At 38.6% G+C, this 71,922-nt stretch overlaps 4 protein-coding genes and 2 pseudogenes across 5 annotated transcripts; 5 read left to right on the top strand and 1 right to left on the bottom strand.

The window, feature by feature from the left end:
- Positions 1–12,185: 12,185 nt before the first annotated feature.
- On the top strand, positions 12,186–12,548 carry LOC145805641 (uncharacterized). The gene has a single exon (XM_082900809.1). The coding sequence runs from the start codon at positions 12,186–12,188 to the stop codon at positions 12,546–12,548; it is 363 nt and encodes a 120-aa protein (XP_082756935.1).
- A 3,801-nt stretch (positions 12,549–16,349) lies between these two features.
- On the top strand, positions 16,350–25,477 carry LOC114305387 (ABC transporter G family member 39-like; annotated as a pseudogene).
- Positions 25,478–25,483: 6 nt separating this feature from the next.
- LOC145805640 (pleiotropic drug resistance protein TUR2-like) lies at positions 25,484–28,576 on the top strand (annotated as a pseudogene). The gene is made up of 3 exons (XR_014347924.1): positions 25,484–26,015; positions 26,441–26,734; positions 27,363–28,576. The product of XR_014347924.1 is annotated as a pleiotropic drug resistance protein TUR2-like (transcript).
- LOC145805638 (ABC transporter G family member 36-like) lies at positions 28,384–30,311 on the top strand. The gene is made up of 7 exons (XM_082900807.1): positions 28,384–28,482; positions 28,574–28,730; positions 28,822–28,932; positions 29,042–29,142; positions 29,256–29,519; positions 29,618–29,908; positions 30,162–30,311. The coding sequence occupies exons 1-7, from the start codon at positions 28,384–28,386 to the stop codon at positions 30,309–30,311; spliced, it is 1,173 nt and encodes a 390-aa protein (XP_082756933.1).
- A 31,249-nt stretch (positions 30,312–61,560) lies between these two features.
- On the top strand, positions 61,561–63,389 carry LOC145805966 (uncharacterized). Its single transcript, XM_082901483.1, has 2 exons — positions 61,561–62,128; positions 62,228–63,389. The coding sequence occupies exons 1-2, from the start codon at positions 61,582–61,584 to the stop codon at positions 63,271–63,273; spliced, it is 1,593 nt and encodes a 530-aa protein (XP_082757609.1). The 5' UTR covers positions 61,561–61,581; the 3' UTR covers positions 63,274–63,389.
- A 365-nt stretch (positions 63,390–63,754) lies between these two features.
- LOC145806388 (uncharacterized) lies at positions 63,755–67,957 on the bottom strand. Its single transcript, XM_082903211.1, has 8 exons — positions 66,829–67,957; positions 66,600–66,728; positions 65,767–66,328; positions 64,977–65,689; positions 64,755–64,883; positions 64,431–64,649; positions 64,212–64,333; positions 63,755–64,123 (listed from the first exon to the last, which is right to left on the bottom strand). Exons 1-8 carry the CDS (start codon positions 67,843–67,845, stop codon positions 63,934–63,936), a joined length of 3,081 nt encoding a protein of 1,026 aa, XP_082759337.1. The 5' UTR covers positions 67,846–67,957; the 3' UTR covers positions 63,755–63,933.
- Positions 67,958–71,922: the final 3,965 nt, after the last annotated feature.

The following is a 71,922-nucleotide window of genomic DNA, read 5'->3' as shown; positions in this document are numbered from 1 at the left end:
TAACTCTTTTTTAACACTCCTCTTACATGTTACTCATCATATTTGCTGGTTGAAGACTTGCATTCGCAGCTTATGTGGGCATCTTCGAAGGTGGGACTCTTTGGTATTAGATACCCTTTACTCACTACGTGTCGCTTTTACACTAAATGATTTAAATGTGGCGCCAACAAGCCTAAAGCCAAGATTTTCTGTTGCCATCATTAAATGGAAAAATATTAATTGTCTGTCTACATCTCAAAAAGTTGATTACACACCTTTTCTGGTTTCTTTGTGGATGTTATTTGGAAGTTTCAAGTCGCTATAATATAATCTTTTGTTTCTCTGTTTTTCAAGCTTTTCTGCTAGTGGAGTTTGTCTGAGAATGACTGAACAACAGTAAGGGACATACCATAAAGCAGCACCATCTAAGAGAGAGAAGAAGATGATCAAAATTCTCTATTATCGGCAACCAATTTCAATGCAGCTCTTTGTTAGGTCGATGGACCTTGATAAATACTGTTCACTCAAACATTGGGTCCAATGGGGGGTTTGAGGGGGCCTCCCCTCAAAGGGGAGGGAGGTCTAGGGGGTTTGCAGCGGCCTGCCCCAAGGCGGATACTAGTGATATGGATAAAAAAAAGAGTACTACTGGTTATTTTCACACATAGGGTGGTACAACAGTGAGTTGGATTTCACAGTTACAGAAGATTATGGCCCTTTCTACAACAAAGGATGAGTATGTTGTTATTACTGAAGCTAGAAAAGAGATGACTTGGTTATAGAATTTCCTAGCAGAGTTGGGTAAAACGCAAGAGATGAGTATTTTGCATAGTGACAGTTAGAGTGCTATTCATCTTGCAAAAAATCTGGCTTTTCATTCTAGGACGAAACACATTTAGCTGCGATACCATTTCATTCGTTCACTTGTAGATGATGAAGTCTTGTCTCTTGAGAAGATCCAAGGCAGTAAGAATCCAACAGATATGTTGACCAAGGCAGTCACCATTGACAAATTGAAGTTGTGTGCAACTTCAGTTGGCCTTTAAGATTGATGAAAGAAGATCGAGTTGTTACGGCGTTCCTCTATATGACGAAGATGATGAAGAGCTTGTGTTATCAGGTTCGAAGTGGGAGATTATTAGGTCAGTGGACCCTGATAAGTATTGTTCACTCAAACACCGGATCCAATGAGAGGCTTAGGGGGGCCTCCCCCAAGGGAAGGGGGTTTAGGGGGGGGGGCCTCCCCTGTGTTGTTTTTGTGTAACTCTAATCCTATACTTATAAATAGATAAAGGGGCGCCTCTTTTAAGTTAAGAAAAGAGTTGTATTTTTTTTATCATAGTGAAAACCGCAGCAACCATGGATATAGCCCTATTCTGGGATGAACCACGTAAATCTTTGTATTCTTGTGTGTGTGATTTATTTGATTCGTTTTTTTTTTTCCTTGTTTGTTATTTCGTGTCTTGCCGATCTTTGTTAAGAAGGGTCAATTCCTAACATTCTTATCCCCACTTGAATTTGGTTAATTCAGCTGATTAATAATGCTCGAATAACCACATTTTGTTATCACAGTTTTAAAAAAAAAAAATACTATATATATTAGAAACACAAAATGTGCGTAGAAAATACAATTAATGGTTAGAATTAAGCCCAATTATGGTAGAGTTCACATTCAAAATAAATTTAAGCTATTCAATACATTTTTTGTGATTCATTATGCGTTCATATTTTGTGTTTTTAGTATTAATATTTTATTTACAATAACGCTAGAAATAGTAATTAGTGTACCAACTAATATAGTAACTAAGATAGAAAACATTCTTGTAGGTTCCATCACTTAACATAAGTCTCATGTAATATATTGTATATAGTTGATATACTAATTAGTACACTAGTCGTTGTATCTAATTAATACACTAGTTAGTTCATCTCATGTTTGAATATTGTATTAGAATTTATAGATGGATTAGATTATCTAATTAGTACACTAGTTAGTTCATCTCCCTATTTCCAATTATTAAAAAAAATAAGAAAAAAATAAGAAAAAAAAGAGAGTAATGATATATGTAAATCTATTTTTATCCTACTTTTTCAAGCCACGCATAAAATATTAATAGGTTCCACATTATTAATATACATTAGACTTATTCATTTATGCCTTGAGGGGAGAAAATACAGTAAAAAATATGATTATATATGCACATACAAATCTAGAAAGAAAGAAAAAAAATTCCAAAAATATCCAAAATTCCAAATCTACGGTCAATTCAAGAAGTGGGTCCACAATAACAATTTCAAATGTACAACCATTGACATACAATTGTTGATAAATTTATGGGGAATTTTCTCATCCCATAAACTTTCTGTTATGTGTAGCATTATAAAAAAATAATGGGCAAATTACATAATGGTCCACCAAGTTTAGCGTTGATATCAATTTGGTTCATATTATTTTAATTGTAATACATTTAATCTTAAATTTTATATTTTGTTTCAATAAAAAACAATTGATAACAAAAGTTAGAATTTTGAACAAAAAAAATGATCATGTGCAAGTCACATGTGCAACTATCACATTTTCAGAGTATCGATTTTGCCTGCTAACAATGATCATGTGATTTGCACATGATCATTTTCTGTCCAAAATACTATCTTTTGTTATTTATTGAAACAAATTGTAAAATTTAGACTTAAATGCGTCACAATTAAAATGATAGGAACCAAATTGACAAAAATTCTAAACTTGAGGACCAGTAGTGTAATTTGTCCAAAAATAAAATAATAAAATGAGCTCGCAGTTTGAGAGTTGAAATGTATGCAAAAGCAGCACACATGTAATATAAAGAGAGCTAAACATTAGACACAGTCCATAGTCAAGATTTTGTTTTGGTACCCTCATTAAATGGCAAAATGTTAAATATCTGTCTCCTGAAAAAATTTATTAAACCTTTCTGGTTTCTGAGTTGGTTAGAAGTTTCAAGTTGTTATTATAAATAAGCTTTTTCTAATTCTCTGTTTTTAAAGCTTTTCTGCTACTACTTGACTGGTTTTAATGGAGAACACCACCCAAGAAGGAGAAGAAAATCAAGAAGGTCTCAAAGATAGGAAAGACTTGAACAGATTGATCAAAGACGCAAATGATCATGAACAGTTCTTGCAAATGCTCAAGGACAGACTGGACAGGTAATTTTTTTCGATTCTATTTCTCTATGTCTCTGTCTAAACTCTCTATACAATTACATGAAACCAACTCTTGAATTTGTATGAATGCCATAATTTTTTTTTTCCCCCAAAATATTTTTTTTTTTTTTTTTTGATAATGCAGGTATCCCCAACCTCTAGTTTTCCGGGAAGCCAGGACTAATCCTGAGAGGTAAGTAGCCCGGGGAAAGCCATGTAGCCTTTTCAAACTGCTGCAAGCACTCACCCAGTAGGGAATCAAAATACTTTCACCATGTAATTGCTATCTAACTGTTTTCAAATTACTGCTATTATCAGATTCAATTATTTTAAGATCCAAATCTTTTATATAACCATCAACACGCATATAGTATGTGTGCCAACTTTTAGTTCTATTATATATGTATACACCTGAGTTGGTATGAACGTCAATTTTTATTTATTTATTTATTTTTTGTAATTTCCATACTATCTTCCTGCCATCTTCTGTAACTATTAAATTCAAATATATCTATGTACCCTTCGAAATTGCAAATCTATAATTACAAATTTCAAGCACACTAATGTAGGTGTGCACAACTTTTAGTATTATATAAAGAACAATGTTCTATATAATCTAATTTCTTGCCTCATCTTTTCACTTTTAAACACAAGAATGGGATCCACATTCATAAATGCATATGAAACCTACTCACTTGTGTCTTGGAGTGAGAAGAGAAGATAAGAAATATGATTATATGTAGTATTTTCCTTATATAAATCACACTGCGTAGTGTGAACTTTGTTATTTTTTGGGTAATTTACATGAAGACCTTTTAAATTATTGAGAAATATCACTTTGATTTCTTAAACTATAAAAAAGTACAAATAAATCTCCTAAACTATTGAGAAGTATCATTTTGCCCCTCAAACAATAAAAATGTACAAATGAACCCCCTAAACAATAAAAACGTACAAATCAGACCCCCTAATGAAAGGGCTAATAGTTTAGGGGGTCCATTTGTATCCTTTTATAATTTATGGGGTCAAAGTGATATTTCTCAATAGTTTAAGGGGTCTCCATATAAAAAACCCTCGTTTTTTTATATTCCTAAATTAACCCTCCTTATACAATTTTCTCAGATTTTGATTTCAGATTTCAAATTTTGATAAATTTTTCAATTCTCTTTCTTCTCTATCTCTATTCAATTGGTTAATTTTCGTAGCACACTTGTTTCTTGGTCATGCTTTTTTTATTTTTAAAAAATACGCACAATTGATGATGCTTTTTTGGTTCTCCAAAAATGCCCACAATTAATGAGCTTGAAAACTTGCATGTGAAAAAATCTAACTAATTCAGATATTTAAAATTCCGTAAACATAGATAATTTCTATTCATCTTCTTTATTCATAAATTATAAATCATTGCTCACATATGATTATGCACCCGCCTTTAATATTTTTATATATATAAATATAATCTATGTATCCTTGTTTTTGTTCTTTATATATTTTTTAAGTAAAAAATGTAAATGCATTGACAATTTTATTTGGGTGGATTAGAGTTTCTCTTGATGTACCGACGATTGAAGTTCGATTTGAGAATTTGAATATCGATTCAGAAGCCTATGTGGGTAGCATGTATTTGGAATATCGAGCAATACTAATCGATAACTAGACGATGTGAACAAGAATTTTTTAAGGGGAGGACACTTTCTCCAGTTCACAACATATTGGATTGTGTTGTTTGGGATAGTAAAATCATTATGGATGTCATTCTGATAATCTAAATTATATATTTTGAAGAATATTGTGAGTAGATCATCTATGAAATATTTTAGATTAATATCATAATTGTAACCAAATAATTTATCATATTTGTCTTGAAAACAATAGACGGTATATTTTCAAAATTATATCTATCATTTATTTCTTTGAACACATATATAATCAGATCATACAGTTATAATCAGTGGGTCAATTTAATTTTGGCCAAAATTCATTTAACCCTCGTTGCATAGACTTGGAGCACTTTATCTTTTGAAAATAGTCAAATAAATCTTATGTAATTTTGACAATTTTGCACTCCAAAAAAAAAAAAATAAATAAATGACCATTTTGCATTTTACTTCTTCATCATCATAATTTTTGTCCAACTTGATAGAAATTGTACCCTACAGGCCTTAGGTTAGGTTTGGCATCTTTAAAAAAAAATCAAAAATTCAAAAAGTCGCTATCTTATTTAAGTTATATCACTTTTCTATCATATCACTTCAAATTCAATCTATATTTCATAAAAAGTCAAAAAGTACACTTATTTAAAACATTCCAAACAACCCTTAATGTTAAGTGGAAATAAAAAAAGAGAGTCAAAGTCAAAATGCACCGCAAAAATACAAATATACCCTTATCTTTATCTTTTTCCTCAAAATTCCCAACCCCAATCTAATAATCATCTTCCCAAAAATACTTGATTCTTAAAAAGCTCTAAATGGACTCAGAATGCGTCTCCACTAACGTTTGGCTGTCACCAGGCGGATAATATAGGTCTGGTTTGACATGTCTTAAAAAAGATAAAAAATTAAAAAATTATTTAAAAAATTAAAAAGTTATCATTATTTACTAAAAAAATGAATTAAAACATTAATTTTACACATAATTAAATTTCAGACAACTCTACGTCTCATAGGCGGAGCTGACGTTTTGAAAAAATTGCACTTATTTAGGTGTATAAATAAGACAGTGCTGTTCGGCCCGTGACGGTCCATCACAGGTCCCTTTTTAATAATCTAAACCGTTCAATGTGTAGAACTCGTCGAGTATTATATGCCTGTGAAAAATCATATTGATCGGATATCAGTAACTATATGATCAAATCAGTTAAAATTTATAAACTAGATGGTGTTATAGTTAATGGTTGAAAAAAAATTAATTCGATCAGATAACTATCGATATCCGATCAACATAATTTTTTACAAGCATATAGTACTCGACGAGTTCTACATATTGAACGGTTTTGATTAGCAAAATGGGACCTGTGATGGGCCCCCACGGGCCAAACAACACCTTCAATTCAATGCCTGAAATGTAGGGAATCATATCCCAAACGCTGTCCTGAATTCATCCCACCGTACTACCTATTCCATCCCAATCTTCTCTTATATACTAATTTATATAATTTTTTAATACACATTTTTCATAAAAAGTCAAAAAATTATTCCAAACAACTATCTTTTTTTTCTCAATTTTTTAATTCAAAAAATAAAAAATACACTTATTTAAAACATCTCAAACAATCTCTTAATTTTTAAATTACTAAAAAGAAACTCGTAATGACCCACAAACCTAAACAAAATCCTCTAATGTAGACAAGATCTTTTTTGTTTTGAAAAGATCAACACTGATATCAACACGTGTTGGCCAATAAATCTGACTTGAAGGCCCAATATCCTGGTCCGTATTGGCCAATTAAGTAATGGCCATGTTTGGTAAGATTTATTTTCAATTTACTTTAGTTTTTAATTTAGGTCAAGTTTAACATAGTTTAAATAATTTATCTTTTTATCTTCAATACTTTAGTTTTTGTACGGGAGCGAAATATCCTCTGCTTTCCGTACTCTTTCGATGGCGTCACACCTGAGTACGTCCGCTTGAGAGAAGGTCCTCCGAATATTCCAGCCATGGCGGGCCTAGAGACTCCTTCGCGAGGTGCGCGAGACAAACGCGGGAAGAGTACTGATCGCTCGCGGAGTCCGGAGAGCCGCCGACGCCGAGAGGAGTCCCATGCGCAGCGCCTGGAGCACAAACTCAAGGACCAAGATGCCCTCATTCGCAAGATGGCGGCGGAGATGGAGCTGCTGAAACGCCTGATTAAAGGGAAGGGTGTTGCTGGAAAGGGCAACCTCAGTGAGCGCACCCCGTCCCCTCGTAGTAGCAGTCGCCACCAGAGGAGGACTCACACTCTCTCCATCACCAGGAACTATGGGGTTGGAGATTCCGACCAAAGAGAGAGCAGGTCCCTCTCTCGCGAAAGCACCTACCGCCTCTCACGCCCGACGCCGACGTCGGGATCCTCTTTCTCCACACGTTCCAGGGACTTGAGGGATGTATTGGAGGAGAGGGCGGCGCGCCGTCGGGAGGCTCGGAGAGTGCCGGCATTACAGAGGTTGAGCGCTCCAGTTTGTTGTAGTGAGGAAGTGGCAATGCCAGCCCCCAAAGTGATGGCCCCTGCGCTGGTGGACAAAGAGCTGGCGCGACTTACAGCCATGCCGCTGTCTCCGGAGATTGAGAGTACGCCACTCCCCGCCGGATTCCACCAGCCAAAGTTCACTTTGTACGACGGCAAGACGGATCCGTACATGCATGTGAGCTATTACCGGCAAGTAATGGCTGGACACCGGTGCAACGACGCCTTGATGTGCCTCATATTCCCAGCAAGCTTGGGAGAGCTGGGTTTGAAATGGTTCGAAAGGCTCCCGGAGGGGAGTATTGAGGGGTGGCAGCAACTAGCGGAAGCCTTCGTCACCAGATTCAAAACCAACACACGAACGCCGAAGGAGGTCGACCACCTCTTGGGCGCCAAGATGGAGTCTGGATGTTCGTTGAAGGCATACAATGCGAAATACTGGGAAACTTACAATGAGATCCTCGACTGCCCCACCAATCTGGCAATCACGCAATACAAACAGGGTCTCCTAGTCGAACATAGGCTGCGAGATTCACTCACGATGCATCAACCCATAACCATGGAGTCATTGATGCAGCGAATCAATAAGCACATTCGTGTGGAGGATGATGCCGCCTCCGCAACCGAGAAGGATAATCTGGTCGCGGCGGACAGAAGGGTGGCGGGGAAAGTTCACTTGGTTGGGCAGGAGGATAACCGCCCAAATAACCAGTCAAAGGATCAGCGCTATGGTTCAAACCGTGATGACAGAAACAAGGGTCGCCGAAACGACCGGGCTGACACTCCCCGTGATGCAGCGGAGGATGCCAAAAGAAAATTAAAGGCACGGACTGGAATCACCACGGTATTTAAAATCCCCATCTACCGCATTTTGAGCGAGATTCGAGGTGAACCCTTCGTCCATTGGCCGGCCAAGTTGGGGAGTGCGCAGAGGGGCTTCAATTCGAAATATCGCTGCACCTTTCATGAAGAGTGGGGGCACCGAACAGAGGACTGCTTGCCACTCAAACAACACTTAGAGGAGTTGGTGGTGGCAGGGCATCTTGACCAATACATAGATAGGGGCATCAAGGCCCCTCCAGCGGACCAAGCCGAGCCAAATGGCCTGGCCACCCTAAAAGCGCCCCCGCAAGGTGTAATCAACGTCATCCACGGCATCATTGAACCGGCCAGGGTCTGCGAGCTGAGAGGGATGATCAAGAAGGCCGAGCACATGAGGGAAGTGCTCTTTGTTCAGCCCGCTGTGAAGAAGGGAAAGACTGAAGAGAGGGACATCCTTTCATTCTCAACCAAGGACTTGGAAAGAGTTCAGATGCCGCACAATGATGCTTTAGTAGTCACTCTTCGCGTCAAAGACTTTGACATAAAGAGAATCTTGATCGACCAGGGGAGTTCGGTAGAAATTATGTATTATGACGCATTTAAACAAATGAAGTTAGAAGACAAGGACTTGGCCCCCGCAACATCCCCTTTGGTCGGCTTCAACTCACAGCCAGAATGGCCAATCGGAAAAATTATTTTGCCGGTCAAAGCGAGATCGGTCGTAAAGCAAGTAGAGTTCTGGGTGCTCAAAGTTCCATCGACTTACAACTTGATCTTAGGCAGGGGTTGGCAGCACGCCATGCAAGCAGTTGCTTCGACCTTCCACCAAGTCATGCGCTTTCTGGCACCAAGCGGACAAATAGAGGAAGTTTGGGGGGACCAGGTGATGGCGAAACAATGCTTCGTTACGGTAAATGGCAGCCGAGCAGCCAAAGGGTTCGTCCAAATGATTGAGGGGCCCGAGGGTAAAGAGGTCCTTAAAGACGTAGGAAGAAAGGCCGAGGAAAAATCAGTCGAAGATTTGGTGGAAGTGCGCATTGACGAGAACGATCCAACTAAATTCTTCCTCTTGGGATCATCCTTGTCTAGCGCTGAGCGGATAGATTATGTCAACTTCTTGGTTTCCAATTTGGAGGCCTTTGCCTGGACGCCTTACGACATGCCTGGCATCGACCCGAGCTTCATTTGTCATCAGTTGAATGTCTTCCCCAATGCACGGCCAGTCATTCAAAGGACGCGTCGCTCAGCCTTGCACCATGTTGAAGTGGTGGCGGAAGAAGTGAAGAATTTGTTGGAAGCTGGGGCCATAGAGGAGGTGCAATACCCTCGGTGGATATCCAACACGGTGGTTGTTCTGAAGAAGAACGGCAAGTGGCGAGTCTGCGTTGACTACAAGACCGTCAACCGAGCTTGCCCCAAGGATAGCTTTCCCCTCCCACGAATTGACCAGCTGGTGGACTTAACCGCTGGCCATCAAAGGTTTAGCTTCCTGGACGCATATTGCGGTTACCACCAGATAGCCATGTATAAACCGGACAGAGAGATCACGTCGTTCACAACCCCCAGAGGCTTATAGTGCTACAAAGTCATGCTGTTCGGACTAAAGAACGCCGGGGCGACTTTTCACCGGATGGTGACAAAGATAATGTTGGACCGCACCATGGAGGCCTACATCGACGATATGGTGGTAAAAAGTAAGGAGAAAGCTCAGCACCTCTCCGACTTAGCAGAGATGTTTGCTATACTTAAACGCCACAAGCTTCGTTTGAATGCTTCCAAATGCGCCTTTAGAGTCGGCACCGGGAAGTTTTTGGGTTTTCTGGTCACAAATCGAGGGATTGAAGCTGACCCATCACAGATCAAGGCTATACAAGACCTGGAGCGTCCTAACTCCACGAAGAACGTGCAACATCTTGCCGGGATGGCAGCCGCGTTGAACAGATTTATCAGCCGGTCTTCTAATCGTTGCAGGCCCTTCTTTAAAACTTTGAAGTCCAAGTTCTTCTGGGATGACGAGTGCGATCGCGCACTAGCAGACCTGAAAGCATATCTCTCCCCAGCCCCTATTTTGGTCACACTTCAGTCGGGTGAAGAATTGTACCTCTACTTGGCTGTCTCTCAACACGCAGTCAGCGCGGTATTGGTTCGTGCTGAAGGCATCCAGCACCTACTGATCTTCTATGTAAGTAAGACCCTGCTCCCAACCGAAACGAGATATCTTCCCTTGGAAAAATTGCCGCTGGCCCTAATGATGGCGTCAAGAAAGCTGGCACACTATTTTCATGCCCATACAATAGTCGTGTTAACCGAGTTCCCGCTCAAAGTGCTTTTTGAAAAGGCAGACTTCACTGGGAGAATTTTGAAATGGGCCGTGGAATTAGGGCAATATGACATCAAGTTCTGACCGTGCACCACGATCAAGGCTCAAGCACTTGCTGACTTTGTGGCAAAATTTGCCCCTGGGATGCATCCAGTCTGCCCAATTGATCTGGTTGTTGCGGATTTAGCACAACCCATGGTTCTGGCAACAAAAACAGGTGTTGGTGCGCAAGAGGGGGAAGGGCAAAGAGCGATCGAACCAGCGAAGGCGAATAACTCGATGAAGGAGGAAGTCAACCATGACGAGGAAAGAGACCAGAATGAGCCAACCCGAGACTTAGATTTGAGGAGTTCCCAAAACCCTTCTGATTGCTAGAGGTTGTTTGTCGGCGAGATGTGGAAACTCTTCGTCGATGAGGCATCCAACAGACATGGGATTGGGCTGGGTATCGTGCTGACTTCACCGGACGGAATTCAAATTGAACAAGCAATTACGCTCGGTTTCCCGGCGTCCAACAACGAAGCGGAATACGAAGCCCTCCTTGCCGGGCTAAGAAGCGCACTAAGAATGAAAGCGTCGGCCCTGATGGTGTTCAGCGATTCCAAGCTGGTGGTCAATCAAGTCTCAAGGGAGTACGAGGCCAGGGATGAAAGAATGGCCAAGTATCAGGCGCTGGTGCGTGCAGAGATCAAGAAGTTCGATGCCATAAGGGTAGAGTAGATCAACCGCAAAGGAAACAACACGGCTGATGAATTGGCCGAGCTCGCTTCTGCTCAGACATTTTTTCCCAACCCCTTAATGATAGAATTTTTACCGCGGCCAAGTATAGAAGAACCGAAAGTGGTCGAGGTACTTTGCACCGACTTGGGCCCTTCTTGGATGGATCCTATCATCGTTTTCCTGAAAGATGGAATTCTACCAAAAGAAAAGAAGGCGGCACACAAGATCCGGGCAAAGTCATAGCGGTTTTGGCTCTCCCTGTCCAGGGCCTTGTATAAGAAATCTTTCATCGGGCCGTATTTGAAATGTGTCCACCCCACCAAGGTGGAGGCTTTTCTCTATGAGATACACGAGGGCATCTGTGGCAGCCATACTGAGGGCAGATCCTTGGCTTACCGAGCAATTTCTCAGGGTTATTGGTGGCCGCGCATGCAAGCAGATGAGCAAAAATATGTTCGCAGGTGTGAGAAGTGTCAGAAGTTCGCCCACCAGATCCACCAGCCGCCTAGAGATTTGCTCCCTCTCACAAGTCCTTGGTCATTCGCGCTTTGGGGGTTGGATATTTTTGGGCCACTCCTAGCTGCACCGGGCAATCGCAAGTTCTTCATCGCCGCCACCGACTATTTCACCAAATGGGTTGAGGCCGAACCACTAGCGACTATAAGGGAAAAGGACGTGAAGAAGTTTGTATGGCAAAACGTCATCACCCGTTTCGGTATACCCAAGGCCCTCATCTCGGATAATGGCACTCAATTTGATGGTAAACTCTTTCGCGGATTTTGCGAAGAGTTGAAGATCGAGTTCTACAATTCGACGCCGGCCTATCCTCAGTCAAATGGTCAAGCAGAGGCCTCAAACAAGACCATCCTGGACGGGCTGAAGAAGCGGCTTGAGAAGGCTCAGGGCAAGTGGGCTGAAGAACTCCCTAATGTGCTCTAGGCATACCGTACTACGCCAAGGCGGTCAACCGGGGAAACACCATTTGCTTTGGCCTATGGCATGGAGGTCGTCATCCCATTGGAAATTGGCATGCCAACCATCCGCTCTGAAAGTTTCCAGCCAGATCTGAATAATGAAGCGGTGGCGTTGGAGTTGGACCTTGCTGAAGAAAGGAGGGAGCGAGCATTGATCCACATAGCGGCCTATCAACAAGAACTCTCCAAAAAGTACAACAAGGCGGTACACCCCAGGCTGTTCAAGATTGGGGACTGGGTATTAAGAAAGGTGCTTAGCAACACAGTGGTCCCTGGCGAAGGCAAGCTCAGTGCAAATTGGGAAGGACCATACAAGGTGATTGGTCTTGCTGGTAAAAGGGCATACCATCTGGAAGATTTAGATGGCAAGGCTGTCCCCAGACCATAGAATACGGCCAACCTTAAGGTCTTTTACTTTTAAGATGTAATTTGCTTGTGCTGTTTAGCTTTTCTAGACCTTTAGCCTTTTGGCACTTAATGTAAAAGATAGCAATGCTTTTGTAATGAAAAATGGCCCTCTTGTTCTTTGGTATTACATCTTTGTACAATGAATTCGCAAGGACGCAAGGCATTATGGATGCCAGGGGCAAGGAGACCGACCTGAATGGGACCGGATTGATTTCCACTCGCCGGAATGGAAGCGGACCGCACAAACAGTTGGTGCAATGCCCAATGATATAATTGGCGTATGGACCAATTCGCATTAGGGCCAAGCTGGTTTTGCTGGCCCGGTTGAAATGTTGGCGTCATGACCAACTTAACCGAAACATTGGTGTTTTGCCCAATGTAAGGGCCGAGCTGTTGTTGCTCGGCCCGGTTGGCATATTGGTGTCTTGTCCAATATGGAAAACGAGCAGAGTTTGCTCGGCAGGATTCGCAATGTTGGAGTTTTGTCCAACCGATAAAAAGCCGAGCTGACTTTGCTCGGCGGAAAAGAAATGTTGGCGATCCACCCAACTGAAAGGGCGAGCTGGTTTTTGCTCGGTCACATTAAAGTACTGGAATTTTATAAAGTTTGAACACCTGTCAAGGCCGAGCTAATTTTGCTCGACCGCATTCATGAGCCCCTAATTTTGAGCCTAGCATATTTTGCTCGGCATTTTGAAAGGTGCATTTGAAATTCCAAAGGAGCCGAGCTGCTAGTTGAAGTTTGAACGCGTTTATGGAAATTTTGCACGTCGAAGCCAAAAGGCAATAGAAGTTAAACGGGCAAAAAGTTCAAATTTCATTGATTAACGAAATTGCGTTACAATTGTAGGGCCCTAGCCCGGTTACATTGAACAAAGAAACACAAGAGACGAAAATAAAGCAGGAAATAGGAAGCATTTCAGTCCAACTCTAGATCAACCGTCTGCTCGGCGACCTCCAGAGTCCGCTCGGCCACCTCCGGGCTATGCTCGGGCAGGCCTTCTTCCAACCTATCATCCGCGTCCTCCACTGCGACAACCTCCCGATCGGCTACTTGATCTTCAGCATCCTGAGACGCCTTAGGAGAAGCTTGCTCGGTTTGTTGCGCAGCGGCAGCTTCTTCCGCGGCTTCCTTTTTCGCCTCTTCTATGGCAGATGTAGGAACATGTCAGCACCCTGACCAAGGCCAACTTTCTCTACGGCGGCTTTCCAACCGCACTGGAAAGAGATGTCCTTGGTCGACTGCACCTGTCGTTCATACGTTCTTTTGCCTTGAGCATAGCCCTTGTCTTCGGCGTCGCTAACCGCCTTATCTTTCTCCTTTTTATGGGCATCGCGCAGCTTCCTCAGCTCGGCGAGATACCGGGCTTTGGTCGACTTCACGGCCCGCTGTTTGTCCGCTTCAGCTCGGTCGACCTTTTGGCTCAGGTTATCTCGTTCGGCCTCAACCGCTTCCTGCGCGGCCTTAAGCTTCGCTATCTCGGCCTTTTGGGCCTTGTTCTCAGCAATGGCATCCCGCAGGCTCTGCCGCACTTTGATCATTCGGTCGTGGGCCAAATAGTTCTTCTGCGCGGCCTGAAAACAAGCGAGAGATCGTGAGTATTCGAGAAACCGAGCAAAAACCGAGCAAACAGTTTGACGCAAAGAATGGAGAACTTACCAGAACTATGGATTTCGCAGCCGAGCGGAGGACCTTGAGATCGGAAAGCTCGTCGTGTTTTTTCATATCAGCGGGCAAGATCAACCCCTTGGTCAAATTGAAACCAAGCGAGTAGTCCTTGTCCGCGTAGACAGAGTCTTCAGCAGAAACTGCTCGGTCCTGGTATTTGAACTCGGGCGCCCAGACCGGGGGGGTGGCTGGGCCCTTGGATTTGTCGGTCTGTGGCTGCTCGGTCTGGTCCTCGAGCTTGGTGGAGACGCGATCGGTAGAATCTTCATCCGCCAGACGCGGCCCGGTTTGCTCCTTCCTCGGCCGTTTCTTGGACCGACCAGCCGGTTCGCTGGCAAGCGCCAGTACTGCCCCTTCTTGTTGCCCAGCGGGTGTGGAGGATGTCCCCCCGGTTGCATCTGGTTTTTGGGACTCGTCTTCTTCCCCGGTGATCATGGACTTGATGGCCCTGATTTTCGCCATTTCTTGCTCGCCGGTGAGTGGAACAAGCCTGATCGGTGGTAGGTTTGGATCCGGTTCTGGGGTTGGCGCACGCAGAAAATTGGTAACCCGGCTCTTGCGCGGTGCGGTGTAGTGGTAGGTCTGTTCGAAGCCGAGCAGTTTCGAAGCCTCCCTCTCCTCGGCAGGATGGCACAGCAGGACTCTGATGGCCTCTTGGTTGGCCTGGTAGTAGTCTGCTGCTAGGTGCTTATCTGCAAAAAGAAGACAAGTGTTAGATCGGCATGAAAAGTAATTGATGCATAAAGAAAATAGCGCGGTCAGCCGAGCGACTCACCGGCACTGCCAAAATCCTTTCTAATATACCATCCCGATATGGGTGCCTCGGTGTCCTCATAGCGACCGGACACCCACAAGAAATCGTCCTCGTTGGTCTCCTTGTCCAGGTTGCCCTCTATTAACTTTGCTCGGCCCTTCTTGACTTTGAGGTACCAGCAAAGCCCACTCTTGTTTCTACTTAGACTATACTGATGGAAAATTTCTGCCAGACCGAGATTGAGACCGAGCCTCCGGTTCATCTCGGCGACCCCGTTTATTATTTTGTAAGTGTTATTTGAAACTTGGGTCGGGCAAAGCCTTGTCTGCCTCAAAAATTCGCAGATCAGGGGTTGAACCGGGAAGCGGAGCCCTCCCTCTACTATTGATACGACGGTAAAGGGGCACCGGTCTAGATCCCCCCAAGGGGTGTCTCCTTTTTTGGCGAGCTCTAAGACGACGTCATCTGGGATGTTGTACTCCCTACGAAACTCAGCCATCGCACCGGGCGAGCTCACCATGAATCGGTACTTGCCCATCTATCTCGGTTTTATTTGGTGAACTAACTTGTACCTCGGACAAAAATGTTTGGTGTAATTGCTCGGTCTTTGAGCTCCACCAGTGATGGTTCTTGACGGAACTGATCGGTCCTAGTTTGTTCTACATTGTTAAAAAATGAGGCCAAGGGTTAGCGCGGCATAAATTCCACGGCTCCTATTGGAAAAAGCTAAGTGAAGGATTTTTGGTGTTTTATCGGCCTGACCCCTATCTCGGCTAGACTACTTGGTCGATTTCGTAGCTCGGTTCATTCCTATTTGTAGCTCTAATGGAGTATTCAGCTCGGTTAGGCTTTGAAGTGGAGACCTCAAGTTACAGCTCGGTGCGTTCCTATTTACCAATCTAATTAGAGTATTCAGCTCGGTTGCGACCTCGGTAAGAAGCCACAAACTAGTTTTTGCTCGGCTATAGCTCTACCTATGGATCTAAATGAGCGTTTAGCTCGGTTCTACCCAGATTTAAACTGTTCATCCCAGAAGTGGGGCGAACTCGTTTGAACCAAGGAGGAACAGGGGGCTCAGAGGCCCCTTCCATTCTCAAAGTTCCCATTTGCCCTAGGGTGTGCAGGTTCTAAGCAAAGAAAGGGGGCACTGGTGGTCACAAACAAAAAAAAAAACACGAAGCACAGTGGCACGGAAATGAAGAACATGCATAAAAAAATTTGAGAAATAGAAACAGAAAATGCAAGGGAGGGTAGTGTAACTTACCAGGAGGACAGATGCGAGGGTGAACCCAACCTCGAAGAGCTCGATTGCGGCCTTCGAAAGGATCTGAAATGGAGGATGTAGCACAGAGACAGTAATGGCAGTGATCTTGGGGGTTCGAAGGTTTGAGAGGTTTAGGGTTTGTGTGGAAGAGAAGCTGAAAAGTGAAGGGTTTTAGGCCCTTCGTTGGAATACAAAAGAGAGGGGAAGGAACCCCAAACGGCTGTGCCGTTTGAATTCTGCGCGTACAGAACAGCTGGCTGCACGACCCAATGGCGTGAAACCACGTGGCACTGGAAATGCAGCTGTCAGTACGGCTGTACGACCTTTGATGAGACTGCGGAGGAAATGGCCGACCAAACGGGACAGCTCGGCGATAGATATACCCCCAATCATGCTCGGCTTGGTGATGGCGCAACTCATCCGTTAGCTCGGACATGATGGTAACCCCAATCGCGACTAGGTCGGATGAGGTTAAGGGGCAATTGAGAGGGGAGATTTGCGCGTCAGTACGGCCGAGCTACGATAACGCCGATCATGACGAACCGCACGCCGCCGAGCAGACTCCTCCCTTGCTCGGCCCAGCGGCCTGACTTGAACGGCCGGAGAGGTCGACCGGCCAGACACGAACCAATGCCTGGCCGAGCTATAACGCGGTCGAGCGCGCAGTAGTGTCTGACGACCAAGCTAAGAGCAGCCCGGACTGGACTTGAGGTGCGATTAGCGTCGGCATGCTCCTAACCGATCGGTCGAGATGGATGAGCATCACGTGATCAAGAATGAAGAACGGTGGAAGTCCAGCGTGCTTCATGGCCGTTCAGTCAGTTGGGACCGATCATAAATAGCCTGGCCATGAGCATAACACTTTGGCCCCTTTGCCAAAGTGTAGGTCAGCGTTCATTAGCTCGGTTATGTGTTCGAGGAGGCAATTCTCCACAGGGAACCAGCTGGTCGTGGTACTCCAGTTAAGTGTGCCACCTGGGGCAATGGCGTGAGGGGGAGGACATCTGCTCCACGCACGCACCAACACCGTTTGGCAGTTCCTCATGTACTGGTTGGAGGACAAAATCTTTACACGCGTAAGGTGGTGAGAGGCAAGCACTGCCACCTGTCCAAAGAAGGACAACAGAGGTGGTGCGCGCACGATCTTGGGGCTGCATGGCCAGCCTAGAAATAGTGGAGGAAGGTGAACGTTAGAGGTATACAACTTCTTCCCCAAAGAGAATACTTTCTCTCTAACAGTCTTCTTCTTCCCCAAGTGGACTGACTTGATCGTCGGAGGGTCTATCCGACACACCACCGCGGGGCAGCTCACCGTTTCTGTGTTGCCAGGTAGACACCGTCAAGAGAAGCTTAGAGTACAAGGAGTACGGAAAGCAGAGGATATTTCGCCCCCGTACATGGCCCTTGTGTTTTTCTTTTTCCTTCTTATTATTCTTGAAACTTTTGATCTTCTCTTTTGGATCAAATCTCCACACATCAGCCCCGTTTGGTGTAACTGTTAAAATTATAGTTTAACATATTATAAATTAAGACTTTAATCTGAAATTGTTAATTTATTTGGTGTAGCTGATGAATTATAAATTTAAGTTGCTAACCTGTGTTTTTTAAATAAGTTGTGAAGTAATTTTTTCAATTAACTTTTATTTATTATTATTTACTGCTTGTGTACATTTCTGATTAAAAAAAAATAATAATAATAATCTATAGTCCATTTATATTTTTTTTTTATTTTTAAAAAAATAAAAAAATAAAAAAATCTAAGAATATAACCGTAATATGTTCACAGCAAAAGCTGATAATCAGGAGTTAGGGGTGAGCAGCTTATCATAATTAACTTTTTCGAGTTAAAATAAGTTGTTAGAATCAGAAGTTGTTTGAAATAAGTTTAACCAAACACTTCAAAATAGCTTTTCGAAAGCTAGAAGCTATAAGTTGGCTCACAAAAGCCCAAACAAACACCTCCATTATAGTTTTCAGATCAATTAGATAGTTGAACGAATTTCTTAATATCCGTTATACATAAGGGATTTTCACAAATCGCTGAGAAAGCTTTTTTTCCCTATAGTGTTCGTGACCTTTATGCTGTGTTTGGTTGGGGGATTTGGAGAGGGATTTGGAAAGGGAAATGGAAAAGGTAGGTGAAATGTGAATAAAACATTCCTATATTTCACCTAGTTTCACACACCTTTTTCCTTTCCCTTTCCAAATCCCTCCCGAAATCCCTCCCGAAATCCCCTAACCAAACACAACATTAGTGTTCGTGACCTACAATTCTTGAGGCACTTATCATGGTTTAACTTGACACTTCTCGAGGCACATATCACAGTTCAACTTGCCACATGGTTCTCAGCCCTTGGTATTGTACACACACACACACTCACACATATATATTTCTCTTCTTTATAACTGATAATGACTTGTTCAATAATCAGGTGTCTGGGAAAGTGACATACAATGGTCATGAAATGCATGAATTTGTCCCTCAGAGGACCTCCTCTTATGTCAACCAATCTGATGAACACATTTCCCAAATGACAGTGAGGGAAACATTAGCCTTCTCTGCTAGATGTCAAGGAGTTGGTACTCCCTATGGTGAGTTGAATTTGAAATATAGGAGACTCTAATTTGATGAACTTTGCACAAGTTCTAAATAACCATTTTAAACTTATGGTTGCATAAATTGCAGACATGGTTATGGAGCTTTTGAGGAGAGAGAAGGAACTAAAATCGAGCCAAACCTTGATGTTGATATGCTGATGAAAGTAGGAGAAAATCAACCTATTTTTATGAATTTATATCTTTCAATTGTCGGCTAGCTAAGAAACACACAGATTTCTAAGGTGTGTGTTTGTATTGTGTTTGATACCATCACTTATTGGATACTTCCTGACATGTGTTGGACACATAGCCAACCTTATCATATTATTTTTTAAATTTTTGTAAGACCCATCCACCTGTGTTGGACACAAATTTCGGCCACTTTGGGAATGCACATATCCATTGTTTAGACAAATAAAACACATTATAAGTTTGAATTTGAACAAAATAATTTAGAGGATACAATGATTTGAAAAAAAAAATATATATATATATATTTACATTAATACATATTAATCCCTTTTTCCTTTAAACTTAAAAAATTAGTCTATGTAGCATTTTTTTTATTGTCATTGAATGAAACATTTACCCATGTGTCCTACAATTTTTTAAAATTGAACTGTTGATTTGTCCGTGCCTTTCAGTCAGCTAAATGTTAAAGAGGCCTAAAATAAAATCTTCAAATGCAGGCTATAAATTCGAAGGAGCACAAGGACAGCTTAATTACATACTACATTCTCAAGGTATATTATCTATAAGAACTAGCAATACTAGAGCAATTTGATAAACGTATAAAATATTGTTAAAGTTATTTCCATCGTACTCATTATTTTCTTTTTTTCTTTTTTTCAGATCTTAGGTTTGGAAGATTGTGCCAATACAATTATTGGAAATGAAATGGTGAGGGGTATTTTAGGAGGTCAAAGGAGACGTGTGACGATAGGTAGACAATAGGTAGACAAATGAAACTAAAACAAATATGATTGAGTCGTTTTCTGTCTTTGTTAACATTAAGTACTTTTCTTTCAAAGTATTGTCAATGATAATTTTTCTTTCTTTTCTCATTCGTAGTGCTACTAAATTTTTCTATATATATTTACAACACAAAACCCCATTTCCCAACTAGGCCTTCAAACCTTTTGTGTTATGAGCTTCTCAGATTTCAACATATTTAATAATTAAGAACACAATAATGTCTATATAGGATTTTGTTTTTGTGTCAAAATATTTTCTTACATTTCCAAATTCTTTTATCATTTCCCTTATAGTTCCATAACTTTCCAAAATGTTTCCATTTCCAAGCTAATTAAAATAACATATCAAAATGAAATTTTAACCGTTGCTTGTATGACAGGAATATGAAACTTGAAATTTATTTTGATTGATACAGGGGAGATGTTGGTATGTTCTGCCAGGGCATTTTTCATGGACAACATATCAACTGGTCTTGACAGCGTGACAACTTTTCAAATCATTAACTCAATTAGCCCATATTCTCAACAAGACAGTTGTGATCTCTCTTCTCCAACCTGCACCAGAAACTTACAATCTCTTCGATGACATTATTCTTATCTTGGAGGGACAGATTGTGTGCCACGACCCTCATGAATGTGTTCTTGAGTTCTTTGAATCAATGGGTTTTAAATGCCCCGGTAGAAAAGGCATTGCTGACTACCTGCAAGAAGTAAGTCCATGAAAACCAGTCTCTATGCCTTCTTTGTGCATACTTGTACATTTGCACATTTTAAAAATGTAAATACAACTCATGCTATAAGGCACAAAATTCTTGAAGGTTGATTTCTACTGTTTTGGTGGAAAATGTTTTCCACATTTTCTAACATTTATGTTGAAAAATAAAAGTCCACAGAAAACGTTTTCCATTGTCAACGAAAAATGAGTTGACTTAGGCAAAAAAAATAAAAAATAAAACAAAATGAAGGGTTTTTCATTGTCAAAAAAAAAATGAGGAAATTTGGGGAAAAAAAGTTCTTTTGCTTTTCAATTATGAAATACTTTTCAGACTAAAGTCTTACTAACGCTGCCACCATTGTTACCACCACAAATGCCACTGCCACCACAACTAGTAGCAAATCATTTTTAAGATCGTAACCAAACATAGGAAACATTTTCTACAATTGATATTTTCCATAAAATGTTTTCTCCAAGATGTTTTCTGCCAAAACAAACGGATCATTTTCAAGATCACAACCAAAAAACATGGGCATGTTTTTCATCGAAACAAACGGGTGCCATATAGATACACTTCACCGTTAATGAGTTTGCAGAGGCATTTCAGTCATTCCACATTGGAAGAGCAATCTGTCATGAGCTTTTCACCCCATTTGACAGGTCAAAGTGCCATCCTATAGCTTTAGTTGGATCCAAATACGCAACTAACCAGATTGAATTGTTAAGAGCTTGTTTATCGAGAGAATGCATTCTGATGAAGCGGAACTCATTTGTGTACATTTTCAAAATATTTCTAGTAAGTAGTGTCAGTGTTTCATATTTCACACTTTTTATGCAGAATTAACACTACACAAGGACTAGATGACTTTATTGCCTTGTTACAGCATTTAATTCTCGTGATCATAGCTGCGACACTCTTTGGGCAAGGCCGAGTAACATTGTTCACTGCGTTTTTTGAATTACTGACGACCATTGAAAAACTTCCCGCCTTTTGCAAGCAAAGAGGAAGTTTTTATCCTTCTCGGGTGTACTCATTGCCAACATCAATAGTCAGAACACCAATATCTATTATTGATGTTACTATTTGGGTTATAGTAACTTATTATGCAATGGGATTTGATCCTACTCTAGAAAGGCCAATCTTCAAAAAACCCATAATCTTAAGTAGCTTCTCTCTCTCGGATTCTCCTTTAAAATCTCTAATTTTTTTCTCTCCTTCTCTATTTTTTTCATGGCAGGATGTTTAGACAATTTTTAATTCTTGCATTGAGTGGCCAAATGTCTTACGGGATTTTTAGATGCATTTTCGCACTTAGTAGGAACCATAATGTCGCCAACACAAGGGGAAACATTGCAATGGTCTGGCTTTTGGTTTTTAGTGGCTTTGCCTTATCACGACGTATGAATTTATACAAACTCCCCCTCGATTTTTCTTATATGAAATTAAACCTTTAAGAATTGCCTTATGCAAAACTCTGCTCTAATTTGGTTCTCTCTCTATTTTTGTTTTTATATATTTTTTTTCTTCAGATAATATGAAGAAATGGTTGATTTGGGGTTATTGGACAACGCCTCTGATGTATGCGCAAACTGCAATTTCAGTAAATGAATTCCTTGGTGGTGATTGGAAATATGTAAGAATTATCGTCTAAGAAAGTTGAATCTAAAATTTATTACATGCATAGTGGAATCTTCCAATAACTTTGAACACCCCTGGAATTTTAGGTTTCCAATAAATCAACCGAAGCACTAGGAATATCCATCTTGAAATCTCATGGGATATTTACTACTACATATTGGTATTGGATTGGAATTGGTGCACTGATCAGTTTCATATTCTTATTCGGGGGGATCCATACTTTGGCTCTTACTTATCTCAATCGGGAGTTATACAATATTTAGCATTCGATATTACTATTTGTTACTTTTCATTTCAAACTAAAACTAACTGATTTTGAACTAAATTCCTGCAGAACATCCAAAGATTGTGTTTTTGTCGGAAGAAGTTTTGCAGGAGAGACGTGCTAACAGAACCGGTGAAATAGAAGGCAAGAAAACACTAGAGAATGAAAAACCTTCCAAAAGTAAGCCAATGAGTTTTTTTATTTTTTTTTATTTTAATGTTTTATATAGTCTCAAACATTATCTTCAAAACAAAAAATAAAACAAAATAAAGCCATTGATCAAAGGACAGATGCTATTGTCAAATGTCGGGAGGAGAAAGGAATGCTTTTCCCGTTTACACCTCTTTCCATCACCTTTGAGAATATCAGATACTCGGTTGATATGCCAAAGGTAAATTTTTTATGCCTAATTTTTTTCCCCGAAAATTGAGAAGTTAACGAGCTTGAAATTTGTAGGAAACAAAAGTGAAAGGGATTTAAGGGGATCGATTGGAAATTCTTAAGGGTGTAAGTGGGGCTTTCAAGCCTGGAGTCCTAACCACGCTTATGGGTGTTAGCGGGGCTGGTAAGACCATGCTACTAGACATTTTGGCCGGAAGGAAAAACACTGGGTATGTAAAGGGAATCATCAAGATTTTAGGCTATTGCAAGAAACAAAAATCCTTTGCTCGAGTTTCTGGATACTATGAACAAAATGACATCCACTTCCCGCTCATCACGGTCTACGAGTCCTTGCTATTCTCGGCTTGGCTTTGGTTACCTTCAGAGGTCAAACCTAAGACCAGAGTGGCAAGTATTTGAAACAATAGAAGTAACCATTTGTGTTTTGTGCTATTTAAACTCTTTTTTTAAACTTAATGGTGCAGATTTTTTTCGAGGAAGTGATGGAATTGATTGCACTGACACCAATGAGAAATGCATTGGTTGGATTTCCTAATGCAAAAGGGCTCTCAATTGAGCAGCGAAAAAGGCTAACGGTTGCAGCAGAACTCATAGCCAACCCTTCGATAATATTCATGGATGAGCCGACCATGGGATTTGATTCTAGACCGGCTGCTATTGTCATGAGAACCGTGAGAAACATCATGGACACAGGAAGAACTGTAGTGTGTATGGTTCATCAGCTAAGTATAAAAATTTTTGAAGCTTTCGACGAGGTAAGAGATTATTAAAGTCCTAGAACATACATTTCTAGACCCCTTTCCTACACGAAATTTTGATGTCTTCCAATGGTAGCTCTTCCTGCTGAGTCAAGGAGGTGAAGAAATATATGTTGGTCCTTTGGGTAACAAGTCTCTCCATATGATAAACTACTTCGAGGTAGGCCTAGACAAAACTAGAAGTTCTGGACTTCAACAAGGCGAATCTATGCATATGTCCCTCATTTTTATTCTGTTTTGTTATTTGAAGCAAATCAATGGCGTACGTAAGATAGAAGATGGTTACAACCCAGCAACATGGGTGATGGAAGTGACGACACAAGTAGAGGAAGAGCTTCTAGGTGTTAAATTTGCTGATGTATACAAGAATTCTCTTTTTCTAAAGCGGTTGGTCATCTAAATATCTCTTTTTCTATATTAACGAAAGAGGAAGGTACATTTGACTCTTGCTAAAGCGGAGTCTAAGAAGAAAATAACTCTCTTCTGCTCTTATGAAAATATATAACCGTTGTTCCTAGTACCTTAAGAACTTAGCAACTCATATGAACTATTGTATGAGAAACAAGGCCTTGATAGAGGAGTTGAGTACACTGCTGTTAGTCCACTGCCCAAATGGAGAAACCACTATGGATAGTGGAAGAAGGTAGGTAAGGTGCCTCTCCTACTCTCCCACCCACTCACTAGTGGAAGGGGTAGGTGGTGACCAATCAAAGCCTCCCTCATTTGTGTATAAATGAGGCGAGAAGGAGGAGCCAAACAATATAGATTGCAGTGTGTAATTTGAGAGAGATTATGAGTAAAAACATAGAGTGTATGTGTAAGTGAGAGTGCTATAGTGAGTGAGTGAGGTGTGAGTGGTGTAAACTCCCTTTGGGAAATTCTATAGTGGATAGCTCTCCGTGGCAGTAGGCAATTGCCGAACCACGTAAATATTCTTGTGTTATTGTGTGTAATTGATTTATAGTGTCTCACAGTCCCAACAAGTGGTATCAGAGCCAAGTCGGTTGTGTTTCGGAAAAATAGAGTGTGTTTTTTTCGAAATTACCAAAAATCAAGTTGCTCAAAATCAAGTTTTGAGCATACCAGGAGCAAGGTCTCGAAGAGAGGAATCCAAAACTGTAAAGCAGAGCTTTAGAAGCCTTGCCACGCCCCCTCACGTGCCTCCTAAAGAAAGCGCGTGAAGCCTAGTTGCACCACGCGCCTCCACGCGCCGTTGGCACAGTCGGCGCGTCAATCCACTCGCAGCCACGCGCTTTAAGCGCGGCGAGAGGAAGAAGACGAGCCACGTCACGCCACATCAGTGCCACGTTCCGCCACGTCATCTACCACATCAGTGCCATGTGTCAGTCTGTCAGACACGCGTCAGCCGCGTCGGCCACGTCAGCGCATCCAGTTGACTAGTCAACCTGCCGAGGAGTGATCCAGTGCTTCTCGGCTAAGGTACACCCGCAGATCTGAACTTTCCAAAATGTTTTGGCTTGATCTAAGCCATTCTGGATCCGTTTTTGACGATCCAATAGTGCTTTTCAACTATTTAGATTATTCCGGACACATCCGTACGGTCAGATTTTTCAAATCAAATTTCAAAAATTTGCAGTGTTTATTTGAACAATCTAAAGTGCTTTTTTTTCGACTAATTTGACCAGTCCGGACTCCATAGCGAAGCCTATTTTTCAGACAGAGATTACTTTCTGTAGAGAGACTTTCTGATGAAGGAATCCACATCAACTTCAGGGTCTATGTTCAAGTTGACTCCTTCCAATTATGCAATTTGGAAGTCACGGATGGAAAACATCCTATATTATAAAGGCCTGTTTGACCCTATTATTGAAAAAGGGGTTAAATCGGAAGAAGTGAAGGATGATGACTAGATAAAGATGAACCGCAAGACTATCGGTTGTATCAGACAATGGATAGACCACAATGTGTACCATCATGTCACCGACGAGACAGATGCCTATTCTCTATGGACAATGGTAAACGACATGTACCGGTCAAAGACTGCTCGGAACAAAGCCTTGGTGATGAGAAGGCTTGTCAATTTGAAGTTGAAGAATGATATGTCTGTCGCCGAGCACACCAGTGAATTCAAAAATCTGGTGAATCAGCTTGCAACCGTCAAGATACGCTCAGACGATGAAATGCAAGCCGTTCTACTGCTCAGTTCTTTACTGGATAGCTGGGAGACGTTGGTGGTTTCTTTCAGAAACTCAGCACCAAAAGGGAAGCTGACCATGAGCATGGTCACAAACGCCATATACAATGAAGAGACAAGGCAGAAAGACATGGGTGGAGATCAATCCCATGCCCTCATCACAAAAAATAAAGGTAAAGGCAGAGACAGAGGAAGAAGCAAAAGCAGAGGACACAGCAGAGGAAGATTTCAAGACAGAGAGAAATCCGAAGAAGGTACAAGTCGTCCGAAGTTCAAGTGTTACCATTATGGCCAAGAGGGTCAGATAAAGAAATATTGCTATGATAATTTTTCTTTCTTTTCTCATTCGTAGTGCTACTAAATTTTTCTATATATATTTACAACACAAAACCCCATTTCCCAACTAGGCCTTTAAACCTTTTGTGTTATGAGCTTCTCATAGTCATAGATTTCAACATATTTAATAATTAAGAACACAATAATGTCTATATAGGATTTTGTTTTTGTGTCAAAATATTTTCTTACATTTCCAAATTCTTTTGTCATTTCCCTTATAGTTCCATAACTTTCCAAAATGTTTCCATTTCCAAGCTAATTAAAATAACATATCAAAATGAAATTTTAACCCTTGCTTGTATAATGGGAATATGTAACTCGAAATTTATTTTGATTGATACAGGGGAGATGTTGGTATGCTCTGCCAGGGCATTTTTCAAGGACAACATATCAACTGGTCTTGACGGCGTGACAACTTTTCAAATCATTAACTCAATTAGCCCATATTCTCAACAAGACGGTTGTGATCTCTCTTCTCCAACCTGCACCAGAAACTTACAATCTCTTCGATGACATTATTCTTATCTCGGAGGGACAGATCGTGTACCACGACCCTCGTGATTGTGTTCTTGAGTTCTTTGAATCAATGGGTTTTAAATGCCCCAGTAGAAAAGGCATTGCTGACTACCTGCAAGAAGTAAGTCCATGAAAACTAGTCTATGCCTTCTTTGTGCATACTTGTACATTTGCACAGTTTTAAAATGTAAATACAACTCATGCTATAAGGCACAAAATTCTTCAAGGTCGATTTCTACTGTTTTGGTGGAAAATGTTTTCCATGATGAAAAATAAAAGTTCACAGAAAACATTTTCCATTGTCAACGAAAAATGAGTTGACTTAGGCAAAAAGAAAAAAAAAAAGAAAGGGTTTTTCATTGTCAAAAAAAAAAAAAGAAGAGGAAATTTGGGGAAAAAAAGTTCTTTTGCTTTTCAATTATGAAATACTTTTTAGACTAAAGTCTTGCTAATGCCACCACCATTGTTACCACCACAAACGCCACTGCCACCACAACTACTAGCAAATCATTTTTAGGATCGTAACCAAACATAGGAAACATTTTCTACAATTGATATTTTTCATATAATGTTTTCTCCAAGATGTTTTCTGCCAAAACAAACAGATCATTTTCAAGATGGCCACCAAACACATGAAGCGTTACATTCTGAGTTCCGGCCAAGCTGTGTTAAGAGCTTTTCTGTGTTACCTTCCAAATAATGTGAAATTTCTTAATTAAGTTTCTTATATTCTATTATCTTGAATTTAGGTCACATCAAGGGAGGATCAAAAACAGTACTGGGCTAATGAAGACATGCCATATAGATACACTTCTGTTAATGAGTTTGCAGAGGCATTTCAGTCATTCCACATTGAAAGAGCAATCTGTCGTGAGCTTTTCACCCCATTTGACAGGTCAAAGTGCCATCCTATAACTTTAGTTGGATCCAAATACGCAACTAACCGGATTGAATTGTTAAGCGCTTGTTTATTGAGAGAATGCATTCTGATTAAGCGGAACTCATTTATGTACATGTTCAAAATATTTCAAGTAAGTAGTGTCAGTGTTTCATATTTCACACTTTTTATGCAGAATTAACACTACACAAGGACTAGATGACTTTATTGCCTTGTTACAGCATTTAATTCTCACGATCATAGCTGCAACACTCTTTGGGCAAGGCCGAGTAACATTGTTCACTGGGTTTTTTGAATTACTGATGACCATTGAAAAACTTCCCGTCTTTTACAAGCAAAGAGGAAGTTTTTATCCTTCTCGGGTGTACTCATTGCCAACATCAATAGTCAGAACACCAATATCTATTATTGATGTTACTATTTGGGTTATAGTAACTTATTATGCAATGGGATTTGATCCTACTCTAGAAAGGCCAATCTTCAAAAAACCCATAATCTTAAGTAGCTTCTCTTTCTCGGATTCTCCATTAAAATCTCTAATTTTTTTCTTTCCTTCTCTATTTTTTTCATGGCAGGATGTTTAGACAATTTTTAATTCTTGCATTGAGTGGCCAAATGTCTTACGGGATTTTTAGATGCATTGTCGCACTTAGTAGGGACCATAATGTCGCCAACACAAGGGGAAACATTGTAATGGTCTGGCTTTTGGTTTTTAGTGGCTTTGCCTTATCACGACATATGAATTTATACAAACTCTCCCTCGATTTTTCTTATATGAAATTAAACCTTTAAGAATTGCCTTATGCAAAACTCTGCTCTAATTTGGTTCTCTCTCTATTTTTGTTTTTATATATTTTTTTTCTTCAGATAATATGAAGAAATGGTTGATTTGGGGTTATTGGACAACGCCTCTGATGTATGCGCAAACTGCAATTTCAGTAAATGAATTCCTTGGTGGTGATTGGAAATATGTAAGAATTATCGTCTAAGAAAGTTGAATCTAAAATTTATTACGTGCATAGTGGAATCTTCTAATAACTTTGAACACCCCTGGAATTTTAGGTTTCCAATAAATCAACCGAAGCACTAGGAATATCCATCTTGAAATCTCATGGGATATTTACTACTACATATTGGTATTGGATTGGAATTGGTGCACTGATCAGTTTCATATTCTTATTCAGGGGGATCCATACTTTGGCTCTTACTTATCTCAATCGTGAGTTATACAATATTTAGCACTCGATATTACGATTTGTTACTTTTCATTTCAAACTAAAACTAACTGATTTTGAACTAAATTCCTGCAGAACATCAAAAGATTGTGTTTTTGTCTGAAGAAGTTTTGCAGGAGAGACGTGCTAACAGAACCGGTGAAATAGAAGGCAACAAAACACTAGAGAATGAAAAACCTTCCAAAAGTAAGCCAATGAGTTTTTTTATTTTTTTTATTTTAATGTTTTATATAGTCTCAAACATTATCTTCAAAACAAAAAATAAAACAAAATAAAGCAATTGATCAAATGACAGATGCTATTGTCAAATGTCGGGAGGAGAAAGGAATGCTTCTCCCGTTTACACCTCTTTCCATCACCTTTGAGAATATCAGATACTCGGTTGATATGCCAAAGGTAAAATTTTTATGCCTAATTTTTTTCCCCGAAAAGTGAGAAGTTAACGAGAATGAAATTTGTAGGAAACAAAAGTGAAAGGGATTTAAGGGGATCGATTGGAAATTCTTAAGGGTGTAAGTGGGGCTTTCAAGCCTGGAGTCCTAACCACGCTTATGGGTGTTAGCGGGGCTGGTAAGACCATGCTACTAGACATTTTGGCCGGAAGGAAAAACACTGGGTATGTAAAGGGAATCATCAAGATTTTAGGCTATTGCAAGAAACAAAAATCCTTTGCTCGAGTTTCTGGATACTATGAACAAAATGACATCCACTTCCCGCTCATCACAGTCTACAAGTCCTTACTATTCTCGGCTTGGCTTCGGTTACCTTCAGAGGTCAAACCTAAGACCAGAGTGGCAAGTATTTGAAACAATAGTAGTAACCATTTGTGTTTTGTGCTATTTAAACTCTTTTTTTAAACTTAATGGTGCAGATTTTTTTCGAGGAAGTGATGGAATTGATTGCACTGACACCAATGAGAAATGCATTGGTTGGATTTCCTAATGCAAAAGGGCTCTCAATTGAGCAGCGAAAAAGACTAACGGTTGCAGCAGAACTCGTAGCCAACCCTTTGATAATATTCATGGATGAGCCGACCATGGGACTTGATTCTAGAGCGGCTGCTATTGTCATGAGAACCGTGAGAAACATCATGGACACAGGAAGAACTGTAGTGTGTATGGTTCATCAGCCAAGTATCAAAATTTTTGAAGCTTTCGACGAGGTAAGAGATTATTAAAGTCCTAGAACATACATTTCTAGACCCCTTTCCTACACGAAATTTTGATGTCTTCCAATGGTAGCTCTTCCTGCTGAGTCAAGGAGGTGAAGAAATATATGTTGGTCCTTTGGGTAACAAGTTTCTCCATATGATAAACTACTTTGAGGTAGGCCTAGACAAACCTAGAAGTTCTGGACTTCAACAAGGCGAATCTATGCATATGTCCCTCATTTTTCTTCTGTTTTGTTATTTGAAGCAAATCAATGGCGTACGTAAGATAGAAGATGGTTACAACCCGGCAACATGGGTGATGGAAGTGACGACACAAGTAGTGGAAGAGCTTCTAGGTGTTAAATTTGCTGATGTATACAAGAAGTCTCTTTTTCTAAAGCGGTTGGTCATCTAAATATCTCTTTTTCTATATTAACGAAAGAGGAAGGTACATTTGACTCTTGCTAAAGCGGAGTCTAAGAAGAAAATAACTCTCTTCTGCTCTTATGAAAATATATAACCGTTGTTCCTAGTACCTTAAGAACTTAACAACTCATACGAACTATTGTATGAGAAACAAGGCCTTGATAGAGGAGTTGAGTACACTGCTGTTAGTTCACTGCCCAAATGGAGAAACCACTATGGATAGTGGAGGAAGGTAGGTAAGGTGCCTCTTCTACTCTCCCACCCACTCACTAGTGGAAGGGGTAGGTGGTGACCAATCAAAGCCTCCCTCATTTGTGTATAAATGAGGTGAGGAGGAGCCAAAAGATATAGATTGCAGTGTGTAATATGAGAGAGATTGTGAGCAAAAACACAGAGTGTATGTGTAAGTGAGAGTGCTATAGTGAGTGAGTGAGGGAGGTGTGAGTGGTGTAAACTCCCTCCGGGAAATCCCATAGTGGATAGCTCTTCGTGGACGTAGGCAATTGCCGAATCACGTAAATATTCTTGTGTTATTGTGTGTAATTGATTTCTAGTGTCTCACAGTCCTAACAAGTGGTATTAGAGCCAAGTTGGTTGTGTTTCAGAAAAACAGAGTGTGTTTTTTCGAAACTACCAGAAATCAAGTTGCTCAAAATCAAGTTTTGAGCATACCAGGAGCAAGGTCTCAAAGAGAGGAATCCAAAATTACAAAGCAGAGCTCCAGAAGCCTTGCCACGCGCCCTTACGTGCCTCCCAAAGAAAACGCGTGAAGCCTAGTTGCACCACTCGCCTCCACGCACCGTTGGCACAGTCGGCGGGTCAACCAACTCGCAACCACGTGCTTTAAGCGTGGCGAGAGGAATAAGACAAGCCACGTCACGCCACGTCAGTGCCACGTTCCGCCACGTCATCTGCCACATCAGTGCCACGTGTCAGTCTGTCAGACATGCGTTAGCCGCGTCAGTCACGTCAGCGTATCCAGTTGACTAGTCAACCTGCCAGAGGAGTGATCCAGTGCTTCTCGGCTAAGGTACACCCCTTAGATCTGAACTTTCCAAAATGTTTTGGCTTGATCTGAGCCATTCTGGGTCCGTTTCTGATGATTCAATAGTGCTTTCCAACTATTTGGATTATTTCGGACACATCCGTACGGTCAGATTTTGCAAATCAAATTTCAAAAATTTGCAGTGTTTATTTGGACAATATGAAGTGCTTTTTTTTCGACTAATTTGACCAGTCCGAACTCCATAGCGAAGCCTATTTTTCAGACATAGATTACTTTCTATAGAGAGACTTTCTGATGAAGGAATCCACATCAACTTCAAGATCTATGTTCAAGTTGACTCCTTCCAATTATGCAATTTGGAAGTCACGGATGGAAGACATCTTGTATTATAAAGACCTGTTTAGCCCTATTTTTGCAAAAAGGGTTAAATCGGAAGAAGTGAAGGATGATGACTAGATAAAGATGAACTGCAAGGCTATTGGTTGTATCAGACAATGGATAGACCACAGTGTGTACCATCTTGTCGCCGAGGAGACAGATGCCTATTCTCTATGGACAATGTTAAACGACATGTACCGGTCAAAGACTCTCGAAACAAAGCCTTGGTGATGAGAAGACTTGTCAATTTGAAGTTGAAGAATGATATGCCTGTAGCCGAGCACACTAGTGAATTCAAAAATTTGGTGAATTAGCTTGCAACCGTCAAGATACGCTTAGACGATGAAATGCAAGCCGTTCTACTGCTCAGTTCTTTACCGGATAGCTGGGAGACGTTGGTGGTTTCTCTCAGAAACTCTGCACCAAAAGGGAAGCTGACCATGAGCATGGTCACAAACGCCATGTACAATGAAGAGACAAGGCGGAAAGACATGGGTGGAGATCAATCCCATGCCCTCGTCACAAAACATAAAGGTAAAGGCAGAGACAGAGGAAGAAGCAAAAGCAGAGGACACAACAGAAGAAGATTTCAAGACAGAGGGAAATCCAAAGAAGGTACGAGCCGTCCGAAATTCCAGTGTTACCATTGTGGCCAGGAGGGTCAAATAAGAAATATTGCTATGCCTTGAAGGGAGAACAAAAACAAGGCAATAGACAACCAAAGAATGAAGATGGGACACTGCAGTTGCTGTCTCATAGGATATTGCATTATTCTCTGTTGAAGAAGAAGAATGTCTCCATATATCAGACAACGACACCGAATGAGTGGTAGATACAGCAGCTTCTTACCACGCCACACCCCGGAAGGAGTTCTTAAATACGTACCAAGCTAGAGATTTTTGGTACAGTGAAGATGGACAACTCTAGTTTTTTGAAGATTGCGGGACTCGGTGATGTTCGCATCCAAACCAAAGTTGGGTGCACAATAGTGTTGAAAGATGTCAAGCATGTTCTCGATTTACTCCTGAATCTTATCTCAATGATAGCCTTAGATCGATAAGGCTATAAGAACTACTTCGGCAAAGGCATGTGGAAGTTAAAAAATGGAACTCTGGTAGTAGCCAGAGGACAGGCAATTGGCACGTTGTACAAGACTCATGTGGAAGTGCATTCAGATAGCCTCAACATAGCAGAGGATGAGGCATCACCAAATTTGTGGCACAAAAGGCTGGGTCACATAAGTGAGAAAGGATTGCAAATTCTGGCAAAGAAGTCGCTTATTCCCTTTGCCAAAGATGCGAAATTGAACCCTTGTGACAACTGCTTGTTTGGGAAGCTACATAAAGTCGTTTTTCACTCATCATCCAGAAGACAATCAGAGTTGTTGAGCAGAGTATACTCTGATATATGCGGTCCCATAGAAGTGGAATCTTTGGGTGGCAAAAAATACTTCCTGACATTTATTGATGACGTGTCACAGAAGGTATGGGTTTATATTTTAAAAACCAAAGCTGAGGTATTCCAACATTTCCAGACATTCCATGCTATGGTAGAAAGGGAGACCGGAAAGAAGCTAAAGTGTCTCCGAACAGACAATGGAGGCGAGTACACGTCAAAGGAGTTTGAAGCCTACTGCACTACTCGCGGCATCCGACATGAGAAGACTGTTTCTGGAACCCCACAACACAATGGTGTAGCCGAAAGAATGAACCGGACCATTGTGGAGAAGGTCAGATGTATGCTCAAAATGAAAAAGTTGCCAAAGCCATTTGGGGGAGAAGCTGTTCGTGTTGCATGCTATCTGATTAACAAATCGCCATCCATTCCATTGAATTTTCAGATTCCAGAAGAAGTATGGTCTGGAAGGAAAATATCTTACTCTCATTTAAGAGTGTTTGGGTGCAAAGCATTTGTACATGTATCCAAGGAGCACAGACAGAAGCTGGATGACAAAGCTACTCCATGCATCTTTATTGGCTATGGAGATGAAGAATTTGGATACAAATTATGGGATCCGAAAAACAAGAAGGTCATTCGAAGCCGAGATGTAGTATTTCAAGAAGGCCAGACCTTAGAAGACTTTGGGCAACCAGCCAAACCCAAAGTTAATGATGTTTTAGATAGTATTCCCGATCATGCACCATCACAGCATGCCACTAATGAAGTAGAGCTACCGCAACATGCAACCAATGATGTAGAGTTGCAGGATGGATTACTAGAAGAAGAAGATCCAGAAGAAGAGGGTGTTGAGCAGGGGGAGCCACAACCCCCTCCGCCATAGACTGTTGGTCCACAGTTGCGAAGATCAACAAGAGAGTCTAAGCTGTTGTCAAAATACGCTGCTTCTGATTATATTTTGCTTATTGATGAGGGGGAGCTAGAAAGTTTTCAAGAAGCTCAGAATCATAAGGAGAAGAGTAATTGGCATCAAGCTATACAAGAAGAGATGCAGTCCTTACAAAAGAATCAGACTTATGATTTGGTAAAACTTCCCCAGGGTCGAAAACCATTGCAGAACAAATGGGTGTTCAAGTTGAAGAAAGATGGCAGCGGAAAGCTAGTCAAGTATAAGGCTCGATTGGTTGTCAAAGGTTTCGGGCAGAAGAAAGGTATTGATTTTGATGAAATCTTCTCGCCAGTTGTGAAAATGACATCCATTCGAGTAGTTTTGGGACTAGCGGCCAGTTTGAATTTGGAACTTGAACAGATAGATGTGAAGACGACATTTCTCCATGGTGATCTGAAAGAAGAAATTTACATGAAGCAGCCAGAAGGTTTTGAAGTAAAAGGGAAAAAAACTTAGTCTGCAGATTAAAAAAGAGTCTTTACGGCCTCAAACAAGCTCCGAGACAGTGGTACAAGAAGTTTGACTCATTCATAGTGGGTCATGAGTACAAGAGAACTACTGCAGATCAGTGTGTCTATGTCAGGAAATTTCCCAATGGAAACTTCATCATACTCCTGTTCTATGTTGATGACATACTGATTGTTGGACAGGATGCCACAGCAATCAGATCACTGAAGAATGAGTTATCTCAATCCTTTGATATGAAGGACCTAGGCCCTGCACAACAAATTTTGGGTATGCAAATTCTGCGTGACAGGAAAGCCAAGAATTTGTGGTTGTCACAAGAGAAGTACGTTGAACGAGTGATTGCGAAGTTTAACATGAAAGATGCCAAGCCAGTCAATACTCCGCTGGCTAATCATTTCAAGCTGAGCAAGAGTTCTTGTCCCTCCTCTACTAAAGAAAGAGAAGAGATGGAGGCTATTCCCTACTTATTCGTCGTAGGGAGTTTGATGTATGCAATGGTGTATACCCGACCAGATATTGCTCATGCTGTTGGAGTAGTAAGCAGATTCCTTTCTAATCTAGGAAAAGAGCATTGAGAAGCAGTCAAGTGGATTTTGAGGTACCTTAAGGGTACGGCAAAAATGTGTTTGTGCTTTAGAGATGCTAAACTAGTCTTGGAAGGCTATACGGATTCAGAATGGCAGGAGATTTTAATGGTAGAAAATCTACATCAGGATTTCTATTCACTTTCCCAGAGGGAGCTGTGTCTTGGCAGTCCAAACTGCAGAAGTGTGTTGCTTTATCCACAACTGAGGCAGAGTATATAGCCGCAGCGGAGGCTGGAAAAGAGATGTTGTGGTTGCAGCGGTTTTTCTAAGAGTTGGGATTAAAGCAAGAGAAGTTCACGGTACATTGTGATAGCCAAAGTGCTATCGACCTGAGTAAGAGTTCGATGTACCATTCTCGCACAAAACATATTGATGTTCGGTATCATTGGATACGCGAAGTGATGGAAAAGCAGTTATTGGAACTGATCAAGATCCATACAGATAAGAATCCATCTGATATACTTACAAAGGCGGTCTCGAGAGACAACCTCGAAATCTGCAGAGACATTGCCGGGATGGACTTCAAGTGAGAAGTCGGTTATCCATATGGGCGTGGAGGGGGAGAATTATTAGTCCATTGCCCAAATAGAGAAACCACTATGGATAGTGGAAGAAGATAGGTAAGGTGGCACTCTCACTCTCCCACCCACTCACTAGTGGAAGGGGTAGGTGGTGACCAATCAAAGCCTTCCGCATTTGTGTATAAATGAGATGAGGAGGAGGAGCCAAAAGATATAGATTGCAGTGTGTAATCTGAGAGAGATTGTGAGCAAAAACACAGAGTGTATGTGTAAGTGAGAGTGCCATAGTGAGTGAGTGAGGTGTGAGTGGTGTAAACTCCCTCCGGGAAATTCTATAGTGAATAGCTCTCCGTGGACGTAGGCAATTGCCGAACCACGTAAATATTCTTGTGTTATTATGTGTGATTGATTTCTAGTGTCTCACAGTCCTAACAACTGCCACCTATTTCAAAAGATCTCGACTTCCCTAAGTACTCTCGACCATTTCTCACTCAATGCAAAGCATGCCTATGGAGACAACACAAGTCCTACTGAAGAAACACATCATATAACTTTGTCCGACTTTTATATGGAATTTTAATAGGCTTCATGCTTGGAATTGTGCTCTGGGGACTTGGCTCAAGAAGGTACAAAAATTTCAGTATCTATTTAGGGTGTTCATTCATTTTTCTATATGTACACTTACGAAACTTTGAACAAGGTGATGAATGGTTGGAATTGTTTTGATCTTCCATGTTTATCTCTCAGGTTGTGAGCAAGGATCAAAATTTTGTTTCTGCAAGATGTCTTGGCTAGCTTGAAAACTAAAATATTTTGGAAACACAAGTGAAATGAGAAAAAAATTGAAAATGTTCAAATATTTTCAGAAACAAAAACTAAAGCACATATGAATAATACATTTTTAAACCTGATGAGATTTGTGAATATTATAAGATTATGAACAAAAGGTTTAAATGCTTCTATGGGGAAGAGGTTTTCCATTATAAGAAAAATATTTTTTTTAAAAAATGCAAAATTCTAGTAGTAGTAGGTATGAAAAAGGGGGCACAAAAAATGAATTTTGTGGTAACAAGGAAAGAGAGCAAGTCACTTAATCGTGCTTGTTTCATCTTTCTCCTATCTGTCTCTCGTCTTCTATAGTTTCTCACATTCTCTAATAAATTTAATATTTTTTTATTTTAAAAATTTTCTTTTGATAAAATAGGAAAATAGATATCAATATTGTTTTATATTCTTAATAGGTGTCAAAACAACTCATTGGTTCAGTATCGTACCATTTCCATGTGCTTTGGCATCTTTTAGTAGAAATATTTGACTTCCAGTATTCTACTTTTTCGTTTAAAATTCTTAAGAAATGTAGATATTTCGGCCATTACAATAAAAAAGGAACAAAATTTTGTTCAATGGTTGTGAGAGACTTCTCCTTTTTAGACCGAGCTTCTTTGGCTTGTGAAGGTTGTTTTTTTTCTTTTTTTAAGCCTAGGTTTTTGGCGCATTGCCTAGTGTGGGACGGGTTGGCTTCTTTGACCTTGTCCTTGTGTAACCTTCCGGGATGTGTTTGAAGCTTCATTGTATATTCATTCTTTTTGCTAATAAATGCTCACTAACCCACCACAATCCTGTACAACACATATTTTGGAATGATGGTAGTAGCCGTAAGTCCTAATCAAGAAATCTCCGTGACATTGTGTAGTGCCACTTTCACCTTGTGGAATCTCTTCTCAGGTTTTCTAATTCCTCTAGCAGTGAGCTTCAGTTTAAATCCCAATGTTGAAGCTTTATGATTTACGCTAAGCTTGTTTTTTGGAGAAAAACATTTATTTTATTTATTTTTTTTGGAAATTTGCAAAAAAATAATTTTGGGTATTTAGTTCCGAACCTAAAAATGATGGTAGAGGCAGTGGTAGAAAAGTGGTGTTGGTGGCGGCGACAACAATATTGGTAGGGTGATGGTGACTAGTGATAGACACACACGGGGCGAGTAGGGGCCAAAAGAAAAATTAATATTTTAAGAATTTGTTAGTTCCATTCAATTTTAAGTATTTACAAGAGAGATTACCATTTTGGGTCTCCAAAATCTACATAATTTTACTGCAACATCAAATTTCACAAAACCCTAATTAGCCTATGCAATTTATATGTTTGTAAAAGAAATTAGAATTTTGTTTCTTCAACATCCATATCAATTGTACTTTGACCTCTAAAAATTTGTATAATTTTGCTTTGGCCTCTCTTTTGTATGTTTTCTGGTTCTACCATGGGTAGTGACAATGGCAGTGGATGCAGCTTTGGTGGTGGCGATAAAACTAGTCTAAAAAACATTGTCCACCTTGCAAGTGCAGAAACTGTTTTTACCTCAAATCAGCTCATTTTCCGTTGATTACACAAAAAACTTTTTCATTGTCAGAAAATTAGAAAAATGTTTTATAGTTTTTCTTTTTTTTCTTCAAAAAAATAGAACAAGAAGAAGAAGAGGGAATTGTACAATTTGATGATTTAATGCAAAGGATTCCAGTGTGGTGGAAGTGGTATGAATGGGTGTCCTTTTTCATGGAGTCTATACGGATTGGCTTCTTCACAGTATGGAGATATTCAGTCTAAGCTCAACAATAGAGAGACTGGCTAACTTCATGACAAGGTATTTTGGGTACTAAAATGACTTTTTGGAAATTATTTCTATTGGGACAATCGGCTTTGCAGTGATCTTTGCCTCCATATTTGTCGTCTCTATTTCGACCTTAAACTTCCAAAAAAGATGATTAAGTTTCTCTTAGAAAAGTTTGTAAAACTCGTAAACCTATTGTTCTACATGATGTTCAAATCGTATGCTAAACATAGTAGACACAGAGAAGACAACCAACTCTGTGGCTCTAAGCACATTTTGAAGCTGATGCTTCCAGATAAGGAAATTGGAAGAATCAAGTTTCACTGTTACTAGAGACTGAAAATTTGAAATCAGTAAACTAAGATTTGGTGGGAGAGAAGACGATGAACCTGCCATGACTGAATCTTGCTCGTGAGAGCTATCAGGCTCTGATACCATAACAGGAAATGAGAAAATAATATTTCATTTTCAACACATTATCATATTTGACATACACTTATTTATAGTTCATATAAGAGAGTTAGTTAGAAGTTTGTTATAACAAATTCTAACTAACTGAACAAACTAAACAAACTCTAAACTAACAGATACTAAACAAACCTACACAAACTACTACAACACTGATTTATATCTCAACTGCTGATGCTGCAGATTTCTGTTGCTGCATTGCTTCTGTTTCAACTGTTGATGCATATACTCTGGTGCATTGCATACTCTGGTGCATACTTTGATTCTTATCACACTGACCCAAACGCTACCTTACTTTTTTCTAGTCTTGTTGCGTTTTACTTGGCCATCATTGTCTTGGATATGCTCGTAAGGAAAAAGATGAACAAATTGTCTATGTTTAGCAGAATTGTGGCTTCAATCACACGATAAAGCTGTAAACCACATCTTGAAAATAAATAAATAAATAAATAAAATAAAATAAAATTGGCTGTGTGTGGTTGTAAACACCATATCATCATAAATAAGTAGAGCTTTACAAAAATTTTCTTATAAACACCATATCATCTTGGAAAATTTTCAAGGAGCAATATGATTTATTTTGGATAAATTCAAGTATTCACAATTCTTACATCATCTTTGATTAATTAGGGCTGAGAAAGAAATCCATATAATCCATAATTCGATCTGCTCCAGTCCAATTTGGTAGGTTTGGATTAGTGTTTTGAATCCGTAATTTGGTTTCGGATTGGAAATTTAAAAATCTATAGGTCACGGATCGGTTTCGGATTGGAACCGATCCAGACAGTATACAAATAGTCTATATTTATACTATAAACCCTCCCACATAATATCATTTCTTATTGTTTTTGTTTGATGCAATGTTTAGTTTTAATACAGAGGAGAACTCTGTTTTGTGAAATGTGTATCCAGTTTTATTGCTTTTGTTTGTTGCTTTTGTTTATTGCTTTTGTTTGATGCTATGTTTACGATTTTTTGAAATTAAAATGTTTTATATTTTTTTTTATTTAATTATGTGAATTCATGGTCCTAAACTGATCCAATCCTTGTTTAAACGGATTGGTTTGGATTGGTTTCACAATTTAAACGGATTTGATTGGTTCCAATTTTTCAAGAACGGTAAATAACAGATTAATCCTCATTTTATCTCAATCCGAACCAATCTGGACCATACTCACCCCTGCGATTAACTACAAAGAAGCAAATTTATATCTTAGGCAATGCCTAAGGCTTTCACACTTCATAGTGAAATTAAAATAAAGATTTGATAACTATCATTATAGATATCAAGTATAGCAGATGACATATATGTCCACACAAGGATTCATCTTGAGGCCTAGTTTGGGAAGATTAAATAAGTGTACTTTTTGACTTTTTTTGTATTATGTGTAGAAAAAGTAGAGAGGAGATATTGATTGACGTGACCCAAAAAAAAAATAAAAAGATGAAATAAGTGCACTTTTTTCTTTGTAGCCAAACTTGGCCTGAATAAAATTTGAGGATAACACATTTTCTCATCTTGGTTTCATTACAATTTTTTTTTTTTTTTTTTTTTTTGGGGTAAATTATACCTAGTGTCCTTAACACTTTCATCAAATTTTCACTTAGTTCATTCAATTTCAATTGTAATAGTTAATTCCTTATATTTTAAGTGAAGTTGAAATCTCACCTTTCCATTTAGAGTTAATAAAGTAGACGAAATTTGTCATTTGAAACATATGTGACATTTTTGTTATCTCATTAACACCCTTACACTTTTAGTAAAATCTCACTTTTAGTTCTCACTCTTTCACAAAAATATCACTTTAGTACCTCAACTTTCAATTTTCGTTAGTTTTATTAAAAGCTGATGGACAGAAAGGTGAGATTGGACCTTGATTTAAAGTGTAAGAGATTGTTACAATTGAACCTGAAGGGACCAAAGTGAAATTTTAATAAAAGTGTAAGGATACTAAGTGTAATTTACTATTTTCTTCTATTTACTAATATCCACATAAATTCTATTTTTATATAAGCACTAAAACTATATACTACATTTATTTACATAGATTGAGATATGAAGAAATCATTACAAAAACACCATATATATATATATATATATATATATATATATATATATATATATATATATGTGTATATAAATATGGTCTAATTGCTTTATGATTTGACAAATCTATATTACAACAAAAGAAAAGGGGTAAATTACATTTTGCCCCTTTATGTTTGGCTATTTTTTCACTTTGACCCTTCATGTTTCAATTTTTTCACAAATTACTCTTAAAACCAACTTATATTCAAAATTAGACACAAAAAAAATATTAGGTTAACTGTTACATGACATAAAAAATATATTATTACATTAGGATCTGAGTTTGTATCAGATGTGTGAATTATATATAATAAAAAAAATTTATATTACGTAATTGTCAATGTATTATTTCTATTTAATTTTGGACATAAGTTAGCTATTAGAGTAAATTAGAAAGGAAAAAACTGAAATACGAATGGTCAAAGCGAAAAAAAAAATTCAAGGGTCAAATTGAAAAAAATGGCTGAATATAAAGGGGATAAAGTATAATTTACTCTAAAAATATTAAATAAAATAAAAACTTATAATTCAAAATAAAAATAAACCAATTATAGTAAAATATTAATTAAAAAGTACGCTTATCATATTTCTAAATGTAAAATTAGCAAGTATTATTGCGTTTTCTTTAATATAGATTAATTTCATAAATTTAACCTGTGAAAAATATTTAATTTCACCATACACTTGGTATTATTAACAAAGGGTGAAAATTTTGATACAAAACATTAATCGATAGAAATAAGAGTAATGTTACGCATCATGAAATAAATATTATCAAAAATTTCATAAAACTAATCCAAGTGTAATTGTATAACATATAATAAAACACTATAAATAAATTAAAAAGTGAAGAATTTTCATGAAAACTTTTCATAATATTTATTTTATAATACCTAACATTATTAAATTTATAACAACACAACACCATACCTACCCTAATTGAGAGCCATTAAATTTTGTTCAAATTTTAGGCCTGTGGTGTCTGCCTTGATCACCTCACCTTAGGGCCAACCCCGGATGTGTTGTTTTTGCTTGTGAATTTAACCATATATGTTTTTTCCTTTACGCTGTGTTTGGTTGGAAAATTTGAGAAGAGATTTGAAAAATGAAAAGAAAAAGATAGGTGAAATGTGAATAAAATATATTTACATTTTACCTACTTTCACACATCTTTTTCCTTTCTGTTTCTAAATTTCTTCTCAAATTCCCTAATCAAACACAGCGTTACTGTGTCTTTCTAGGATGTGCTAGGTTGCTAAGTCGAGCTTTTTGGGTGTGTTCAATGTCCCCATTTTGGTATGTGGGCATTGAACAGCTTTTGTGCCTGGTATATTCTATTTTCCTTGTTGTGCCTGGCCATTGATTAGCTCCTTCTTGCCGGTTTGTGCTTTTCTTTGCTTGGGTCCTTGTTTTTGTCTTTCCCTTTGATAGTGTTGCTGTTGGTTTTTGCTTCTAGCTGCTTTCTTTTTGGTTGATTTTTTTGGGACGTTTGTAATTGCCTCGGGTATATCCCTTATTGATGTGTAGTTCTTCTCTATTTTATTTTATGACTTAAAAAAGTAGTAATAATAATTTTAACCTCTATTTTTCTATCTATTTCCCTACTATTTCATTTATCTATTCAATGTCACTTATCGGTTTATGTGTCATTCATTTGTGACACCTATCTATCTACCAAATCTATTTATTTGTCTGTATCACCACCACTAGCCGCCATCATTGGCTTCCATCTTAAGCAACTTTTCTGATCACTTTTTTAGTGCCAACAACTTTTCCAGCTGCCTGGCAACATCAAGCAAAAATAAAAAATTATCCTTCAAAATAATATTTTGTTGTTCTTACCAAATAATTTCATTAATCATGTTTTTACAATGAAAACAAAACAGTCATTAGACCTAATACCATAAACCCCTACAAATTCATTTAAAAGAATTTACAAAAAATAAAATAAAATAAAATAAATAAATAACATTGGAATTTGACCATTGTAATAAAATAAACTCTAAAGTTTTCTATTTTAACAATTTAAACCCTAATTGTTTTGCATTATTTTCAATCTATATCATTTTTCTATTTTCATTAGGTAAAATGATGAAAAAATGATAGTTTAGTCATTAAACTCAAGGGAAAATTATATTTTAGACATTTTATGTATATCTATATTGAATTTAGGAGATTTTTTTTAAGGTCCCCAGTATTAAGATTTAATAGCATAAAGGATACCTAATATTTTCATAATGTCTAAGGTCCCTCAGTATCGATCTAGAGAAAATTTGACCTAGAGAATTTCTCTGGACTTCCCAGAGATTTTCTAATTTCTCTAGATCTCCCAAAGATTTTCTCTCTAGAGAAATTCTTTCCAGAAAACTTATAGGAATTTCTCTGGACCTCCCATAGATTATCTCTAGAGAAATTCTTTCTCTGGACTTCCCAGAGATTTGCTCTGTGTTTTTGACCAATTTTTTCTAGTTTGCTCATAATTTTCTCTGTATTTTTTTATCAAACCAGACTGTAAGCCATTTAGACAACAACAAATCAGAGAAAATTGAACAACCACTATTTTGACCAATTTTCTCGAAGTACCAAAAAAATCCAGAGAAAATTGTGCTAAAGAAAATTTGTGTGGCTTTGTGTGGTTCTATCTAGAGAAAATTGTGTTAGAGAAAATTTGTGTGGTTTTGTCTAGAGAAAATTGTGTTAGAGAAAATTTGTGTGGCTTTGTGTGGCTCTATCCAGAGAAAATTGTGTAAGGAAAATTTGTGTGGCTTTGTGTGACTGTATCCAAAGAAAATTGTGTTAGAGAAAATTTGTATGGCTTTGTATGGCTCTATCCAGAGAAAATTTGTGTGGCTCTTTTCCAATTCTCTAGTTTTTTGTTGTTTAATTTTCTCTGGTTTTTTGTTATTTAATTTTCTCTGGACTGTAAAACATTCACTCAACAACAAACTAGAGAAAATTGAACAACCACCATTTTGACTAATTTTCTTTGAACTATAAGACATTCATACAACAGCAAATCAGAGAAAATTGAACAACAACAAACCAAAGAAAATTGAACAAACACCATTCTGACCAATTTTTTCTAGATTGTAAGACATTTATACAATAACAAATCAGAGAAAATTGAACAACCACCATTTTGACCAATTTTCTCTAGACTGTAAGACATTCATACAACAGCAAATCAGAGAAAATTGAACAACAACAAATCAGAGAAAACTGAACAACTACCATTTTGACCAATTTTTTCTAGACTGCAAGACATTCATACAACAGCAAATCAGAGAAAATTGAACAACAACAAATCAGAGAAAATTGAACAATTACCATTTATCCAACAACAGAATAAATATATAACTAACAACGGGCAAGAAAATTGTCAATTGATTTCTAAAACTTAGAATTTGCTTAAAAAAACTAGATAATATGTAATTAGCTCTACAAAATCTCAGAGAATAACTTGCTGATTCATGAATGGCTCTCTCAAGTTTGATAGAAACCAAACAAGACATCAACCAATAGAAAGGTGAAATTTTTTTTCAAGAAATCAAATCAAACTCGCAATACAAATCAAAGCTAGATAATTTTTTTTCTTTAAACTTCAATAGTAGAAGAGAGTTGGATCGAGGCCTCTACGAAGGAGAGCAAGATATATAATAGATACTACTATTAAATGAAGAAAGTTAAAAATGTTGAATTGAAAATGAAGGAACTTCTAGATTAGAGCTTTATATAATAGATACAAACATAATATGCATATGCATATATATATGTGTGTGTGTGTGTATATATCAGAAACTTGAAAAACCCTACATAAGAAAGAAGGTGACACAAATTTGTGGGTTTTGGGAACAATACCATGGTGTCAACACCTCTTTTGAGATGAGAGCTGGAGTAGGAGTTAAGAGAGGCAGGGGGAAGCATCTAGCCGGAGAAATCACCAGAGATGCTACGGCGACAGAGGGAGAGAGGAAACTGGAAGAGAGAGAAGCTATGGGAGAGGACCAACTTAGGGTTCGGTTGGTGGATGAAGATAGCATGCGAGTCGCAATGGCGGTGGTAGGGAAGAAGTGCAAGGCCATAATGGCGACCTTCATTGCTGACGGCGGGACAATAATGTTGGGGCGGTGGTGATGCTGTTGGAGATGAAGATCGAGAGAAGAGAAAGGAGCACATAAAAAGAGGAATGTGCAAAGAGAGAAAGAGAGAGGGTTTGGTTTGGAGAGAGAGAGAGAGAGATGAACTAAGATCGCAGAGAGAGAGAGTCAAATTTCTCTGTGATATATGGGTTTGGGGTTGAGGAAATAATATCGTGGATCTTTTCCATTACTACAAATGGGAGAGGGATCTTAGACTAATTTTCCGTTGAATTTAATGACTAAAATATTATTTTTCTGTTGGTTTTCTTGACGAAAATAGACAAATAATTTAAATTAAAAACAAATAAAAAAAATTTAAATTTAAATTGATAAAATTAAAAACTCAAAATTTACTTTATTTTAAAAGCCAAACTGTGAGAGTTTTAATAAATAATTTTGTCATAAATTTATTAATAATTTTTCTTCTTATTTATTTATTATCCACTAGTACGACGTGTATTTAATAATTACATTACTCTTTCGTAGTTTGCACAAAAACCATATAACTTCTTAGGGTATTGCTATGGGACATATCATTTAAAAAGTGTGTACTATATACATTTTTATTACGTATTTTTATGGCATATTTTATATATTTTTGTTGTAAAATTATGATAATTTGTGATTCAGAAATGATGTTACATATTTTGTGGTAATGTTATTTATTTTTATGATTATGTAACATATTTTTTGGTTAGAATGTGTTTAGATAAAAAATGTGTAACTTACCATAAAAATAAATAACATTATCATAAAATGTGTAATTTTATTTTTAAACCACAAATTTATCATAGTTTTATCAAAAAATTATATTAATTTATCATAAAAATACGTAATATATATCACAAAAATACATAATAAAATGCATATAATACATACCCTTTAAATAATATAACCTATACCTTTGAACAATTTGTACCATAAAATTTTAACTTCTTCATATGATCCAAAAGTTAATGGACAACTTATGATTTGAACTAAAGTGCAAAATAAATGAAAAATATGTTTTTTATCAACAATTGAATGGGATGATGGTTTCTTGACAAAACTCGGGAGCTAAATGTCGCCGTCACAATATGATTCTTTGAAATCTTACTAACTAATTTCAACGGCTGGGCTTTCCTCCAGTCTGATCACAGACAGACTAGAGAGTATTGTTGGGCCTGTGAGGGCTCATTACATATCTCGTTTTAATAATTCGAACCGTTTAATGTGTAAAACTCGTCGAGTACTATATGTCTGTAAAAAATCACGTTGATCGGATATCGATAGTTATCTCATCGGATTAGATTTTTGCCAACCGTTTATGTTCTCACCGTTCAATTTTTTATACAAAACTAATTTGATCACGTAGGTATCAATATTTGATCAACGTGATTTTTTATAGGCATGCAATACTCGATGAGTTCTACATATTGAACGATTCAGATTATCGAAACGAGACCCATAGTAAATTTGTATGGGCCCAACAATACTTTCAGTCCGTGACGGACTGGAGGGAAGCCAGCCCATAATTTCAAATTGGGGCAACTCATTTCCAGTCTTGATCATACTGCCAACACAATAATCTAACTATTTACACGTTATTTATTAAAAAAAAATTAATTAATTAATTATTATAAATTATTTAATTATATCACATTTGCTTAGAAAAAAAAAAGATTATCTTCAAAATCATAAATTTGTCTATTTTTTTAAACAAATGTGATCTGATTAATTTAATTTTTTAAATAGTTAATGTGGGGATGTATTTTCTGTATACCAACACGTGACATGGTGATGCCGACGTGTCAGCCGAGGTGCCAGGTGTCCTGGTAGTTATGCTGAGGTTACCTAGGCAAGGCCGAGGTGATCGCCGAAGATATCGGAATCCGAGATAAACGGATAAGGGGCAAGAGTCCTAGAATGAAGAGGGAACTCAACTTGGATATGGACAAGAGTCCTAGAGAAAAGAGAAGACTTCTGCTGTTGATAAAGATAAAGCTCTTATGGAGTTTATATTTATTTCTTAAGGAATCTAAAGTAAGTACTAAGTTGGAGTCCATAGAAGTCAGGCTTCTAGTAGGATTTGGATTGAGTAAACTATAAAAGAGAGGCACCCCTGTGGGTCTAAGGTACACAGTTTTATACTCAAGCTTGTGAGTTTTTGCACTTGATTATCTTTGAGAGATATACTGACTTGATCGTCGGAGTGCCCCCGGGTGGAAGAGCCACCGCCGGAGCCTTTTCTTTCTGTTGCAGGTTCACTAAAGCCATCTATTCTGCCGGTGCTTTCCAGCTGATTACTAGGCGGGCAGTGTGGTCGGAAAATTACCCACACAATTTGGCGCCGTTTGTGGAAATCTTAGAAGAATAGATGGCTAGTGACGGACAGAGGGAAAACATTGGGGGCGACACTCCTGCTAGGAGTGGCAGACCAATTAATCTTGACGTTGAAGAAGACAACCACAGTACAGAAAATCATGACCAGGGTCAGGGAGAGAAAGATGTCGGCCAGGAGGGCGGTACTTCAAAGCGAATAGACCAAAGCAAGTATTATAACGAAGATAACCTTCAGGTATGGAGGGATAGGTGCTTACGGGAAGATGAGGAAGTAAAAGACTTGGGAAACAAGTTGGCAGACCTACAGTCAGTGGTCAACTTCATGATGCAAAACAATGTTATGCAACCACCATACCCGCTGCAAGATACGCCGATACCGGCAATTAACACCCAGAAGGGAGGAAGGAAAGCAATCCCTGAAGCCTCACAGCACAACAGGAGTGGAACGCACTCACACCGACCTTCCAGGGAAGTCGGACGAGAGGAGCCGAGGCAAGAAGAGTCCCAAAGGACATATCGAATGAAGGATCCAAGGCATAAAAAACATCGGCATGTTCAAGGGCAGGCACTCTGCTTTGACACAACCCATGGAAAAAGATCGAAACGGGCCCACCACGAGGCCGAAAGTAGTGTACCAAAAAAATTGAAGTCCAGAGATAGCCGAGCTCCAGGTAAGAGTAAGGAAGACTTGAGGGATTACCTCAAAAGGAGGCAGCAGAATGTTGAAGCCGAGGTGACATCCCCAGTTAAGCTGAGAACACCGTTCTCGGTGGAACTGGACAAATTTGAAGCACCAAAGAGATTCAGCATGCCAAGGTTCTAAATTTATGATGGTAAGTCAGATCCCAACTTTCATGTTGGACTATACCTGAACTCAATGGCATTATACAGTGGGAACGAGCTGTTGCTCTGCAAAGTATTTCCCTCATCCTTTGGGGAAATTGCATCTGATTAATTCCATAAACTACCAAAGGGAAGCGTAAAGACATGGGAAGGCCTGGCCCAGATGTTTGTGACCAGGTTTGTAACGAACAAATTACAGCCCTTGAGGGTCGACGCCTGATGGCTTTAAGAATCACCAAGGAAGAAGGCCTTAAGGCCTACGCGAAGAGGTACTACGAGGTGTTCAATCGAATACCCGAATGCAACCAAGAAGTAGCGGTCGTGTCTTTCAAGAACGGCCTAAAAGATGACTGCCCACTACGGAAGTCTCTGGCAAAAACATTGCCAAAAAGCATAGAGGAACTCATGGCGAGAATCGAGAAGTACGCCAGAGCCGAGGAAGATACGTCGGGAAACAAAGAGATAAAGCAGGAGAAGGGAAACGGCTCGCCGAAGCGAGGCCGAGGTACCAACGGGCCGACCAAACAAGAAACAGAATTGAAGGGTAAACAGGTAGTGACGACGGTGTTCCGAATCCCTATCCACAAAGTCCTGGACCAAATACGAAATCAACCCTATTTCAGGGCACCAGCAAGAGCACCAGGGGAATTTATGGGAAGAAACTTGGTAGGCGCTGTGCTTACCATAATGAAGAAGGACACCCAACTCTGGGTTGCAGAGCCTTAAAAGCACACCTAGAAGACCTAGTAAGGCAAGGCCATTTGAGGGACCTTGTTGATGAGGCCAGGACAAGAAAAGAACAGGCAAGATTGCCTCACGCACCAGCAGCACCGCCTCCCCCAGCACAGCAACCACAGGCAGGAGGACCACGGGTGGTTAATGTAATCCACTCAAAGGTGAACGAAGCAACATTCAGGGAGAAACCTAAAGAGTAAAACACCTGCAGCACGTAAACTAGGTGGGATACAAAAGACCTCGGCCTGAAGAATGCCAAGGACCAATGATAACTTTCACTGAAGCCGACCTGGAGTTGGTCCAACATCCGCATAATGATGCCTTGGTAGTATCCCTCCAAGTTGGGGAATGCCAAGTGAAACACATCCTGATAGACCAAGGCAGCTCTTGTGACATCATGTACGTCAGATGTTACAAGGAGCTGGGCCTTCACCCTGACGACCTGGAACAATCCAGCAACCCTATGGTCGGTTTCAATGGAACGCCTACATGGCCACTGGGCGCAGCAAGCGTGGAAGTACAAGCTGGTACTAAAAAGATCAAGACAGAATTTATGGTGATTGACACACCCTCGCCATATAACATCATCTTAGGAAGACCATGGTTGCATGCAATGGGGGCAGTTCCCTCAACACTGCATCAACTACTACGGTTCCCAACAGAGCATGGGATTGAAGAAGTCAGAGGAGATCAACTACAGGCAAAAACTTGCTCCATGGCAGCAATGAAGACCACTTGCAGCATTCGAAAGCCAAAAGAGGCTGAGATTGAAGACGAGGACATGGAGGTCCTAGAAGATGTCGGCAAGGAGCCAACCGAAAAGAGTGAAGAGACACTAAAGAAAATCCTTGTCCAGGAGGGCGACGAAGAATGCTTCTTTCTTCTCGGCTCAAGCTTAGCCGAAGAAGAGGAAAGAGAACTGGAAGATTTTTTGAGAGCCAACATTGAGGTGTTCGCCTGGACACCTTACGAGATGCCTGGAATTGACCCCGAAGTCACTTGCCACAGACTGAATGTCGATAGGTCGGCAAAGCCTGTGATTCAACGAGCCAGAAGACCGACGTTAATGCACGTCGAAGCAGTAGAAGAAGAAGTAGATAGACTTCTGGAGACCAGGGCCATCCGAGAAGTTCACTACCCAACTTGGCTATCCAACACAGTAGTGGTAAAGAAGAAGAACGGCAAATGGAGGGTTTGTGTAGACTTTACCAGCCTCAACAAAGCCTGCCCCAAAGATAGCTTTCCTTTGCCCAAGATTGACCAGCTCGTAGACGCTACTTCAGGGCATGAAAGGATGAGTTTTCTAGATGCATAGAGGGGGTACCACCAGATTGCCATGTACCCTCCAGACGAGGAGAAAACCGCGTTCATCACCCCTAAAGGCCTGTACTGTTACAAGGTAATGCCTTTTGGGTTAAAAAACGCAGGAGCAACTTACCAAAGGTTAGTAACAAAAATGTTCAAGCACCTGATTGGCAAAACGGTAGAAGTCTACATCGATGACATGGTCGTGAAGACCAAGGAATCTAAGGGTCATCTTGCCGACCTAAAAGAAGTCTTTGATATACTCAAAACATACCGGCTCTGACTCAACGCATCAAAGTGCGCGTTTGGAGTTGGATCAGGTAAGTTTTTAGGGTATCTGGTAACGAGAAAGGGCATTGAGGCCAGCCCAGACCAAATCAAGGCCATCCTAGAGCTGCAGAGCCCGACGTCAGCAAAACAGGTTCAGATGCTTACTGGAAGGGCCGCAGCCCTAAACAGATTCATTAACAGAAGCTCAGATAAATGTAGACCCTTCTTCAACCTGGTGAAAAAAGCCACAGACTTTTTGTGGACAGAAGAATGCGAAGCCGCTTTAACCGACCTAAAGAAGTACTTGACCACAACTCCGGTTCTCTCCAACCCAGAACCAGGGGAAGAACTGTTTTTGTACTTGGCAGTTTCAGAACACACAGTCAGTGCAGTACTAATCCGAGAAGAAAAAGGGGAGCAAAAGGCTATTTATTATGTTAGTAAAACCTTGGCCGATGCAGAAACAAGGTATCTACCACTGAAGAAATTAATGCTAGCCTTAGTAATGGCTTCAAAGAAGTTAAAACATTACTTTCAGGCGTACAAGATTGTGGTCCTAACAGAGCACCCACTGAAGTCCTTGTTGCAACAAGGAGACTTAACAAGAAGGATAGCAAGATGGGCAGTAGCCCTGGGCCAGTATGACCTGGAGTTCAGGCCACGAACAGCAATTAAAGGCCAAGTTTTGGCCGACTTCGTGGCAGAATTCATACCCGAAACCATCGAACATCGGGCTCCGTTGAGCCAGGATGAGCATTGTCCCAACAAGCAAAAAGAATCCCAGCCTAGGGCAAAAGAACAAAGGAAAGAAAAACTCAGACCCTGCAGCATCTATATCGGCGATTCATTCAGACTGTTCGTCGATGGAAGTTCAAACCGACAAGGAGCGGGGGCAGGAGTACTGCTGATATCTCCAGATGGAGAAATAATAGAACAGTCTATCCGTTTGGGGTTCAAGGCCTCAAACAATGAAGCAGAATACGAAGCATTAATTGCAGGGCTAAAACTGGCAGCAGCAGCAGAAGCAGATGAGGTAATAGTTTTTTGTGATTCACAACTAATTGTTAACCAGTCCACAGGTGAATTTGCAGCCAGGGACGAAAGGATGTTGGCATATGCAAAAGAAGTCATCAGATTGGCAGCCCTATTTCAGAACTGCCGACTACTCCAAGTTAGCCGAGATGACAACACCCACGCCGACGCGTTGGCTAACCTGGCAAGTTCAATGCAGACTGGAAAAACAAGGACAATTATGATCGACTATATGTCGGGCCCGAGCACAGAACCAGAAAACATAGAGCAGCAAGCAATGTGTGTGGACATGGGGCCAAGTTGGATGGATGCAATTGTTGCATTCCTGAAAAAAGGAAAGCTGCCAGAAGATCGTAAAGAAGCACACAAAGTCAGACTGAAATCAGCAAGATTCTGTCTGACAGAAGATGGACACCTCTACAGAAGGTCCTTCACTGGACCACTTTTAAGGTGCGTACACCCTTTGCAGGTTGAAGATTTCCTGTATGAAATTCATGAAGGAATTTGTGGAAGCCATGCTGGGGCAGATCATTAGCCCACAGGGCCATTACCCAGGAGTATTGGTGGCCCTACATGCAGAAGGATGCTGAAGCCTACGTAAAGAAGTGTGAACAATGCCAAAAGTTTGCACCTTTGATACATCAGCCAGCTGCTGACCTAAACCCAGTATCCAGCCCTTGGCCGTTTGCCCAATGGGGCATGGATCTGGTTGGGAAACTTCCCCAGGCAACTGGACAGAGAAAATACTTGCTGGTGGCAACAGATTACTTTACAAAGTGGATAGAGGCAGAACCTCTTGCCAAAATCCGAGATGTGGACGTCAAGAACTTTATATGGAGAAACATCATCACCCGATTTGGGATTCCAAGAGCAATAGTTGCCGACAACGGAACACAGTTTGACAGCAAACTCATCAAGAACTTTTGTGCGAAATTCAAGATCAAGAATTACTTTTCAACACCAAGTTTTCCCCAAAGCAATGGGCAAGCAGAAGCATCCAACAAAGTAATTTTAGATGGAATAAAGAAGAGGCTGGAGGCAGCAAAAAGAAAGTGGGTAGACGAATTACCCAACGTACTTTGGGCTTATCGGACTACGCCGAGAAGATCAACAGGGGAATCCCCCTTTGCCATGGCTTATGGCACAAAAGCAGTCATCCTATTGGAGATCGGCATCCCGGGGATCAGAACCCTGGGAGTAGAGAATGGTACCAATGATATAATCTTAGCCCGAGATCTGGATCTTTTGGAAGAACGAAGAGAGAAAGCTGCAATTCAACTCGCAGTATACCAGCAACAGCTTGCCAGAGCTTACAACAAGAAGGTCAATCCAAGAGATTTTTAAGTCGGCGACCTAGTCCTGAGAAAAGTCGTCGGCAACAAGAAAGATCCCAGAGAGGGCAAGCTTGGCCCAAACTGGGAAGGACCCTACAAAATTACTTCGGTATTAGGCAATGGAGCTTATCGGCTTGAAGATAACGCGGGCAAAGCATTGCCAATACCTTGGAACACTTGTAATTTGAAATTCTTCTATCATTAAATGTGCAGAATTTTTGGCCGATGTCATCAATAAAATCTTTTCCCTTTTTCTTTAAAACCCATACGATTGATAAAGTTACATATTGGTGTTTTTGAGACATGAATAATGAGAACCAAAGAAGAACTTAGGTTCACATTGGGGGCAGAGAGAAGACAGATTATTCCTTAATTCACTTGTTGAAATTTGTAGCAATTTATAAGTTGGAATTAAGCTGATTCCTTATCTTCACTTGTTGAAATTTGTAGCAATTTACAAGTCGAAGTTAAGCCGAGATTATTCCTTAATTCACTTGTTGAAATTTGTAGCAATTTACAAGTTGAAATTAAGCTGATTCCTTATCTTCACTTGTTGAAATTTATAGCAATTTACAAGTCGAAGTTAAGCCGAGATTATTCCTTAATTCACTTGTTGAAATTTGTAGCAATTTACAAGTTGGAATTAAGCTGATTCCTTATCTTCACTTGTTGAAATTTGTAGCAATTTACAAGTCGAAGTTAAGCCGAGATTATTCCTTAATTCACTTGTTGAAATTTGTAGCAATTTACAAGTTGAAATTAAGCTGATTCCTTATCTTCACTTGTTGAAATTTGTAGCAATTTACAAGTCGAAGTTAAGCCGAGATTATTCCTTAATTCACTTGTTGAAATTTGTAGCAATTTACAAGTTGGGATTAAGCTGATTCCTTATCTTCACTTGTTGAAATTTGTAGCAATTTTCAAGTCGAAGTTAAGCCGAGATTACTGTTTCTCTTCACTTGTTGAAATTTGTAGCAATTTACAAGTTGAAGTGAAACCGAGGTTATAGTTTGCACACTTATAGCAATATACAGGTTGGTCCAACCAAAGAAGATGCTTAACACTTGTTGAAATTTGTAGCAATTTACAAGATAACGTTAAGCCGGCATGTGATCATCTGATGAAATTTATAGCAATTTACAGGTTGAGGTAAAAGCTAAGTATATTGTTTTAATACTTGTTGAAATTTGTAGCAATTTACAAATAGGTTAGACCGAGATCACTGTTTGCAAAGTACTTGTTGAAATTACTTGTTAAAAATACTTGTTGAAACTTAAAAAAAAGTTTGCAAAGTTGGCATTGAATAGTATATGTTTTACACTTGTTGAAACTTATGAAAATGTTGCAGGTCAGTAACTTGCCGAAGTAAAGCTTGTGGTTATTACACCCGAGATATGTAACCTCGATAAGATTGCACATGAAAGGAAAGAAGTATGTAAATCATGCAAAATATTCTAAACCACGCAGAAGCAATCAAAGAAAAGACAAAGATTCAAGCATTAAGAAAAGGAAAGCTGAGTTGACATTTACAAAATTGGGAGGCACGTCGGCCACACAAAAGCTTACATTGTTCAGAAAAAGATAAAGGAAAGAACAAAATACAAGTAAACAAAAGAAGAACATGAAGCTAAGGGTCTTCTTCTCCAGATTGTTGAATTTGGAGATCAGATACAACCTCGGCCTCCTTCTCTGCCGCTATTTCGGCGTCAATTTCCTGAAGAGTTTGTTCGACAGTCTTAACCTCGGAAGGGATGTCAGCTGGAACGGTGTCAGGAACAGCTTCAGGGATAACCTCATCACCTTCTTCATCTTGAGTCAAGTCAAGGACTTGCTCATTCTGAGGAGGGGACTTAGCCCCATCAGCATCCCTTGGTTTTTTGACCAAAGCCTCATCTTCTTCCTCATCGGCATCTTCAGACTCAGATTCATCTTCAGCTTGGCTTGGAGGAAGGGGGAACGGCAGAGGAATAGCATCGGCTTTGCGCAGTGGCGAATCATCAGGAATGTTTAGTTTTTTGGCAAGGGCCATCCAACCAAGGGAGAAGCCCCTGTTGCATGCCTGCCTGACTTGCAGTTTGTAATCCTCAGTGACGTCGGCCATTCCCTGGGAATAAGCCTTCTCGTTAGCTTCTTTTATCTTGGCTTCTTTAGTGGCCAGAGCCTTCTGAAGCTCTTTCTCAGCCTGGGCCTTTTTTGCCTCGGCCTCTCTCTTCTCGGCCTCGGCAACTTTTTTGATGGCCTCAGCAGACTCGGCCTTTTCTTCAGCTAGGGTTTGGGCTTTGGTGGCAGCCTCAGCCTGGTCTTCCAGTTTTTTCATTTTTAACTGAAGAGTTTTGCTCTCCTTTTTAAGAGCAGAAACCTCCCTCTTCATATCAGCCAACCTCTCCCTTGTTTCAAAAGCTTGCATGGAGAGGGAGTGGGCATGTTGGATGGCCTGAAAGAACACAAGGCACAAATTGTTACAAAATTCTACAAATTAAGAAAGAAAACAGATTGCAACACAAGGGCACTTACTTGGACAGAGTGTTGCAGCATAAAGGCGTAGTTCTCATACTCACTCATCTTGGCATTTCGCTTAAGATCTCCTGGGAGGAGTAGAGCAGTACTTAGGGCCACGCCGACGTTTACGTCATCAGCACTGTCGCTGGCTAGGATTGGCTTATCTTCCAGAGTAATCTCTGGTCTCCAAGGGACTTTTGGTATCCTGGAACTCGAGGTCGTCGCAGACGATGACCTCGGGTTCTTTGATTGGGTAGATTCTGATGGCTGGGCCTCAGCAGACCTTTTTGCGGAGGTAGAAGCAGTCTTTTTACTTTCAGCCAATTGAGAGATGGGCAGAGCATCCTCAGCCTCAATCTCAGCGGCTTTGGCTTTGGGCTGAGCCTTTTTAATTCTCTTCGGCTTTGGTGGGGGCATGGTTTGCGTCGGTTGAGCGTCAACATCCGTGGGAAGGTCGGTTAGGAGATCTTGGGCAACAGGCTTCGGGCAACCCATCTCAGCAGTTTTGATGAGTCATCGCCGACGCTTTCTTTCTGGTATTGGGATCAAGTATGGGGCTGAAGTTGATGGTTGGTCGGCTGGATCAGAGGTTGACCCTTCGTCAGCCCGAGATGATGATGCTGTTTGCAGAATGGTAGCAGAGGGAGGAGATAGGCTCTTCTTCTTTCTTTTTGGGACGTCGGGCAATGTGGATTTGTATGTCGGAATAAAATTCTTAACAAACCTTACAAGATAAATGATTTAAATAATTAATATGGACCTAAGATAAGCCCACAGTAGACCAAATTAAATCACTTTAATCTAATCACAGACTAGAGAGTAGCTATTTCCTTTCACATTTTATAAAATTTCTTTCCCCTTATACCAAAATTAACCACGTCCTTCCCAAATCATAGCCCTACCTCCACCCCAGAGACCACCTTCTTCTATATTTCTGCTTCACTTTGATACTCCATTCTCTGTCCTTTCTGTTTAATTGGTCCATGTCATCTTTTGATGACATATTAATTTGTAACAAATTCTTACTTATTAGACTTAATAAATATGACAGTCAAATATCTAATAACTATAATAGGTATGGGTAAGTATGATCCGGATTAGTTCAGTTTGAAGTAAAAGTAGGACTAATTCGTTGTTTACAATTTCATAAAAATTAGAAAATTCAATTCATTTAAATCGTGGAACCAATCCGAATTAAACTATTTAAACACAGTTTGACTCAATTTAAAACAACAGATTTACATAATCTATTAACAAAGAAAAATCATATAACATTTTCATTTTAACATTAATCTGGCTATAATTTTTCAAAACATAAACATACAAATTGTTCCACCATTAATTTAAACAAACATAATATCAAGTTCCACAGAAGCAATAGTAAAAGTCATCACCAAATTCAAAAAAAAAAAGAAAAGAAGAAGAAGAAGCTGGCCACCATTACACTATTACAAAACTAAAACTAAAAAATAACACAACAATAGCAATAAAACGGTTGTTGCACACTCAAAAAACAAAAAAGAATGAGATGTTATGAATTAGGATTTTGATTTCATATAGGTCAAATTACATTAACGATTCCTATAGTTTGAAATTTGTATCACTTTGATTCTTAACTTTTTAATTGTGATATATTTGACTTTAAATTTTTAATCTCGTTCCAAATAACAACAATTGAAAATATTATTGTTCCATTTCAACGACAAAATTATCAATTTCATAAAATATAAACTAGTTTGATAAAAATAAATGTCAAAAAATTATTTTTGAATTTTAAAAAATTATTTCTACCCATCAAAGACAAAATTATATAAAAATGATAAATCTTTTGCATTTTTATTTTTTTATTTTTTTTACCGAATTAATTTTTAGTATGAGTTTGGATGATAATCATGTAATGGGTGATTGTTTTTGTTGATATTTTTGGATGGTTATTATGCAATAGATGGTTGTATTTGTTGTTAATGGATGTTATTGGACTTTTAATGTGTAATCGATATGTTTAATATATGATATATTTTTAGTTTCGAATTTTTTGATTTAATGAATTAGTTTAACAATGATATCAAAATTGTCACCGTGTTTGATTTTTAAAAAAATAAAAACTAATTTAACGAAAATAAATATCAAAAAAAATTATTTCTACCCTCTCAAAAGACAAAATTATATAAAAATGATGTGTTTTTAATTTTTTTTCACCAATTTAATTTTTAGTTTCTTAAATTTTTTTTTTGAAAACCAAATTAAACATAACTTTATAACCAAGAAAATTCCAACATTATTATTAAAAAAAGGAAAATTAGCCAAAACCCCTCCATTAGACCCTTATTTGGTGAAAAAAATAACACAATTTATTTTGCTTCATAAACCCCCTAATGAGGAGGCGCATAATTGAGTAAAAATAAAGTAAAATATCATTTTTTTTTCTTTGACAATATTACTAGAGTAACATATTACTGTTAAACAGAATAACATATTACTGTTTACATCAATATCAATAGTAATATTTTTTTTTTTTTTAAATTTCATAGTCAACATGGATTTTATTTGATAGATCTTGACAGGGGATTCTAAAAATACTAATTTTATTAAAAATTAACATTTAGATAAAAAATTATATTATTTTAAAATTTAATATTTTGGTAATAGTGGTATGTGTTGGACTTTTCAATAAAAATTTCTTGTACTTGTCCTTAATACATTAAAGTTTTATTATGATGGGGCTTTTTTTTTTTTAATCAACAACAAAGAAAACTTTATTGATGATGAGAGAACCTTACAATGAAGGAAAACAAAACATCAACAAAGGGGAGGGGGATGATGCAAAGACCATCAACAAAAGAAAAAAAAGGAGGGAGGGGGATGATGCAAAGACCATCATAGTGAGACAGCCCAATCCCAACTAGGTTGAGACTACGCAACTCGCACATGAAAGCACCAAACCAAGTACCTGTTGGTGAGAGACCAATAAATACACAGAGAAGCAAACCACAGCTGACCAAACAGCAACAAAGCCACCACTGATACTAACCAGATACTAAGATAGCAGGGATATATAGCAGCAAAAGACACAAAAATAGCAGTGGAACCTACTGCTAATAAACACCCATACACCAGTGTAACACAGCCACCACTGAAGCAAAAGTTACCCACTTAAGATCCCACTAATTTACCAGATCAGCCCAGGTCTCCAGAAAATCCACCCATAACACCAAACCAATAACCACTACAAACTAGGACACATCAGATACAAACCAAATAACAGCCCACAGGTTAAAGCAGCCCCAATAGCAGTCCATAGTTTATAGCAGACCATACACACCAGATGTAACAGACCATGACCAGAATCAGCAGGCAGACCTCAACTGCATTCCTTGATCTGAGGGGGCTTTGACCAAATCTCCCCTGAAAAAAAAGGCCATTACGTTTCAAACAATATACACAAAATAAGTTGTTTGAAAATTTTTCCCTTGAAATGGACCGTTTGCAAATGAAATATCTTTGATTGTTTTTGTTTGGAACAAGATTCAAAATTTAGGATCTAATGTATCACAATTGAAAAATTAAGGACCAAAGTAATACAAACCCCAAACTATAAGGACTGTTAGTGTAATTCGCCCTTTCATATATAAGGGATAGGATAGTATGTATCAAGGGTGTATGGTATGAATATAATTTAAGTTGCATATGGTTCGGATTAGTTCGAATTCGGAACCGTGAAGTGAAATCTAAAATCGATCCGCAGGGAATGGTTCCTCAATTTTTCCATCCAAAACTGGACCACGGATTCAAAGATTTAATCCAAACCTATAGAATTGGACTGGACCAGTTCGATTTGGAGATTTTACGGATTCCTTGCTTAGCCCCAGTAATAGGTAATAAATTTAATTAAAATAGAAAATAAGAAGGGAAAATAACCAATAAGTCCTATTTTGCTCTTATGACTACTATTGAGTCCTAATAAGTTTAATATGGACAACTAAGTCCTATTTTTCATAAAATATTTTCAAAAAGTTCATTACTCCGTAGTGTTAGTGGATGTTATCTTAATTTTATCCCTTATTTAATATGAAATATTTTTAATATAAGTAAATATTTTTTAATTATAAAAATTATGATATTGTATCAAAAAAAATCATAAACCACAATGAAAAAAATTATCAATAAGTTTGATTTTGTTTTAAAAATTACTATTGGATTGTATCAAATTTCAATATTAACAAATAAGTCTCTTTTTTTTATATAAATTGTTATAAAAGAAATTAAGATTTTCATAATACCATAATTATTTTAATTTTATCTTTCTCATTAAAATATAAACCAAAAATTTCATAAATAATTTTAATTATTTAAATTTTATAATTAATTATTTTTAATTGTTCAAATTAAATGAATTTTCATAAACAAAAGCATGAGTATAAGATTCATCAACTATCTCATGCATTGAGATATATATATATATATAATTGACATCGTATTTTTTTTCAAAATTCTTTGTAATTTTAATAAAATTTTCCCTTTTAGATTTTTTACACAAAAAAATTCATAATTTTGAATAATATTTTATGCTGTACTTGTTTCAATCCAATTGTTATTTATGATTTTTGTAATATAATATTAATTTTTACAATTAAAAATGTAAATTTTAATTAAGTTAAAATTATTTACAAAATTGTTGTTCGTATTAAATGAATAGTAAAATTGAGATAACATCCATCATTATGGAGTAATGAACTTTTTAGAAGTATTTTATAAAAAATAGGATTTAGTTGTCCATATTGAAACTTGATAGTACTCAATAACAAAATAGGACTTTTTGGTTATTTTTTTAATGAAGAAAACTTATATTTATAATATAATAAAAAATCTAATTTTCTTTATAGGTTGATCATCAAGAATAAAAAATAAAAAAATTTAAAAATCAAACAGAGGCATCAAGGAGAAGTCTTACCTCTATATATCTAATATAATGAAGGGAAAATTACCATGTAGTCCTATGTAGGGGATCTATTTCCCTTCTAATCCCAATTTATTTTTAATAGTTTAATAGGTCCACAGTTTTTTTAGTTTTATACCCAGAGGTCCCGTTTTTTATTTTCGTATTTTTAAATGACTGTGTTACCCTTTGTTTTGAGATCTATATGTACGTGAGAAATCAAATTTTTGCTTCGTTGAAAAAAAGGAAATCAAATCTTCGTCTCCGCGATCTCGATTTCTCTTCGTTGTGGCGATCTCATTGTGCTGTGTGGTCGATCTCATTGTGCTGTGAGGTGGATCTGGTTGTGCGATTTGAATCTGTGTGTACAGGCGATATCTTCGTACGTTGTCTCTCTCTCTCTCTCTCTCTCTCTGGTGATAGATATATGTATGTGTATGTATGTATCTGTCGATACATAGATATACATATATATGTATATATATATATATATGTCTGTGTGTGTATGTGGTTTGTATTTTGTCGACATATATGTATGTATATATATATATAAGCAAATTTGCGTGATATGTGGTTTGTGTTTGGCGAATTTTGTTTGTTTGATTTTGATTTTGTTGATTTTTGTTTGTCGTATAGTGTAATGTGTTTTGAAGTTGTATTTTGGATTTGTGAATTCTGGTGTTTTGATATTGATATGTCGTAAGTGTATAATTTTTGCAGTTTTGGAATTGTAAATTGTGTACTGTTGTTATTGATATGTTGTAACTGCATAATTTTGCAGTTTGGAATCTGTGAACAATTGTTTGTTGGTTTCTGATTTTGTAGTATGGAGCGGTGTTTCATGTTAATGTGCAAATACAGTAATTGTTGTGCTGCTATTAAGATTAGTGACGGATGTAGTTATGATGAAGTTGTTGAGAAAATATGTGCGAAGTTCAAGGAGTTGAGTGTTGGTAACTTTTGTTTGTTTTTCTCTGTTCCTGGATATTCTAATTGTATTGTTGAATGTGATGATGATTTGGGGAATATGCTGTCAATGGTAGGTGGTAGTGGTTGTCATGTTGTTGATGTTATTGTGGGGGATAAGAGAGTTGTGGAGGTTGATGATGGTAATTCTTGTAGGATTGATTCTGTAACTTGTGAGAGTTCTTTTGTGAATGATTGTGATGATGTTGGTGGTTTGTTGCGTAGTTTTTATCCAGAACCAAAGAGAGTTTTGTTGTCTGCTAGTTGGAAGGGGATTATACATAGTGTTGGTCAAGAATTTGAAGGCGGAGTGTCGGGGTTCCGCATTGCATTGGCTAAGTATGCGGTTCAGTGTGGTTTTGCAGTGAATTATTTAAAGAATGATGCAACAAGAGTAACCGCTGAATGTATGATGAAGTCGTCTACGGGTTGTAAATGGTTTGTGCATGGAAGGGTGTTGATGGATTCTGGTGTTTTTTTTATAATGAAGTTGGATAATGTGCATACTTGTGGGGTTGTTGCTCGTAGATCTTGTAGCAAAATGGTTGGTTCTAGACTTGTGTCTGATATTGTGCAAAATGATATTAGTGATAATCCGTTGACTCGTCCTATTGAAGTTAAAAAAAAGTTGAAGAAGCAATATGGTATAGATGTTTCTTATCGGGTTGCATGGTTAGGAGTTGATAAGGCAAGAGGTGGGTTGTTTGGTGATTTTGCAACTTCTTTTGACCAGCTTCGATGGTACCTTGAGACGGCTATGAGAACGAATCCGGGAAGTGTGTTTGAATTAGATGTGGATGAAAGTAGTGGGTGTTTTCGGAGGTTGTTTGTGGCATTTCATGGATGTTTGTATGGCTTTCAATTTTGTCGTCCGTTGTTGTTTGTTGATGGTACATTTTTGAAGGGGCGTTACAAGGGGCATTTGCTTGCAGCAACATCAAAGGATGGTAATCAAGGTATGTATTTATTTGCAGTTAGTATTGGTTTAGTTTGTCAGTGTGTTATTGTATTGTGAGTCTGCTAATTTTTGCAGTTTCATGTGGGTTTGTTTGCAGGTTTGTTTCCTTTGGCTTTTGCGATTGTTGACGCTGAAAATCAAGATAATTGGATGTGGTTCTTAAGTCAGTTGTTGAAGGCTGTTGGTTCAGGCCGGAGATTGACTTTTGTGTCGGACCGTCAACATGGATTGCTAGACGCTCTTTCAGTGGTTTTCCCCAATGCACATCATGCTTATTGCTTGAATCATTTGAAGAGAAATTTGATTGACAAATTGGTGGGACTTCGTACTAACTATAAGCTGTGTTTGATGAAAATATTAGTTAAATGTGCTTATGCGCCAACGGTTGCTTCTTTCCAACATTATATGGAGAAATTGAGGCGTATTGCTGGGAATGGTAGAGTTGATAGTATGTTGGATGGTTTGCAAAATGATAAGTGGGCCAATGCATTTTTTAGAGGGAAACGATATGGTGAGATGTCATCTAATGCTGCCGAGTCTTATAATAATTGGATTGGTGGGGCCCGTGAGTTGCCTATTACTTGTATGGTTGATATGATTAGGGTTCAAATCATGACTCAATTGTCGGATAGAAGAGCTGAATCTAGAAGATGGACTACGAAATTGTGTCCAGTTATGGAAAAGAAGTTGGTGGACTCTTTGGAGCTAGCTAAGTCTTGGGATGTGATTGTTGCTAGTGATACTGTGCTTGAGGTTCATTCTTCTATTTCTTTTTATGTTGATATTGGTAGACAAACTTGTTCTTGCCATGAATGGCAATTGAATGGTTTTCCTTGTTGTCATGCTGTGCATGCTTTGCGTAGTAGTGGTAGAGATGTGTATGGTTTCATTGATCCTTTTTTTCATGTAGATTGTTTTAGAGAGTCATACAAGGAATCTGTTTATCCAGTGCCTTCAAGTGAGAGATTTGACTTTGATGGTGCCAGTAGTTCGGTTATCAAACCTCCTATAAAGAAGAAGCAGCCCGGGCGGAACAAGAAGAAGAGGATACCTTCAAGGGGTGAGAATGTGAAGCAAATCAAGTGTGGGAGATGCTTGAAATATGGGAATCACAATAAGAAGACGTGCAAGGCTGCTATTTGAGGCCGCAATCTATTCTTTTGGATTTGTATTTGAATTTGAGGAATTATGATAATAAAAAATGTGATACTTGGTATTATGGAAGTAATGAATAAAGTTGGTTGAATTGTTTTTTGTTTGTTGATGTGTTTTTTACTTATTGAAGTTGTTTTCGAATAGTCTGGTTTTGTTTTTTATTTTTATGGAATGCAGAGAAGGTTGTTGAAAATTTCTTATTGAAACAGTATAATATGGAAAGGCAGTTCATATTTCATAGTGATAAAACTGTATAATTTTACAGTTTTAAGAATTATTTAGAAACAACCTGATGAAACCGCATAATTTTGCAGTTTTAAAAATTATTAGAAACAAGCTGATGAAACTGAAAAATTTTGCAGTTTGAAGAATTATTAGAATCAACCTTTACTGTATGAAAATATATGCAACCACAAACAGGTAGACAAACAATCAAAAGAAGAACCACAATAATAATAATAATAAGAAGAAGAGCAACAACAACATCAATCATTTTCACCATAACCATGATAACCAGAAAAAGATCATTCCCAAAAGTATATAAAGTACTTGTCACATGTTAAAAAAGAAAAATAAAAAAAAATAAAAAAAGGTTCAAAGATATGTTCCCTTGAATATTTGTATTGTTAAGAAGTTTGTTCATTGTTTCTATGGTTTGGTATGTTTTGTCAACATTTGGTAGTGCTCGAGTTTCCAAGATCGGTTCTCATCATTGAGGAATTGATTGATGATTTGTGCTCGAAATTTGACCCACTCAGTTGGACGAAGTTTTTTCTGCACAGGTTGCCAGTTGAGATATTGGTTGATAACATTGCAGACGGCAATTGCACAATCATTCCTGCAATGTTTGAGATGAAGTTAATTAGTTAGGTGAAACTGCAAAAATTAGCATATTGGAAGATTAGTTTATGGATTTTGTATCTTACGAGTGTGGGGTTTGTTGTGGGCATTCCTCAATTGATGCAATTTCTGTCTCGCACTCTTGAGATGAAAACATGTTTCCCTGTTTGCTGAGTAATGCTTTATTCCATCTCAGTTGATGTTGTTGCTACAAAATAGTTAGTGGGTGTTTTTGTTAGTTATAGTGATGAGTTGAGATGTTTGTAAAGGGATGGAACTAAGTATGAAATTTTATTTTAACTTACAATTTGCTTTGCAATTTCAAAGTGCTTGTTATGGCAATCTTTTGCTGGTCTCAACGAGTCATAGTGTCTCCATATTCCATCAGCATTGTCAAAGACCACAATTGTCCAATGGTTGTCGTGGTTGATTGGGAAATGGATATATCTGTTTTTCATTGCTTCTGGAAAATGGCTGTCCATCAGTTTTTCTCTCAGTGCTTGATCTTGGTTTTGTAGTGGAGTCTGTAAGTCATATATATGTTTGAAATATGTCATAAAACTATGTAGTAATACATGTTGATAAAGTAGAAAATTTTGCAGTTGTAAGGTATGTTAAGTTTTGCTTACATTGATGAGTGTTGAGAAAACGTAAGATCTTCCTGCGTATGGATTGCTTGCAAAGACTAGATCGTTTTTCTCAAATTCTTCAATGGTTGGTTGGAGTGCCAATTGCTTTTCTGAGAAGGCATCAATGACCTGAAACATGTTATATATGAGAATGTGTTAGGTTTGTGGAATAGGTTATTGAATATGTACAGAAACTGTAAAATTGTGCAGTTGGAGACCTACATTCCCATATAAGGGTTCCCTGTTGGTCAATCTGCATATATCTGAAAAGTATACGCAGTTTTCATCTTCGCTGCCAGACCAGACACAAGCAGTTGATTGTGTGTTGTTGATGAGTTGAATTTGGTCTTGGTCTTTTTTGGATAGGCTATGCCAAACCTTGTTTGTTTTGCGGCATGAAATGGTGAGTGGCTTGTTTGGGATTGATTCTTCCTGGAAATCATCATCACTTTCCAATACTTGAAGATTTGTCTTCTTTTGATTGGCATGCTCTTTTGGGTTTGTTTCAGCAGCAACTGGTTTCTCTTGGCCAATATGTTCTTGCATCTTTTCTTTCTGCTGTTGTTTTGCTTCATGAGCACCCTGTTTTTTGTTGTCATTCTTCTTCTGTTTTTCTTCATTGGTACCCTGTGTTGGTTTGGGTACATCAGCAGCAGTTTGTGTCTTGTTTGTTGTATCTTCTTTGGGTTTGGTCATTGGTTGGTATTCAAAATCTGGGTCATGTGCTTGTTTTCTTGATTTTTGTTTGATTCTCTTGACCATGGATCTTTGTTGGGGACTGCCAGTTTTTTTGGTGGACATTTCCTTCAATTGATCTTCTTTTTTATGCAATTCAGCCATGAATTTTTGTTCCATTTCTTGCATTTGTGCTCTCAGGGCTGATATGAGCTTGTCCTTGTCGTCCTCTTTGGTTGGTGTTTGTGGTTGGTCATGACCTATAAAAATGTTGGATTGTGTTTTGGTTAGTTTAATGAAATTTTGCAGTATGATTTAGTATTAGACAATAGTTTACCTTGTGCATGAAGTATGTCAGATTTCTCTTGCAGTTCTTCTTGTTGGTTTGTCAGTTCTTGTTCATTGACTTCTTCGTGTTGGTTTGTTTGTTGTTCTTCTTGTTCTTGTTGTTGGTCTTCTTCTTGATCAAGGTGTTCTTCTTCTTCTTCTTCTTCTTCTTCTTCTTCTTCTTCTTCAGTTTCAGTTTCTTCTTCTTCTTCTTCTTCAGTTTCTTTTTCATCAGTTTTTTCTTCATCAGTCACTTGATTTTTTTCATCATCACTCTTTTCTTCTTGTTCATCACTTTGTGGTTCTTGTTGTGGTTTTTGCTTTCTTTTCTTTTTTTTTTGTTGTGCTTCTTTTTCTGATTGTGATTCTGATTCTGAATGATGTTCTTCTTCGAGAAAATCATCCTCATCACTGTCTAGAAGTGTTCTTTTTTTTGTTGCTTTTGTTTTCTTTTTTTGCTTATTGTCCTTTTTGTGGTCTTGTTTCTTTGCTGAAGAGTCTGTTGATGTGCTTTGATTGATATGCAATAACTGTATTTCTTGTTCAGTTGGGGTTAAAGCACTTTGGTTAACCTGCATTGGAACAATGTGGTATATATCAGTAATACTGTAAATTTGGTCAGTTTCATAAGATGAGTTGTACTGTGAGTAATGTGGGTTAAGTGTCGAAATATGTTTTTTGAAACTGAAAAATGTTACAGTTTCATAACATGAGTGATGTTAAAGAAGTGTGTGCTTTGAAACTGAAAATTTTCACAGTTTCATAATGTGATTTGTACTACAATGAATATGAAAGGAGTGTTGAATAGATTTGTGCTAGGATAGTATAGAAGAGTTTGAATACCTTTTCAAAGTGAGCGAGGCTGATGTGTTTCCACTTGGAGTACATTTTGCCAAGGTTCCATTTCATAAACCTTGGGAAGCCTTCTTTGTTGGATGGTCGGAGGAGTTTACTGTGCTCACAGTACCAGTACTGTAAAAAAAAAAAAAAAAAAAAGTTGAAATATGTTAGATAGTTAGAAATAGGTGAATGTCTGATATTTTTGTGGGAAGTAGTTGAGTAATGTGTTTACCAAGAGTAACATGACGCATCCAGTGACATGCCTTGGGTTGTTGTTTGCATTTGCTATTGAATTCATCAGTGTGTCTTTTATTGCCTCAACCCAATTGTACTTCTTGATGTTGTTGAGGTTGTTAACATAGTTGAGGAAACTCCAACTGAGTGTATGGCCTGTTGTGGGCATGAGAAGTTTCAAGCACAAGTAAAGGGTGATTACCCTTGCAAGATCTTGACAATCATTGGTTGATTTTCCTTTTTTTGTTTGTTGAAACATTTTGGTCAAAGACTTGCCATCCAATCTCTTGATTGATTTGCATCTTCGTTTGTAAAATGGAAGCTCAAAATCCTTTGGTCTTGCATAGGATTTGGTGGTGATGCTGTCTTCTCCACAGTCGATACCAAAAATGAGCTTGACATCACTGGTTCTGAGTTTCATTTCCTTTTTGCCAAGTACAAATGATCTTTTTCTTTTGTTGTAGAGTGTTGTCATTTCTGCTACAATGGAATTGTAGCATCTGCACCAAGAGGCCTTCAGTTGTGTTGAGGAGAGAGCATTTATAAGGGGCCAAAAAGGGGTTTTTTGCAGCTCTGTCTGTTGGGCTTTTGTGAATTTGACCCCCTTCAACAGTTTGATTACCGTTCCGATGTTGGAACGATAATTAAATTGTTGGACTCTCTTTGCAGGGACTGCTGGTTTTTTTTCTTTTGATGCCTTGGTTGTTGTTTTGGGAGTTGATTGGCTTTCTTGGAGCTTTCTTTTTTTGGTTGGAGGAGCTTCTTGGTTTTTTGTTGGCTTTCTTTTGTTTGTTTTTGTTGTGGTTGGAGGTGTGGTTGGTGTTTGTTGGGTGGGTGGGGTCTGTGGTGTAGTTCTTGGGCTTTTTCTTGTAGGTGGTGTGGTTGTTTTGTGGGTTTTTTGGTGGGGTCTGTTGGATTTGGTTGTTTTTGGGTGTGGTGGTGGCATTTGAGTGGATACAGGAGAGGGACTTTCAAAAGGGGAGATGGTTAAATCCCTGATTGGATTTGTGGGCATACGGGTTTGTTTCTTCCAATATCTTCCAACAGCTATTTCTGAAAAAATGAAAGTGACAACAGGGTATGAGTAATATAGTGACAAAACTGTATAATTTTGAAGTTTTATATGCAGTTTAATATGAAGTTATATGTATTTTGTTCGTAAGAGTTACGAAACTGTATAATTTGACAGTTTGATTTGCACTTTATAATAAGTTAGCTATTTGTTTTGAGTAGTGGTTAAACTGTGTAATTTTGCAGTTTCATTTGCATTTTGAATAAATTTAGATATGTTGCTTGTATAGTGATGAAATGAAACACTATGATGTTGCAGTTTTTATAAGGAAACAGTATGAACAATAGGAACAGCCCATTGTATTTTGTAAAAAGCAACAATAACAACAAGAAGATTAAAAATTCAAAAATAAGAATAAGAGAAGCCAATATTGAACAACAAGAATAAGAATAAGGTGTTGAATGTGTAAAAACAGGGATTTATGTGCAAAAACAGTGTTTAGAATGTTGAAAAACAGGGGACTATATATATATTAAAAGAGGGTTTATACATTTGGAAGTATGTAAAATGTGTATATAAGAAATATTAAAGAATGATGTACAAATGTGAAAAATAATGAATAGGTGAAGAGAGATGTTACTTTTTTTCCCCATTTTTGTGAATCGGAAGTCAGGAACTATGAAATCTCTTCAGAGTGGTGATGGTTCTTCGTGTTGTTGAGAGTCGCCGATTGGAGAATATGAACGGCTTGGTGTTGTGTTGAAGTTGAACGGTTTGGTTTTGTGGTTAGGGTAGGGTTTCAGAGAGAATGGAGTCGAACGGAGGAGAGATGGAGGATTGAGAATGCGATTTCGAGCGGCGGAGATGTAACAGTGTACTGATCAGACTGAGATGATTGTGGGTGATGAAGATGAACGGTTACGTTTTCTGGTTAGAGTTAGGGTTTCAGAGGGGATGGAGTTGAACGGAAGAGAGATGGAGGACTGAGGAGTCGATTTCGAGCGGCGGAGACGTGACAGTGTAGTGATCGGACTGAGATGATGGGGACGTGGGAGATGGTTGCGCGCGTGTAAATTGGATGATATATTGTGGGTATTTTCGTCTTACTGTTAATTTGAGGACTTAATGGAGTATTAAATTTGTTTTGGGTCTAAATGGGGTATGATATGTTGGGCTTGGACCTTTGGGTCAGTCTCCCTATAATGAAATAGTATAGAAACCAGTCTGAATATTTTCATATATTGCATATATATACATGTATATACACATACAAAGTAAAAAAAAATAAAAAAAAAAAAGTTTCATAAAATCAAGGTCTATTAGTCATTTATACGCAGGTCGCATAACTATAAAAATATCAAATAACACAAAAACATTCTAGGATTTAGATAATCTCCATAAATAACTATAATGGGGGAGTCCTATTATATTATTCAATGGTTGTCAAAACAACAATGATAGAGGGCCCTAATTTTTGTGGCTCAAATGGCTTGAATTTGTCAAAACGACGTCGTTTTGAGTACAAAACAACATCAAAATTGCCAAAACGACGTCGTTTTGGTAAATTTGAGTCATTTGAGCCACAGAAATTAAGGCCCTCAAACATTTTCCGTTGTCAAAATATCACGTTAACGATTATAATATATATATTAATTTGAAATATGATATGTTCACATGATTAGATGATACAATGGGGATGATATGGATCCGTCATTCCATGCTTTATTTGTGTTGTTTTTTGGATCCTTCTATTCCTTTGTGTTTTTGCTAAGGGCTGCATAGGACTATGTTTTTGTTGTTTTCTAATTCTTTGCCGATAAAAAATAAAAATAAATAAAAATTATATTTTAGATGGAATATACTGGTGCTCAAAACCAGGTTTGGTACAAGAAATTATTTTCTATTAACATGTTGATGCACATGATTATAAATGGGAGGGAGGTTTTGTTGAAGAGTACAAAAAAGGTCGATAAAAAACACTTGGTATAGAAGATTTGTTGTTTTTTGATTGTCATAAGAACATACCTCCGTTTGATTTCTTAAAGTGTTTTTTTTTTTTAATGATCAGCCATTCAGAAAGATTAGAGTTTTTACTATATTACAAATATAAGTTTTCATTAAAAAATTATTTTATTTTCTATTTTAATAAATTTATTTTTGTGCAGGGAGCAAATATTCAATGCTATCCGTACTCCTCGTATCCAAGCTGTGCTTCCTTCCGACTGACCTGAGAACACAAAGATGGTGAGCTACCCGGCGGTATGATGCCGGAAAACCCTTTCGACAGTCAAGTTAGCACACTAAGAGAGAGAAAGAAAAAAGAGGAGACAAAGTGGTAGGTGAGCTCTAATCACCAGATGTTCCAAACTTGTGTATGAAGGCGCAACACCGTTTATATAGTTTTTACGCACGCCTCTGCATCCACTCCCCTCTGGACATGTGGACCTGCTCTCCTCTTATGTTCTCCCACATGTCAGCGTTAATACAACTAAACACCAAATAACGAAACCGCCAAATGGTATTGATGTGTACAAACAACGGAATCTCTTTCCTACAGTCCTGTCACGCCGCGTAGTACTTCCCACCGAGCTATGCTTAGTGCGGCGCCATGCCATCACCTTATGACTGTGTTACTTGTCCGGTCTCATCGGTACCTCTTGATTGTGGACTCAATCGAGCTCCACAGTCACGACTGAGCTCCTATTCGATCGCATCTGGTCTTCCGAGAACGAACTCCGTCCGACACGCATGACGCACATCTCCGAGCCGTACTAGTATCTCAAATTCACTTCACAGGACCGGGCTGATATCCCGCTCCAACACATGCCACGCGCCTGACCGTGCTCAAAACTCGCTCGATCGTGTGGGCTTGTTTCTTCCGAGCACGGACTTAACTGGACTACGTCTCTGGTCCTGCATGTTTCCGATATTTGACTGAGTAAAAACCCAGTCTCTAGCCCCAAGTGGCTCAGATCAATATCAAGTCATAAACCTCCCTCTCAGTTGCCCTTTAATTCTGGTTGCACTAGTGCGACAGGGATTATATTCTCTGGCACAACTCCTCTTGTCTAATTGTCATGTGCTCGGTTAAGCACCTTAATAGCCATGCTCCCAAACCAGTGCGCAGGCTTCAACCGTGCTATTCTTTATGCTCGGTCTTACTGCCTAGCCAGTTGGTGGTTTGGCTTTTTAGCTTGTCTTTTCAAGACTGGCATTGGTCTTATCATAGACACTTGTCATTCACTGATTGGCTCTGTAACGCCTATCCAGCTGCCCCACGCCGTCTCTCGAAATTCAAACTTTGGCGCCTAAACCCATTCTCACACATACATTGTAGGCCTCCTCACATCTCAACTCATACTATTCATCTTCTTCTCCATAGACGATCCAGAGCCACAGTTCATCTTCTTTCCCTAGTTCTTAGAATCTCATGCCCATATCGAAGCATTTCTCTGGTGGATTGGGCTCTGTCGTTGCCGTTGGGAAGCGTCTCTCTGCCTGGAACTTCGATTCACGCCCCAACCCGTAAGTTCTTCATATTCCCTCATTTTTTCTTAACTGTTCGTGAGCTTGTCGTGTTACTTTCCTTCGAAATGACATGGTAATATCACGAAACGAAAAGAAACTAGGGTAGGTTTAGACAAATTAGGGCTCTGTCCAATCATCTACGCTGGGAAACCCTCGCGCTCCCCATTTTCAGCCACTGTTCATTGCCTTCTGAGATGAACGAGGGCAAATCTGGGAAAGACCGGGCTAATAGTACTATGTTGATCTGAAAATGTAAGTAGACCGAGCAAATTCATTATTCATGGAACTAGGGTAGAAAACCGGGATACAGGACGTATGAGGTCATGTGACCGGGCTAATATCTAGCCCGCTTTTCAACCGAGTTGGATTCTGCCAAAGCCATCTGGACCGAGCTAAAATCAAGCTCCTTTGCGCGACCGCGATGCCACTTATACTTGATTTTTAACTGCAGACTCCTAGGGGGCCAGGCACACTAACACCAGGGCTCTCAAACACCAAGCAGCCATTGTGCATAGCTTAGTCAACCCAATTCTACCGAACAAAACAAGCCGG

This window comes from Camellia sinensis, chromosome 13 (assembly GCF_055761805.1).
Source record: "Camellia sinensis isolate YWXY chromosome 13, ASM5576180v1, whole genome shotgun sequence".
Lineage (NCBI taxonomy): Eukaryota > Viridiplantae > Streptophyta > Magnoliopsida > Ericales > Theaceae > Camellia > Camellia sinensis.
The sequence above is the reverse complement of the archived record's forward strand: the minus strand, read 5'-3'. Positions and strand labels throughout refer to the sequence as shown.

Bases quoted from the DNA above. Each gene is read 5' to 3' on its own strand.
- LOC145805966 (XM_082901483.1), top strand. From the start codon at position 61,582: ATGATGAAGTCGTCTACGGGTTGTAAATGGTTTGTGCATGGAAGGGTG. The intron at 62,129-62,227 runs GTATGTATTTAT...GTTTGTTTGCAG, and splicing joins ATCAAAGGATGGTAATCAAG to GTTTGTTTCCTTTGGCTTTT.
- LOC145805641 (XM_082900809.1), top strand. From the start codon at position 12,186: ATGGAGGTCGTCATCCCATTGGAAATTGGCATGCCAACCATCCGCTCT.
- LOC145806388 (XM_082903211.1), bottom strand. From the start codon at position 67,845: ATGCCCACAAATCCAATCAGGGATTTAACCATCTCCCCTTTTGAAAGT. The intron at 65,690-65,766 runs GTAAACTATTGT...ACATTTTTATAG, and splicing joins TGACATACTTCATGCACAAG to GTCATGACCAACCACAAACA. The intron at 64,124-64,211 runs GTAAGATACAAA...CAAACATTGCAG, and splicing joins CCACAACAAACCCCACACTC to GAATGATTGTGCAATTGCCG.
- LOC145805638 (XM_082900807.1), top strand. From the start codon at position 28,384: ATGAAGAAATGGTTGATTTGGGGTTATTGGACAACGCCTCTGATGTAT. The intron at 28,483-28,573 runs GTAAGAATTATC...CTGGAATTTTAG, and splicing joins TTGGTGGTGATTGGAAATAT to GTTTCCAATAAATCAACCGA. The intron at 29,909-30,161 runs GTAAGAGATTAT...TGTTATTTGAAG, and splicing joins TTTTTGAAGCTTTCGACGAG to CAAATCAATGGCGTACGTAA.